Source organism: Durio zibethinus, chromosome 25 (genome assembly GCF_047325235.1).
Source record: "Durio zibethinus cultivar Kanyao isolate XHJ-2024 chromosome 25, ASM4732523v1, whole genome shotgun sequence".
NCBI classification, from domain to species: domain Eukaryota; kingdom Viridiplantae; phylum Streptophyta; class Magnoliopsida; order Malvales; family Malvaceae; genus Durio; species Durio zibethinus.
In genome coordinates, this window is record NC_143186.1 from 16,544,084 (window position 1) to 16,601,152 (window position 57,069).

General features: G+C 32.5%; 3 protein-coding genes and 1 long non-coding RNA gene across 6 annotated transcripts; 2 read left to right on the forward strand and 2 right to left on the reverse strand.

Moving 5' to 3' along the window:
• The first annotated feature begins 19,301 nt into the window (after positions 1-19,301).
• On the forward strand, positions 19,302-23,590 carry LOC149511696 (uncharacterized). The gene is made up of 2 exons (XR_016333617.1): positions 19,302-19,885; positions 20,571-23,590. It is a non-coding gene; the product is annotated as an uncharacterized LOC149511696 (long non-coding RNA).
• A 179-nt stretch (positions 23,591-23,769) lies between these two features.
• Positions 23,770-27,544, reverse strand: LOC111275798 (Peroxisomal membrane 22 kDa (Mpv17/PMP22) family protein). Its single transcript, XM_022861308.2, has 7 exons — positions 26,917-27,544; positions 25,616-25,756; positions 25,420-25,533; positions 25,156-25,329; positions 24,889-25,004; positions 24,220-24,307; positions 23,770-24,121 (listed from the first exon to the last, which is right to left on the reverse strand). The coding sequence occupies exons 1-7, from the start codon at positions 27,427-27,429 to the stop codon at positions 24,116-24,118; spliced, it is 1,152 nt and encodes a 383-aa protein (XP_022717043.2). The 5' UTR covers positions 27,430-27,544; the 3' UTR covers positions 23,770-24,115.
• A 2,228-nt stretch (positions 27,545-29,772) lies between these two features.
• Positions 29,773-41,001, forward strand: LOC111275797 (trafficking protein particle complex II-specific subunit 130 homolog). 3 transcript variants are annotated; one of them, XM_022861306.2, is made up of 21 exons: positions 29,773-30,001; positions 30,638-30,867; positions 31,668-31,849; positions 32,259-32,442; positions 32,764-32,854; positions 33,441-33,601; positions 33,960-34,049; positions 34,125-34,283; positions 34,371-34,432; positions 34,618-34,708; positions 35,431-35,573; positions 35,756-35,969; positions 36,331-36,876; positions 36,963-37,172; positions 37,393-37,807; positions 37,941-38,034; positions 38,244-38,328; positions 39,268-39,457; positions 39,688-39,983; positions 40,261-40,351; positions 40,467-41,001. In XM_022861306.2, exons 1-21 carry the CDS (start codon positions 29,938-29,940, stop codon positions 40,640-40,642), a joined length of 3,774 nt encoding a protein of 1,257 aa, XP_022717041.2. In that variant the 5' UTR covers positions 29,773-29,937; the 3' UTR covers positions 40,643-41,001. The 3 variants fall into 3 exon arrangements, with proteins under 3 accessions (XP_022717041.2, XP_022717042.2, XP_089610240.1); XM_022861307.2 differs by having other exon boundaries at positions 37,944-38,034; XM_089754114.1 differs by lacking the exons at positions 29,773-30,001; positions 30,638-30,867 and adding an exon at positions 31,952-32,014 and having other exon boundaries at positions 31,788-31,849.
• Positions 41,002-44,083: 3,082 nt separating this feature from the next.
• On the reverse strand, positions 44,084-45,888 carry LOC111276501 (uncharacterized). The gene is made up of 2 exons (XM_022862243.2): positions 44,923-45,888; positions 44,084-44,767 (listed from the first exon to the last, which is right to left on the reverse strand). The coding sequence occupies exons 1-2, from the start codon at positions 45,410-45,412 to the stop codon at positions 44,385-44,387; spliced, it is 873 nt and encodes a 290-aa protein (XP_022717978.1). The 5' UTR covers positions 45,413-45,888; the 3' UTR covers positions 44,084-44,384.
• Positions 45,889-57,069: the final 11,181 nt, after the last annotated feature.

The following is a 57,069-nucleotide window of genomic DNA, read 5'->3' on the forward strand; positions in this document are numbered from 1 at the left end:
AAGAGTATACTACATTATTATGGTTACATCTTTTCAATCCAGACAAAATCTATTGACAAGGTAAAAAAACTTGGATTTCTAAAGAAACTTACCTGTATGATGAAGGTCTTCACTCAGAATGTGAACTCATATATCTAAACAAAAGGTAAAAGTGATTGCATCCCGTAGGGAATCTTGTGTGATTACACTATCAAACACTTAGAAGATGAATAAGGTCTGAGAATGATAGCTTTGGCAATTTATCGCTTAATCATTTTCCCAAAGGTCTTGGGGTACATTGAGTTATCAGTAATTGACTTTCTTAAGTAAGTGGATAATAAAATCAATCATGTTCTTTTTATGCTGGCTGAGACCTTTGGATTATTGAATCACTGTCAAAAAAGAAAAGAACACTTCATAGGGTGTGTATAGTTACTCTATATTTGGGCAAAAAGTCATCTTTAACATTCTGTGGGTAAATTTTATCCTACTTATAGTAATAAAAGTAGGCTAATTGAAGAATGCTGCAATGTTGAGTGGCCAGAATCAAAGACTAAGGAAGAGTGGTATTGACTTTGCAAAATCTCACCAGCGTTTAGGTTATATGGAGAGTTCTATGGATGCCACAAAAAGCCATGTTGTACAAGTGTGGTGACAAGCCATAGGTTTCACTTTTAGGACCATGAGGAGGTATATGCTATGCTTCGACATTGGTTCATCAACAATTAAGGTCAGAGCAACTTGTCCCGATGACTCATGGGCTTTAAAAATTAGAATTCTCTTTCTAAGAGCCAAGATTTCTAGGAAAGGTGAAAGAGATTATCAAAAAATAGAAGCAAACCTGAAGAGTAGATTGTGAGGGATATACAAACAAAGCCACACATGAATATTTGATATGAAAAAGTCAAAGTGTTACAAGCAAAATTGGTCCCAAAAAAGATAAATCATGCCACCAAGAAGACACTCATTGTGAAAATATCCCTAAAGACATAAAGATTATAAAAGCGTAAATTTAAAGAAAAAAAAATGAGAGCTTGAAAAGAAGAGGCTTCAACATGAGATTAGTGAGTGGAAGGATAAGATTGATAAGAGTGAAGCAAAATCTTAAAAGCTTGAAAAAGAATAAGAAAAGATTTTTGAAAACTAGCATAGGTCTGTCACTTCAATGACTACAGAGCTTGAAAATGTCAGAAAGAACGTAAAGTAGCTTCAGTCTAATTTATTGCCTAAGGAAAAAGAACTTAGTCAGTCTATGAAAGGAAATAAGATACTACAACGTCTCATAAAAGACTTGAAATAGCAAATGCATTATCAATGCGAAGCCATTCAAGTTTTGAGAGAAGAATGAGATCAATTTAAACATAGAACACAATATTGGAAGGAAAAATATCAATTGAAAGAATTTCAAGCCACTCACCTAGTAGAACAAAAAAGAGAAGTTAGCTTCAAAGTAAACGATATGGCCCAACAAACTAAACAAGTAAAGAAAGAAGTTTACCCAGGACAGCACGACCAACACGTGATCAATTTTCTAGATAGTGCTTATGAGTAGTACAAGTATGTAGGGCGTTTCTTTTGAAAATTTTAATATTGTAATGAAATAAATATTTAGTAAAGATAATGTGAAGTTATGATATGGTGGTTTAAGTTCAAACTTAAAATCTTTTACAAATATTGGATATATAACAAGCACATCTTTTGCATTTATGCATTCGTGCATCATATGTGTGTTTCATTTAAAAAAATACACCATGACTAAAAGAAAGAGGCCTTGAAATAATAAATCTTAAAAAGTTTCCTTCAACTAAATCAAATGTAAAAATAGTTAAGTCATCAAAAAACATAAATTAGACCACTTGCCATCATTACAACTCTTGCTTACAAGTCAGAATCATGGAAAACAACAAGCATATGAACAGAAAAGATGGAAAAAGCTCAATTTGATATACAGAAGCAAATGATTAGGTCTCAACAAGAGTTGATAGAACAAATAACTAGATCTCAATAAGAGACTTGAAAAGAAATGACTGCAATGATGGACATGATAAAAAAAATGACTAAGAGAAAAAGGGATAGCTGAAGAAGTGACTACTAAGAAAGAGCCTCAAGCCTAAGAAAATACTAGTGATAGAAAAAATCCATTATATCCACTAGGGTTTACCTCACCTTATGCTCAAACCTCTTATCAAGTGCATCCACAAATGACACAGCTTGAAAGGCAACCACATGCTTAGTTTAATTTACCTCTCGTCGTAGTTCAACCATGTAGTCAAGGACATGTTGGTCTAAACATTAAGGCAAGTCATGTTGAGCCCATTATGGTCCCAGATTTAGATAATCCAAGAAAACAAGAGAAACCAAAAAAAGACACGTCTAAACAATCTGAGAATACAAAAGCACAATAAAAGTTAGATCTCTTAGAAGAAAGACTACAAGCTATTAAAAGTGTAAATATTTTTTGTACAATTGATGCCAGTGAACTTAGTTTGGTCTCAGATTTGGTAATCCTACCAAAGTTTAAAATACTAGAATTTAAAAAATATGATAGAACCAAATGCCCTCAGGCACATATCATTATGTTCTATCGAAAAATGATCGAGCATATAAATAATGACAAGTTGCTTATCTATTATTTTTAAAATAGTCTTACTGGATCAACTGCCAAATGGTATATTCAATTAGACAAAAGTCATATTTATTCATGGACAGAATTGGTTAAAGAATTTATTACTTAATACAAGCATGTCACAAACATGGCTCTAAATAGACTATCCTTGCAAAACATGAAAAAGAAAGCTAACAAAAATTTTAAAGAATATGCTCAAAGATGGTGAGATGTTGTTGCCCAAGTTCAGCCTCTTCTCACCTAGAAAGAAATAACTATTATGTTCATCAATATCTTTCAAGCACCGTACTATGACAAGCTCATAGGTCATGCCATGAAAAACTTTGCTAATATGGTAATTACAGGAAAGATAATAGAAAATGCCATTAAAAATGGAAAGATTGATGAATGTGATGTTTTTGGATAAAAAAAAAGAGGACTATCCAAGAAGAAAGAAGCAAAAGTACAAGCTGTTACCATTGAAAAGTTAAAACCAAGACCTTTTATCCTATACCATTCATATCCTATATACGAACCTTCTTACCCAACCATTTCTAACATTTTTCAAAACTCATACCATTATCAACCAGTGCAAACCCAGACACTTACTTTCCAAGCCAATGTTTATCCCCAAGCACCTTCACTACGACCTTTCCCTCTGTCAAATACCACGGATTTTAATCGAAAAAAATCTTGAAATAATTGAAAGCAACAACAATTTGATCCAATTCCTATGATGTACATAGAATTGTTCCCTCAGTTATTTTAGAAACACTTATTGGCCCAATAACCTATAGAGCCTTTAAGACCTCAATATCTAAAGTGGTATGATCTTGAAGCTTCCTGTGACTATTATTATGGAATTCAAGCCCATTCTATGAAAAATTATATAACTTTCAAACATAAGGTGCAAAGCTTAATTAATAACGAAATTTTAAATTTCACAACCAAGGCCAAACTAAGTGTGAAGGCCAATCCATTACCTAATCATGGTGGGAGATTAATAAATGCTTTAAGTAGCGAGACAACTTAGAATATTAAAATAGAAGTAAACAAGATCAGAACCCCTATGGATCAAATATTTGCTACCTTTGTGAAAGCTAATGTGATTCATCTAATACCTAAAAACTCAGATAATGGAAATTTCATATATAATTCAGATCATACTTGTAAATTTCATATAGGGAAGATTGGTCATTTACTTCAAGATTGTGAAGCATTTTGACAGGAGTTGTAGAGAATGATGGATTCTTTCTTGGTTGAATTTTATGAGAAATGTGAAAAAAGTTCAGTGAATGTTATGACGAAAGATTCATCTAAAAATAAGCCTTACCAAATGAATTTTGAGCCTGTTACCATTTTCTATGAAAAAAAATTGATTGTTAAGATTGATAAGCTAGTTCATATAAATTTTGAGCCTATCACGATCTTTTATGATGAGAAATTAAGTGCTAAAATTGATGAACCAGTTTACACAACTATGCTAAAAGTGACAATTGAGGTTTTTAGCCCATGCCCATATAAATTTGATAAGGCAGTCCATTGAAAATATGATTGTAATATCATATCACAATGTTTGGATAATGGTTCCCTTTAATATGGATCATGTGATGCAAGCTCAGCAAACATAATTGGTGTAAGAGGCATAACTCGAAGTGGACGATGCTATAACCTAAAAGTACTTAAAAGAGCATGAAAAAAAAAAGCAAATGAAGGGGAAATGAGCTTAGAAAAGAGGATAAATCACTCATTAATCAAGAGACTCACCTAGTCTTAGTCTTAGATTGAAAATGTAAAAAATTGTTTACAGAAAAAAAAGCTTATGAGTTCTTGAAACTTATTAAGCATAATGAATATAGTGTGGTGAAGCAATTAAATCACTTATTTGCTCAGATTTCTATGCTCTTGTTGTTGTTAAATTCTAAGCTTTATAGAAATATCTTATTCAAAGTACTCAATAAGGCTTATGTAGCTCATAAATATATCTGTAGAAAAACTTGATCACATAGTGAAAAATATCATAATAAAAAATTTTATATCGTTTAATAATGATAAAATTTCATCTAGTGGTAGAAGTGATGCTAAGGCTTTGCATATCTCTACAAGATACAAAGATCATACACTAATAAAGATGCTCATTAAAAATGGATCTTCTTTGAATGTTATACCTATGACTACACTATCTAGATTGCCAGTTTATATGTCTTACATGAAGACGAGTCAAATGATAATGAGGACTTTTGATGAAACTTATTGTGAAGTGATAAGTGATATTAAGCTACCAATCCAAATTAGACCATGTACTTTTGATATAGTCTTCCAACTCATGGATATCACTTCTTTTTATAGCTATCTTTTAGAAAAACCATGGATTCACATGATAGGAGCTGTTCATTCCACTCTGCATCAAAAGGTGAAATTCATAATTGATGAAAAGTAGTCATTGTCGCTAGTGAAGAAGATATATTGGTGACTAAACCTTTTATTGCATTATATGTTGAAGTAATTGAGAAAGCCTCATATTGTTCTTTTAAATCCTTTGAATTTGTTAATGTAACTTATATGGATGAAGGATCAAAAGTGCCTATTCCATGTCTATCCAAAGCTTTCAAATGGCCCTTAAAAAAGTAACAAGTATACTCTAACTTACAAGGGATACAATGACAATGGATGATACTTAAGAAAGATGATCGATTTGGTTTGGGGTATAAACCAACTCAAAAAGGAAGAATGGAATTCATAGAGGAAAAAAAAAAGGTTGGCTTATTTTATGGGGCTAAAGGTAGCAACTGAAAGCTTATCTTTTTTTCCCTTCTATGAGACTTTCATCTCAACTGGCTATATCTATCCAGATGTAACAAAAAACATAAAGAAGGGGTTTACACCATCATTGAAAGATATCTTTACTAAATTTTTAATACAAATGGTAGGTGAAGAAAAGGAGAACAAAGATCCAAGATGTTCATGAGTTTATCTTACTGTTTCTAGTCCATAATTGAAAATTTGGCATGTTGAGAAGTTGCTTATTATTTTTAAATTTTTTTAAAGTAATGTGTTGAACTTAATCTAAACACTTTTGTTAAAAGCATTAAATGTCTTAAGTGTGTTGTTTTTTCATTTTCAATTGAATAAATGATAAGCATAACAAATTTATCCATTTTTTTGGCTCTTTTTATTTTAATTCCTTGCATTACTATACATCCCTTTGCATTTTATCCATTTCACTTATTTTCAAGTATCCGAATAATGAATGTGAAAATCATCATGACAATATTTTAGGATTTGATTTTGAAACTTCTATTTATATTGGTGAACTCAATGATGAAGAGAATGTGGAAAACCATGCAATATCTCTAGAATTATTGAGATTAATAGAATAAGAAGAGAAACAAATCATGCCTCATCAAGAAGCCATTGAAGTTATCAATTTGGGGGATGAAGAAACTAAAAAAAGATTAAGATTGGTACTTCGATGTCATCACCAATAAAGCAAAAGTTGATAAAGTTACTATATGAATATGTAGATGTATTTGCTTGATCGTATCAAGATATGCTAGGATTGGATACTAAAATTGTAATGCATAAGTTACCTCTGAAACCTAAGTGCAAACCAATGAAACAGAGCTGAGAATGATGAAACTTGAAATATTGTTAAAAATAAAAGAAGAAGTGAAAAAGTAATTTGATACAAGATTTTTAGAAGTGGTTAAGTATCCTGAATGGGTGACGAATATAGTCTCAGTACCTAAGAAAGATGGCAAAGTGAAAATGTGCGTTAATTATCGAGATCTAAATAGAGCAAGTCTAAAAGATAATTTTTCATTGCCTCACATTGACACTTTAGTGGACAATACAACTAAACACTCAGTTTTCATTCATGGATGGATTTTCAGGCTACAATCAAATTAAAATGGCATAATAAGATATGGAAAAGACTACTTTTGTGACAATATGAGAAACATTTTACTATAAAGTCATGCCTTTCGATTTGAAAAATGTTGTGGTAACTTATTAAAGAGCTATGGTAACTCTATTCCATGATATGATACATAAAAAAATAGAAGTGTATGTAAATGACAAGATTGCCAAATCTCGTGAAGAAAAAAATCATGTGACTAATCTCAAAAAGTTATTTAAGAGATTAAGAAAATTTCAGCTCAAGCTCAATCCAGCTAAATGCATTGTTGGTACAATCTTAAAAAAATTACTAGGATTTATTACTAGTAAAAGAGGAATAGAGGTGGATCCAGATAAGATATGTGCCATCCAAAAGTTACCACCTCCGTGCACGTAAAAAGAAGTAAGAAATTTTTAAAGAGATTGAATTATATTACTCATTTCATTTTCCAACTTACAGCCAAATATGATCCCATATTCAAGATTTTTCATAAACATGGGTCAAGAGAATGGGATGAAAATTGTCAAATGGCATTTGAAAAAGTTAAAGAATGCTTATCAAACCCATTAGTATTAATACCACCTATCCTTGAAAAACCTCTTATTTTATATTTGGCGGTGTATGAAAAATCAATGGGATGTGTTTTGGGGCAACATGATAAAACAAAAAGAAAAAAACAAGCCATTTACCACATGAGCAAAAAGTTTTATAATTACGAGTCCAAGTATTTACCATTGGAAAAGATGTGTTGTGCATTAGCTTAGATGGCTTGTTGGCTCAGACAATATATGTTGTATCATACCATTTGACTCACTGTAAAACTAGATCTAGTCAAGTACATCTTTGAAAAGCCTTCATTGTCAAAAATAGTAAAATGGTAAGTGTTACTTTTTGAATATGACATCATATATGTGTCTTAAAAGGCAATTAAAAGAAGTGTTATTGCTAAATTTCTTATAAAATATGCTCACGAAGATTATGTGCCTATAATATTTGATTTTTTAGATTAAGACTTAATGCCTGTACTGCACATAGATAAAGAAGAGTATAATAAAGATATATAAAAAATGTATTTTGATGATGCATCAAATGCTTTAAGGTATGATATAGGAGTAGTTTTGATATCTTTAGAAGGAGATTACTACACAATCACTGCATAACTAAGTTTTAATTGTATAAATAATGTGGTAGAATATGAAGCATGTGTTATAGGTTTTCAAGTGGCTCTTGAAAGGAAGAGCCATACATTAAAAGTTTATGAACTGCCTTGGTCATATACCGATTACGATGAGAATGGGAAATCAGAGACTAAAAGTTGGTTTTATGCCAAAAGTACATATCAAAATTGATCAAAGAATTTGAGAATATTTGGTTTCATCATTTACCCCGATAAGAGAATTAGATGGCTGATGCTTTGGCTATATTGGCAATAATGTTCAAGTTAAATGAAAATGCTGCAATCCAACCCATCAAATTGAGCTTACGAGAGAAACCAACTCACTGTTCAAATATTGAAGAAAGAGTTGATGAAAAATCATGGTATTTTGACATATTACAATATGTTAAGTATTAACAATACTCAGAGTACATATTAGAGAATGATAAGAGAACTTTAAAAAGATTGGCAATAAGTTTCTTTCTATATATAAAAAATTTTATATAAAAAAGGTCAAAACCAAATACTATTGAGATGTGTGAACGCTATTAAAATTAAAAAGTTGCTTAAAAAAATCCATGGAGATGTTGTGGAACTCATACAAATAGTCATATGATGACCAAGCAAATAATAAGAACAGGATAATATTGGCTGATAATGAAAACAGACTGCATTGACTATTCTAAAAAATGTCATAAATGTCAAATTTATGCAAATAAGATTCAAGTTCCTCTAACGTTCTTACATGTTATGTCAACACCTTGACCTTTCTCTATGTGAATAGACACGATAGGACCATTATGCCAAAAGTTTTAAATGGACATCGATTCATCTTAGTGGTAATTGACTACTTCACAAAATGGATAAAGGCAACTTCATACACTAATGTGACAAGAATGATGGTTTACAAGTTTATCAAAAAAAAGACATATCAATATGACCTTTCAAAAAGGATCATTTTGGATAATGCTATTAATTTGAATAATAAAATTATGAGTAAGGTTGTGTTTAGTTCAAAATCAAACACCACAAATCAATGCCTTATTGTCCAAAGATGAATAGGGCAATTGAAATGGCCAATAAGAACATAAAGAGAATTGTTGAGAAAATGACAGATGTGTATAAAGATTGGCATGAAAAGCTACCATTTGTATTGCATGCTTATTGAACTTCGATTTGTACATCTACAAGAGCTACACCATTTTCATTGGTATATGGAATGGAGGTAATATTGCCCATTGAAATTGAAATTCCTTTCTTGCTTGTTCTCATGAAAGTTGAGTTAGAAGAAGTTGAGTGGGTTCACGCTCGATATGAATAATTAAATCTCATTAAAGAAAAAAGATTAGCTACACTTTGTCATGGCCAACTGTATCAAATAAGAATGATGTAAGCTCATGATAAAAAGTTCACCTATGATAATTTCGAGAGAAAAAATTAGTATTGAAGAAGATTCTTTCTAACCAACAAGATCTTCGAAGAAAATAGAGTCCTAATTGAGAAAGCCCATATGTGGTGAAGAAAGCTTTTTCTAAAGAGACATTAATTCTGGCAAGAATGGATAGAGATGATCTGTTAAATCCAGTCAATGTTGATGCAGTAAAAAAGTACTATGCTTAAAAAAAAGATAAAAAAAGTAAAATGAACTAAGAAGATATCTAAGTTAAAAACCTAAAAGGGCAATTTAGATATAAAAAAAAAGGGTAGTGAATATAGTAGACCAATTCTTAATATGTGCAAGAAGATTTCATTGGTTGTGGGCTAGTTTGGTCTATTACATTTTTGAAAAGTCAATAGCATCAATCAAGAGTTTTTTAAAAAAAAATCCATGATGAATTAGTTCATGATGATCTGAATATTTGTTATGTGATTACTTGTTTTCCTTATAATATCTTTTTGGATAATGCGTGAAACACTTTTTTGTTTTATCGAAATAAAATACCTTTTTGTTTATCCTTCTTTTGTCTCTCCCATTAAAAAAAAGATAAATGTGTAATGTGTTATAATTGTCGTAAAATTCAAAAAATGATGAAGGAATAATAATGACCATAAAAGACATACATTATTTTGAATGAGATTTAAAATGATAAGCAAAACAGTAAGAAACAAATGTCAATAAGAATGGTGGCCTATAAGTCATAAAAGTGGTTGTCATTGAATATGGGAAATATAAAGAAATTTTTTTTATCTGAACTTAATCAACTGTTGGAATGCATGGGATTCAAGAGAAGAAGAAAGGAAACAAACTTTGAGAAATTTTGAGGATTAAAAGAAAATGAAAAAAAAAAAGATGGTCTCTTTATTTGCATAATAAGTGCATTTGCATCATGATCATCATTCATTGCATGGCATTGAAAAAACATGAAACTGTTATTCACGCACATATGTGATACAACAAATATATGGGTTTAAAACAATATAGGACCAACAAAAGAAAAAGTAAAGAAAAAGAGAGATGTGAACCCTTTATTTAGAAAAATCTTTCAAATACCATTGTCTCTCAACCTTTTGAATTTAAAGTTTGTTACATGTGGTCAGAAGAGCTTTTTAACATTTAAAGTTTGTTGCCTTTGGTTAAAGGAGTATTTTGAATTTAAAGTTCATTACCTCTCGTCAGAAAAGCCCTTTAACATTTAAAGTTTTATAGCCTTTGGTCAGAGGAGCTTTTTAATTTTAAGAACTTCTAGTCAGAGGACTCTATCAAAATTAGGCATGATTTATAAGACCAAATGACATAATCTATAAGTCCTCTCAGATTTTTAATTTAAAGTTTGTTGCCTTTGGTTAAAATAACTATTTAAAGTTCAATGTCTTTGGTCAGAGGAGACTTTTAACATTTAAAGTTTGTTGCCCTTGGTTAAAGGAGCATTTTAACATTTAAATTTTGTTGCCTTTGGTTAAAGGCACATTTTAATATTTAAAATTTATTGCCTTTAGTTAAAAGAGAATTTTAAATTTAAAGTTTGTTGCCTCTGGTGAGAAGAGCTTTTTAAATTTAAAGTTCGTTATCTCTGGTTAGAAAAGCCTTTTAACATTTAAAGTTTCATTGCTTCTAGTTAAAAAAGCTTTTTTAAAATTTTCAAAAGTTGTCAAGCCTCTATTTAGAGGAGCCTTTCAAATTTTCTTTCAAAAAAAATTTATGTTCAACGTTTCATCTTTTGTATGTATTTGTCTGAACAAAATTAATGTCTTTTTGTCTTTAATTTACTCCTGATTCTAAAAAATAAACAAAGAAAGGTAGCTATAGACACCAATTTTGACTTATGTAATTTGGTTTATATTAATATTATTATTGTTATTAATTAATTAATTAATTAATCTAAAAAAAAAAGAAAAAAAGTAAAAAAAAAATCTGTTTGTTTCAATTATGACAGCTAAAATCAAGTTGCTAAAGTGATATTTTCTCCCTGACACTGCCTAACTTGACAGCATGAAATCTGATGACCAAAAGGCACTAAACAGATCTACAAAATTTTTCATAAAAAAGATCCTAGGAAATCTAGGATTTGAATCCCATAAGGTCTATAAACAAAGCCGATCTCTGCAAAAAAAAAAAAAAAAATTGAGAGGAAAAATAAGGGAAGGAAACACTATTAAAATAAAAAAAATAATCATAGTCCTCTTTGACAGAGGAACCAACAGCAAACAAAAAAGTTTTAATAAAAAACCACCAAGAATGAAATTTTCGATATAGGAGGTTTAAGATTTTTTTTAAAAAAATATGGGTTTGAAAGAGTATTTAGAAAACAAAAAAGATCGGTTTGAAAATTTTTGAGAATTTTTACAAATTTTTTTACGTCGTCGAATTCTAGAAAAGTTTAAACTTTTAGGCGACCTTTGAATTTTTCAACGACCAAAATCTGGAAAATTGGCCAAAATCTGGGTAAGATTTGAATTTTTTAGTGCCAATTGAAGTTTTTGACCATCGGTACATGACAGCAACTGGCCAAAAACTAGGCTCCATGGCGACCAGCAAAAGAGGCTGGGTTTTTTAGATAAAAAAGCTCCAGGGTCAAAAGAAAGAAAGGAAAGAAAAAAAAGTAAAAAAAAATTGAAATAGGCCTTTTATAGGCACACTCCAAAACGACGATGTTTTCAACGTCTGACCTACACTCAACCCGCGCAGGATCCGCTCACCAACCTAACCCATTTCATAGATTTTTTTTATTTTTTATTTTATTTATTTTGTGTTGATTTTTATGTTTTTTTTATGATATTATTGTTATTTTATATTATTATTAGTAATAATTCTTTTATAAATAAATAAATAAAATAAAAATAAAAAGTAAAATAAAATAATTCTTTTATGATATGTTTAATTGGTACCGTTCTTCAAACGGGCAATGTAAAGGTACTAATACTTTCTTCATTCGTAACCATATTCCTGGATCTAATCATGATTTCGTATACCTAAACTTCTTTTAGTAAATCTTAATTAATTTTAAGATTTTTATTAAAAAAAAATATTTTTGATGGCCAATCACACCCTATAAAAAGATTGGTGACGACTCCGAAAATTTTTACAAAGTCTAATGATCGAGTTCTTCTGGATGAAAGATCGTTATGACACATACTATTAGTCTCAACAACCTAAATTGTATAAACTAAATAAAATCAATAATCACTTACATTGAATATCGAAATCCCACAATCCAGGCTTTAGTATAAACCAATCCACATAGCAGACAAGTAGGATTTTTCTTTCTTCTTCCTTGCTTGTGAACTCTAAAAAATGGCATGTATGGTTAACAAACTAGTTAGTTGATGACATCAAAACTTCAACAAAATTGTTCTCAAACAATAGCAGCATCAGAACTTCACAACTTCAACATTAGAACTTAAAACTTCAACATCGAAACTTAAACAATAGCAACAAAGTCAGAAAATGCATACATTTACATGTCTATTAGTAAAAATAGAGAAGGATTAGTTGTCACCTATAATGGTTGATTTTGATATTACATTTTTATTATTAATAGCCTGCACATACTTAAAATAATTAGTATAATAGGATTTTCAATAACAAAACAAGTGTGAAAATTTTTCCTACAAATTTTGATCTCCTTAGACATCCTAACTTATGGTGACCTTTTCCATGGCAATATCCACATGTCATTTTTTTTTGTACCTTGATAATTTGGTCTCACTCTTTCTGTCAAGAGATTTTTTTTTCTCTTCTTTGCTGGTTTACCTAGCATCTTTTTGACTAAAAGATGTAAAACTAGTCCATGGATGCTTTTGAGCTAACATTGCTTACCTCTAACAAGGTTCAACATGTGCTTGTAAGCACATAAATATTTTTCCATGATAAACTATGAACTTATAAAATTAAGTGGATCTAATCCCTTATATATTGTTACACCCATTGCATGCTGATATGAAACTCCACTTATGTTCCATCTCCCACAAGAATATGAATGGTGTTGTAACAGGACAATGAAACACACACTCTCTAATGTTTTTACATTCTTCTAGTGTACTTCATGCCTACCATTGCCATTGCTTTCAACCTCTCATTTTCTAAATAGTTGCCTAAACTTCTCAACTTTTTCTATAATTATAAGGCCATAATTAGTCTTTAATTTGCTAACACCCTCCTTTGTTTGCACCAATCTATTCATTATATAGACCCTAATATCTTCTGGCATGTTAATGATGGGCTTGCAGCTAGCTTTCAAAATGACACCATTAAAAATTTCATACATATTGTTATCAATGACATCACATTTAATGATGTTATTAAAGAAAGTTTGGCACCAATCTTGCACTAGCCATTTCTCTAGTAACTCTTCTTTTGCCCTAAACCCTCCCTCAATGCCTGTTATGATTTCTAACTATTTTTTCAACTCAAGTTCGTTAGGAGACTTGGCACATATCCAGAACTACAATTTTAAGTATTTTCTTCTATGACTCTTCCCTTACCTAGCATAAATATACCTAACACACATTCTCTACTTTACATATGGCAATGTATCCCTACCATATTAAAAAAAACCAAAAATAATTAATGTATTAGAACACAACAATTATACCAGTTAAGTAAACAAGTATGAAAAAGTAAATAAAAAAGCAATTAGAAAAATCACTTTCTGTATATCACTTATCACAAATCATCCAAGCCTATTTTTAATAACTAAATCATCACAAAGTTATTGTATAAAGCATGTCCAAGTTTCAATAGTCTCCTTTTCCATCACTGTTTATGCAATTGAGAACATTTGACTGTTTTCATCCCTCCTTATAGCCATAAGCAGTTGACCCTTAACCAACCCTTTAAGAAAACAACCATTAAGACTAATAATGTACCTGCATCCCTTAATAAACCCTTTCTTCAAAGCCCCAAAACATAAATATAATTTGTCAAATAAAGGCATAGAATCAAGGGTTGAATTCTTAAATGTCAAAAAAATGATGCTCCCTAAGTTGGTTGAATTCACTTTCTTAACATAATCATTTAGAGACATAAATTTTTTTTTGTACTTTTCCTTCATTCTTTTAAGAACAACTCCCTTGGCTACTTTACAGACATCATATGACACAGTAACCCATAATTCTTTCTTAAACTATGCCCTCAAATGCCTAGGCTTCATTAAAGGCATTAAATTAGTTTGTTCACCAAACCTTATAGCAATAACAAAGGCTGTCACCATTTTATTCTTTGAAATGGGTAGGCATGAATGTTTAAACACATATGTTTTTACAATATGTACTATAAGTACTGCACCATAAGTAAAGCATAGTCCAATTACAGCCTTTGGCACTGCATACAACTCTAACTCTGATTTTATCATTCTTTTTGTACTAGAATTCAAACCCTTTTCTTGTAAAAAAATCACAAAGCACTTCTTTAAATAAATTCAAATTCTCGAATCTAAGCCAAAGCTCAAATTTTTTAAAATGCAATCTAGGATTATAATAAGTGTTACTAGAATATACTATCTATACACTTTCTTCATCAGACCCATCACTAGTGTTATTGTAACTAACAAGGTCTAATGAATCAAAATAATCACTCATGTTCCTATTAATTTCAATGTTTGGCATTAAAGATTCAACTCTACCTTTAACAACTTTACCACTCATTTGATTCACCATCTAATTCCTCATTTGATTCACCATCTAATTCCTCATTTGATTCACCATCACAAAACCCTTTTTCTTCTCAACATAAACTCGAACATTCTACCTAGCTTTCTCCAACTCATCATTACCTACAGAATCATCATTAACATTGCCATCATTCACATTGATTTCACCTGCATTAAATCCCTCAACAAACCTTAAACTCTCAATGATAACTTCATTCACATTCACTTTACCTGCATTAAATACCTTAACAGACCCTAAACCCTCAACCCTCAACAATAACTTCATTAGTCACATTGTTAAATCCCTCAACAAACCCTAAACCTTCAATGGTAACTTTATTAGCATCATTAATTTCATTAACTTTATCCCCTTCCTTATCTAACTTCTTTTTTTTTTAATCACTATGAAAATCAGCTAATATAGGTTTATGAGGCCTTACTTGTCTATTAGGTTTATTATTGCCAATGATAACAACCTTATCATTAACATCATTTGGAATTAATTCAAGCAAGCATTTGGAATGTCACTGTCAAATTAAGAATCCAAATGTTCTACATAAATATCTATAGGCCTACCCATCTTTAATTGAGCAACCAAATCTATTAAAATGTTATCATCTTCTGTTAACAACTTCAGGCCTGTTTTTAATGTTTTACCAGACTACACAAAGTAAATTTTCACTTTATGCCCCAAATCATAACATAAACTCTTAATAGTTCCTAATATTGTTCAATAACAAATACGATCTAGATCCTCATCAAATTCAATCACTGACCTATTTACATATCTAATCGAATTACGACTTCTTTTGAATTTTACCCCATTATGGTACTGTGCTTGGCATGGTTCCCAAATCATTCTAACCCTAAACCCCAATATCAAAATGAAATAAACAAATATATGTCTATAGTTAACCAAACAACTAATGTGCAACAAATGGTACACATATATAATTCAATACACATTTTATATGCCAGACAATCATACATGTTATTATACAAAAACCAATGTTGTTGGCAAGTTCCACACTTATGTAATTTAACTATGCACCAATACGTAATTTAACTATGCAATAATTATATTCAATGGCCCATACAACTAGACAAATATGCCATAAAACTAGACAATACATAATAGACAACAACAAGACCACACCACTACAGTCAACTATTGCTAAAAAAAAGTTTAAATATTCAACAAACACATTTATTAAGAATGTAACCCGAACCTATCAACCTAGTATATTTAATGTATGAATAAGGGTTTAGGGTTTTTCAAAAAAATCCCTATTTAGTTTTGTGAAAATTTCAAGAAACAATAAAATAAAATGAAAGTGTACTTAAAGTGTGAAGAAGCAAAAAATATGAGGAAAATAAGTGAGGAATGTTGAATCGTTTAACCTGTTCTTGTTTGAAAGCTCGAAAAAGTGTGAATAAGTGTAACAAAACAATAGAGAACTAGTTGAATTGTTTAATCAGTCGATTTCTCCATTTTTATTTAGGTTAAAAACGATTTCCAAGTGGGATTTTAATTAGGCTTAAAGATTTAGGGATTTTTTCATGAGTGAAGATTTGGGGATAATGATTTTTTTCTTTTGTTTTCGGAGTTTATTGTTATTATTTTTGTTAATGATATTATGATATTATTAAGTTTAAGATATATTTGAGATATTTGACGTAAACTTTTAATAGTTCACGTGACTAGAATTTGTAATATATGTTAATATTAATAATTTTAAAAATCAATAAAAATATCATGTTAGTAATCACGTCAGTCATTTAACAAATAAAATTTAATATTGTTAACGATTAAACTAAAATTTTTAAAAAATAATATTATAAAAATTAAATTTCTTTAAATTATAATTAAGAGAATAAATTTTTAAAATTCGAAAAGTACATGAATCTATTACACATTTTGACCATGTAATATACATGGAAATTTTTTTAATTGCTGCAATTCTTTTTTTTTTTTTTCTTCCGGCATCAATGCATCCGAAACAAATTCCACAGTCATTTTGCCTTTTGTCCTTAGACTATCGGAGTTTGGTGTGCAGCCAACGAATCTAAAACGTGTAATGTTGGTTGAAAAAAACATCCTAATGCTTCTTCATTAGGAGGGAACATTAGGAATAAAAAAAATTTTCATTAAAGCAAAGTTATATTTGCTTTTTGACCAAAATGATGGTGATAAAATGACTTAATTTGGCTGGGAGATAAAATTAATTTTAGTGAGTTTAAAAAAAATGATAAAAATGAGATTAATTATGATAGATTTGTGATTAAAATTAATAATAAAATATGTATTTAGATATAAAAATAATAGTAATAATGAAATAAATTGTAGTATAAAAAGAAAATAATTGTAAAAAGTATTAAATTAAAAATTATATATAATAATTAATAAATTATTTTAAGATCAAATAATAATTTTTGTTAATAAATAATTAAAAATTATTCTAAATAATATTTTTATCAGATTAAATTAATTAAATTATTTCATATTTTTAAATAAAAAAATCAAAATAAAAAATTATATTAATATGAATATTTTATATTTATAATATAAATTGAAGGGTAAGAAAAACATATAAAAAGAATAATCGGTAGGCCAATAGCAAATGAATGCTCAGTATCGATTGGCTCAAACATTTGCTGGTAAAGGCACTTTCGATGAAGGTGTTTATGAATCCAAATCCAGCCATTTTGGCTGTGAAATTTACAGAAAAAAATTTGGGGATGCCAAAACATGTTTCTCCATCAATGGAAATTGATTTAAAGGAAAAGTTCTTTTGTTCACATCTCCAAAATGATTTCAGGGGTAAACTACCGGTCATCGAGTTCAATAAAAAAAAAAAAATCTCAAGGCTATGAAAATCATCAATGAAGCTCATGGTTTATTTCACTACATGGAATTCCAGTATTACATCTATAATTTTCCTGTTGACTTGGCAATGACAGGATTTGGATTTGAAATCAAAGTATACGTCAACCATATTCACAGGCATTGATCTATCTGTCAACAAGTTTCATGAAGAGATTATGGTAGATATTGGAGATCAGCTTTGTTTCTCTGAAAGGACTTCATAGAATTCAGTATCAGTAAAATGAAGAATTTTCTTTTAAATAGCATTTTGTCATTTAAATGTAATTTTTTGTCATTTTTAAATTGATGAATAAAACGATACATATTCATTTAAATATGTACAAAAGATTAATTAAAAAAAATAGAGAACGAGACAAAAACTAACTCTAATTTGTAATTCCCTTATTTCACCTCTTTTCGTATGTTTCCAGAGCTTTTGAAAATCCGAACATGCCCTTTGATTAGACAGGTTTGCCGCAAGCCGTTGTGTTAGGGGCATGATCAAAAGCCTAGAATAGTTTTTTTTTTTAAGCTCTCAAAAAATAATTAAGGATATTTTTATTATTTGCCAAGTAGATTTGATAGGATCAATGTTATTTTGACTGAGCCTTGATCCTATTTTTTTTTTCACAATTTATTTAAAAATATGAAGATCTAAGTGTTACGATGGACTTAAGTTTATTTCACTTTTTTTTTTTTCTTCTTGCTTCCTTTTCAATTTTTATTGATTTGTGCGTTAAAATATAAACGTACAAACACACTTTATTTTTACCCATACATCCTATCATTTTCTCTAATTGTTCTTATCTTTTGTATTTTCAGTAAACCCATCACGTCGAAACTCGGCACAAACACGTAGGTTTCCTGGTTGCGGTTTTTCACTTTTCAGTTTTCACTACGAAAAAACTTGGACAAAACAGAAGCCAGTGAGATTCAGTATTTTCTTCAAAGGTTTTTTGTTGATCAATAGGGTAATATGCCCAAAAATGTCAAAACAAGCTAACATTTCATACTATTTTCCAGAAGAAATCTTGCTCCAAATCTTTCAGAAACTGCCCACCAAGTCTCTGGGGCGGTGCCTGTGTGTCTGCCAAAACTGGCACTCCGTCATAAAAGAACCATCTTTTATCTCAACCCATCTCAGCAACTCAACAATCTCTTCAAACAACAGCAGTAGCAAACTCTTCGTTGTCATGACTATCCTCCCTGAAGAACATGGAGAAGTGGAGAACATTTTGCAATTTGACGACCAAGAGTTCAGCGAGTACACTCAGCTACAGTACCTCCCATTTGATGGCCTACCTTCTTTAGTAGGTTCTTGCAATGGATTGCTTTGTTTAGTGGATTCTGAGTATCGTTACACTAGCAACTTCATTATTTAGAACCCCCAAAATGTATAAGACTCCCAAATCCATGTCTTTGTCGTACTTGGTTCATGCCAAGTTATGTTTCTATTGGATTTGGATTTGATTCCAGAAGAAATGATTACAAAGTTTTGAGAATTACTAAGCAGAATTTTGACAAGTGCATTGAGGTTGAGCTTTACCCACTTAAAAAGAATCCTTGGAAACTATTAGCTCCACCAAAATATGATTTTTATTCTAATGATGTGGTTTTTGTTAGTGGAGTTCTTCATTGGATTGCTTGTGAGAGAATGAATGATCTAGGGCGTGGGCGTAAGTTTCTGCTTTTGGGCTTTTCATATGAGCAATGAGGATTTTAAGAAGATTATGTTGCCAGAGAGTTTGAGTGATTTACGAGACAGGACAAAGTTGTATATCATGGAACATGGTGAATCGTCATCAATTGCAGTGCTATAAGATGCATATCCTTTTCCTGGGCAGCAGTATACTCGTATATGGGTATTGAAAAAGTATGGTGCGATAAAGACATGGATTAAGCTGTTCAGGCTGGAAAGTAAAGGAATGGAGTGGACACTAAGGATTATGGGGTTTAGGAAAAATGGGGATTTGATAGGTAGGACTCGTAACGAGGGTAAGCTGGCATCATTAGAACTTGGACTTCAATAAAACTAAGGATGTGGGAGTACGGGGAAAATACAATTATGGTTATGTTTTTAGTTATCTGGAGAGTCTGGTATTACTTAACCAAGGAAATGATGCTAGGAGTGAGAATGGTGCGAAGAATGCAAGTAATGCTAGAAATCCAACTGAGGAAGCAACTGATGATTTTAGTGAATATGCTGCTGATGATGAAGCAACTGATGATTCAAGCGATGATGGTTTTACAAGTGATGCATTCCCTGAATAAGGGAGGAGGACAAGACAGACAGGCAAGCGTATTTGCTATTACTATCACAATTGTCTGTTTTGTTCTTTTTATGTTAGCATACATGTTAACATTTGATAATAATCTTGTGTCAAATTCAAGTCTAGATTACTTAACTGCACCTGCTTCAAGCTGCTTACTTGCTCTGTAGTCCATTCATGCAATAACTAACAAATCAAAGACTATGGCTGGTGCTGGAAACACCTTTGATTAGGTATGATAGGAGGCTGGTGGAAATTTGTGACCCTTACAAAACATATATTCCTTCTTTAGCTTCCTTGGGTTTGGCTATTTGGTTAATTTAAGAACCAATGACTGCAAACTTTTGTCTGTATTGTATCTTAAGAATTTCACTGAGTATATGGGCTTACTTTTTCTAATACTTACGATAACTACTCAAGGAAAAACTGTGGTTGGTACTGAAAGCACCTTTGACACAGTAGGCTTGTTTGTCTCTTCTGGTCCCAAATATTTACATTTTGAACATCTGATTTTCAATTGTTTTGTGGTGTCACTATTTAATTTAATCCCCTCACTTCTGCACTTGTGGGATCTCTGCTTCACATTTCCTTTTTGTTACTTTATATTTGTGCAAAATGCATTTGGTGTTCTTAGTCTATCACTCTATTGCCTTATGATCAGAATTTTCTGTTTAAGTTTTGTGATGAGATTAAACTATATTATTGCAGGAGAATGTCCAAGGTGGCATGAGTTTGGCCACATATTAAAGAAGTAGGCAGCAGCCTTGATTGTATGTTTGAAAGTTTTTTTGTCATGAAAAGGGAAGGATTCTAGTTAAGGAAATGCTGTTGCTCTACCTTCTTATTCCCCTTTTTTAACATTGTGTTTGGAAATAAAAAATTATGAACAAGTCTTAGTGATTGATGATGAAATGTTGCCACATCTTCATCGACGATCTCACTGTTTTTTGTGTCATGCTTGAATTAGTTTAAACAGAACAGTGTTTATTAGATGCTCAACTTGAGGCTATCCCAAACTTATGCGATTGCTTACCGTTTCATTTTGATAATAATACCAGTTGTTTCCCCCGAATCCTGATAGATTTGAGCTGAAGAAACAATGGATAAACGACCAAAAGAAAAATTAAAAGCAATCATTTTTTTTCGCCCTTTGTTTGATCAGCTGCTTGATTATGCTTTTCCAGCAATACAGAGCCATTGACCAACAAAGAGTGAATCACACTCGAGATTGGGGTTGACTGATTCGAAGAATTTAGTGGTCAAGTTGAACATCTTTGTTACAGCAAAGTATGTATCTCCACCAACTACGCCGTAGACCTTGTCACAGGTTGGGGCGCTTTTCTTTCCGTTGAGAACTGCACATTTCTATACATTTGATTAATTCTAATACCAAACATAAATGAATATTCAAACTTTGTTCTAATTATTGAGATTTCAGTTTATAATTTGAGACACCCAATTTCTCGGCTTTCAGCCATGGATACAATGACCAAAACAGCAACGATCAAGACAAAGTTGGTGAGCATGGCAATTTTGTTGCTGGACTTTGCCATTTTCGTTGTTACTTTTCTTTTATTTTCTTGCTTTTAGCTTGTGAACCTGTTCTGCTCCTTGGTGGAGCAACTTCCTGGATTAAACTCCTATTTATAGGAAAAATTAATCTTAGTAACACACAAAAAGAGTCTAGAATCCGTTAATATCTGAGCTGGAAACAAGAGGCCGGCTTTTCTTTGTGAACTGTGATCTGTTCTCATTCCATGGCGGATTAGACAAAGACAAAGCAATGCTAATTACTAAGATTAAGAATATTAAAGCAACATAGAGGAGAGGTTTGCAATTGTATCACTTTCCATTAACTTAAAGCTGTAAGTAGGCCATCATCTGGAGATAGAGAAAGGGATTGCATGTGTTAGATTGAACATTAGATATATTAGATGCCATTGCTTAAAGATGGTTACACTAACCAATTGAACTAAACTTCGAGTTTAATCACAAGTTCTATGTACTTAGTTATGTCAACAAGCTAGTTCACTGTATATTGAAACCAAATAAGACAACAACTTATGTTAACAAGCTACTTCACTATAGATTAAAACCAAATAAGACAAGAGGGTGTAGGTTCCTGGATTTGTTGCACATCTCAAAAGCAAATGTCAAGGCAGCAGTAACAACACAAGCCGCTACAACTGCATATAGGAAAAATAAAAAGCAAGTTAAACCAGTTGTTTGACAAATTTATAGGTTTTTGTGAGTTCATTTGCCAGAAGAGAGAGAGAGAGAGAGATTACAATCCACTCCAAAATCCACCGCCTTTGGAGCTAGTTTTCCCTGGAGGATTTTGAGCTTCTTTGGTTGGATAATTTGCCATTTTTGGAGCTGCAGAAGGATTTGGTGGTGTAGGCAAGGGAGGAGGATCTGATGTCATGAGACCAAAATGGTGAGTTGTTACAGCCTGAACATGTTCATCGCTATTACTAATTGCTATAGCAAGATCAAAGTATATTGATATTAAATTTTATAATATGTTAATCATCAAATCAACTAGATTAATAACTAATAAATAAGAAGCCTACCTTTAGTATAGTTTTGATCATATTGAACCGTGTTGGAATGAGTTGCCATTGATAATGTTGAAAAGAAGAAAGAGAGATGAAGATAAAAATTTGGGACAAAAAAACAGTTGTCAAAGGTTAATATAAAGAGGCAAGAAAGTGGAGTAGTTATAGTTAACTAAGGTATTGGGTAGATAAAGCTACGACCTTTCGATGATTTTTACTAAAAAATTATTTTTAGAACTTTTAAATCTTAACCTTAGTGTCAAAATTTTATCATAGAATACTTGCATTTACCCAAAATTGAGTAGCTCACTTGCTCTACATACTTATCATGTATAACTACTCCAACAAAGACTCTGGTTGTTCTTGATATTATCATCTTTGACTAAATGGGAATTGTGCGAAAGGAAAAAGGGAAAGGGGTGGCAGTTTCGTGAGAGAAGTTTTAAATTTTAATTATCTCAAGTGCTCGAGTAAGTAGGATGTTCAAATCACATATTCGATAAGAACAGAAAGGTTTTTGGGTATATATGGATGAGGCTACACAACCAAATAAGCGAGGAAAGGCTATCGACCTTGTGATAAGTAGTATCAAAGCTAATTTTGAACTTTTGACTTCACATCTAGCGCTTCAATGGGGATAGGTAGAGTGGGTCAATTGTGACCAAGATGTTTCTCATGAGAACCTCAAAAGTGTAAGTACTACACACTTTAATAAATTGGTTTTGCCGATAGAAAAGTAGAGATTTGCTGCACACTTCAACAAATCGATTTTATCGGATAAAAAAAATGAGTCAGTTTTGCAAGAAAAGGATAATGAATACGTTACACATTTTTTTTTTTAAAGTTCCATGCATGTTTGCTTCGTAGCATGTCCACTTTATGTTATTTGAATTTCTATCATTCACCATGCGTGTTTCATGCTCAAAGGGATGTGTTGTTCGGATTATATTGCCTCACTATGAGAATTTTCTTTCTAAAATAAAGCTTGGAGAAACTGAAATATTAGCGTCAAATATGTTTTCCCGGAGTCATTTCCCTCCATCCAGTCCACCTGTTCTCATATTGTTAATGGAATCGGAACTCCATTGTCAAGGCTTGTTAACCAGGAGAAAGAGTTCAAAGCGCGACTAGCTATCGCAAATGCTTCCATTACAGATCCGAATATGACAATTCCTTAACTCACAGACTCTTTTTCAAAGGATTGGAACATTGCCGTGACAGAGTGAGTCCAACAACAAAAACTGAAAAAAATCACAGGGACCAGAATTTACATGTGGTGGCCAGCGTCAGTTGTTTCCCTAGCGACGTTTCAGAATTTCTGGTGAAGGAAATTTATTTGGATTTATCAATGGAAAACAATTATTTATAATGGGAGAAATGCTTTTTATACATGAAAATTTCTATGTCGTATAGAAATTTTCTAGCACTATACCTTGATACTTTCACAGTTGTGGTCGTGCTATCTCGAAAGGTATAAGTAGTTTCATGCATACAATCAAAAGAAGATGGTATTACATAGCATACGCTGATATGCCTGCAATTTCCCTTTTTGTGCAATACGCACGATGACTAGCCTGTCGAGCCTCATTTCACCAGTCCTCTTGGCAAGTGATTAAGCACCTCAGAATTGGGTTCTGCTCTCATGTGTCAATTCCAGAAATCATCCTCCTATTAAATCTCAGCTTATCTCATTATTTACTCCTGCAAAAGCACAAGGGAAAATATAAAGATAATAGAAAATCAAGGGACATTATATGCTAGGCAACTCTTGCTAGCCCAAACAGCAGTTGATCAGTTACCTCAGATGGACAAACCGGAGGCAAACTTGAATCTGCTTCTGCTGGCACTGCCTCAGATATCCTTGCTTCCGATTTTTCATTCGAATAACTAGCAAAAGGTTAAAAACACATTAACCACAAAACTAAGACCAAACTTTAAAATGAGAACAATGTGACATAAAAATAAAATCAGTTTGTAAATGTGTCAGACTAGCAGATTTAATGGATATGTTAAGAATTCTATAAACCTACCCACACCCACTTGCTGCAATAATTAGCTATGAGTTGTCATTCCCAGCTATAACTGCACGAATTGCAGTATTTAATAACTGAAGACTGCTTGTATAAATGCATTGAAGTAGCTACAATTTTTCCAAATAAAAAATTCCTAGAGAAAAAGGTGATGTATACAGACAGACTGACAGATGTGCAGTACTCTACAAAAAGGTATCAGGTCCCCGGTATAACACGCATGCTAACACATATTACTTGCATATCTAAAATCTAAAAGATTGAGCTTAATAAAATGTTTTAGCATGGCATCAACTTTGTGATCATATATCTCAGAATCATACTAGAAAATGCAGCCAATCAGCTAAGATTTTTTTCAATAAGCTAGTTTCTTGGTAGAAAGAGTGTTTCTCAATGCTATTGCCTAATATCTGATAATTCAATATTATAGATACTTACGTTGAGAGAATCGTCACCCAAATAAGTTCTACACAGTCCACCCAAAGTAGCCTTTGTTCTACTGGGATAACACCATAAGTGACAAGATGAGCAAATGGCCAAAGCTTCCATCCAGCCTACATAACAACCATGTACAAGAACACTGTTAGATCAAGTCTTTCTTTTAAACTAATTTCTCTGTTTTATTGTCACCACAGAAAAATGAACCAACACCACATTGTTCAAATACAGAGTGAATAAAATGGCAAGGATAGGAGGTCCTCTTACAGTCAGCATAGGCCAGAATGTTTCCTTCAATTCATTAAAAATACTGATTGGAGATTCAAGGCGCAAAAATCCCAAAACTGTAAAGTAAATGCTATTCCAAACTGCTGCCCATACAGTTTGGTCAAATGCTACTTTTGCAGGAACCACCCACCAGTCTTGAAAAGGAAAAAGCTCCTGAGGAAAAAGTGTAAGTTGCTTCAATAGATCATGTAAAAATCTCTACTATGAACCCGATTTTAGAGATACATAGTGCAGAGTGATTACCTCACAGAATTGGTAATAGTAATGAGACAGGGAACCATGTAGAGTAAAGCCAACAATGCCAGATCTGAACATTCGTGTACGATCAAACTCAAAGAGAGGCTTCCCTTCAAAGCACTGAAAGAATAAAGGCAATTAAGATAAAATTTATGACCAAAAACAAAACATTTAAGGTATTTCTTTAACAACATAAACTTACCTGCGCAATCCAATCCCCTAGAGAATAGACAACGCCACTAATAAGCATTTTTGCCAATACGGGGTTTGTCTTCAAAGCTTCCTCATAAGCACTCCAGTTGTGCTGAGGTGCATATCTCAGTATCTCATAAAGAGTCCATCCCTAAGACAAAGCCAACAAATTGGTTCTCATAGGTTGCAAATCAAATTGATTATGACTTACCAATGCTATGCAGTACATAATCATATCGAACAGATTAAACAAATCTGTTTGATTTGAATGTGGAAATTTACAAACAGTACTTCTTTGTCAAACAAAAGATCCTAGTCATCAAAACTTTAGCAAATGAGTTAAAGTTCCCACATTTCCATGGAAATTAGATTATTGACCCGTTGGAGACAGCTAAACAAATTGTTTCTAACCACTGATTCTCAGGCAGCTACAACATCCATAAGCAATATTTGCAGATATTCTCTAATTAACTTAGCCATACTGCTTCTAGCCATATCTTCATCCCCATTATCCCCAACTTCCATCACAATCAGGTTCTAAGTACCCTATTGTTGGAAATTTGCTTTGAACACGTCTAACAGTTGTCCAACAAATTCTTCTACCTCTGCACTCCATTCATTTGAAAAGGCTTGCTCTAGCTGCTCTCTGCATACACTATTCTAAACCTTATGGTTTTTGCTACAACACAATATTATTCCAGTTGTTCTTCAAGAAATCTCTCCCTTTTATTTATCACAGTTCATCTCATAACAAATCATGCCCGCAATAAACAAGTTATGGCAAGTACCAATTAGAATAACTAAAATAAACTTATAAAAACAAGATGCTGTAGCAAGCTATTCAGCTATATACTGCCCCAACAGCTCAGCGCACATCTAGATTAATCACGTGATTTCAAATTTGACAAAAAAGATCCTGAAAGTCAAACAAGTACCGGGATGAAACTATCTAATTGTATAAGAAAAAGAAGAACTTTGACTGCTTTAATGCCAAGATACATGCTAAAGAAATAAGGGGAACTTTCACATGTTCATGTCAGAAAATATCTCAAAAAAAAAAAAAAAGGAGGAAAAGAAAAACAAATCCAATGCAAAGCCAAAAGTAAATAGCTTTTGCATTCTTCAGCAACTAAAAGAGCAAAAGGAAGAAAGAGAAAGGAGTGAGCGCTTTACAAACATGAAAATAGTAGGATTTTGACAAATTTCATAAAATTCACAAACAATTGGAAAGGAAGAGTATATAAAACCAATCCGATAATAAAAAACACTACAAAAGAAAATTTTCATTTTTAAATATAAACATAACCTTACCTGCCAATAATCATGATCAATGGTAAGCAACTTGGTAATGGCAAAAGTACCAGCAGCAAGAGCAATAGTAGCATTAATAGTTCTATCTATAAGCTTCTCCATTTCCTCCTGATTTCCTTCTCCATCACCAAATCCACTCCCTGAAGCTGAACCTGAAGAAGAAAATCCTTCAAAAGATAACCTTCCTTCATTGCCAAACCCACCTACTTGACTCACTAACTCTCCTCCTTCTGTTTCTCTCTCCACCTGACTCACCACAACTCCTTCTTGCATATCAGTAACATCCTCACTTTGTACCGGTATCACGTCAACCTCCTCAGCTAATGAGTTCACCACCACCGACTTGGCCTTTTTGTTGGTATTCTTTTTCTGTTTGGTTCCCGAGAAACTAAGGCTCTCCGGGAGTTTTGAGGTGGTTAATGAGGAAACTGAGACCTGTCTCGAAATGGGTTTGCGTGGTTTTGATAGAGAAAGGAGTCTTTGAGGACATATCGTCGTGTGAAGAGACGCCATGGCTGAGTTTGTAGGAGAAAATGAATTGAGTTGAGTCTACCGAGATATGACTCGGCGCCTAATAAGACTTTAAGAACCACTTGTTATGGTTTTTTCTAGTTTCCCCAGCGTTGCAAGTATCGGAAAGTGCCGTTTCTTAAATGAGTGTGTCTTTGGGTGGGGTAATTCAATGTGGTAAGGCTTATGGTTTTGTGCATTTGACTTTTCTTGGTTTTTCTTATGAACGGTGATGATCATAATGATTGAGTAGAGACGCCAAAAAGGATAGGTTCAACTTTGACTCACGAGTAGTTCATATTCTTTTGTTAAAATCCTTTGAAGCTTGGTTTTTTTGGCTTGAATCTAATTATTTTATATTTTTCTAGTATTAAATGATTAAATAAATTTAAATTATTTTGATTGAAAATTATTTTAATTTTAATTTTCAGATTTAAGTTATTTTCAATTCAATCATTATTAAATGTCTTCGAAATTGAGTCTTCAAATTTTTGATTAATTCAAACCTAAAATCTAAATTGATTCGAATTAATGTTTTTGGACGATTTTTTATGTTTGGTTTAAAGTTAATTTTTGGGTTAAGCTTTTCTAGTTTGGACGGTGATTGATGGTCTTTTTGTGACAGTGTAAGTTACTATGATAGAGTGTTATGTTGAGGATAACTTTTGTGTGGGTGGAGGCTGGTCCATTGGGTAGGTTTAAGATGAGACAATATGATCCACATAAAAAAGGCTGGCTGAGATTTAAGAAAATAATACTATAATCGTAGTTGACCCAGAGAAAAAGAAAAAATAATTAAGAAATTTTTTTAAAATTTTAAAATTAAGAAAAATATATCAAGGTTTTCACATGTTAAGCTTATTGTAAATTTTATTTAGAAGGTCTTAACAATTACTAGAATCAAGAATTGTGGGTCCCAAAAGAAGGTTGCCATTGGTCAAAGCAAATTTAGGTGGGCCCAGTTAATCTATAGCTGCCAATGTAAGCCCCTAGGCAAATCCAAACAAATACGGGTCAATGGGGCCATGAAAAGCCCTACATGAGGATAACTACATCTTAAAAATATCCGTCCTTGTTAGTGATTCTAGTTCTAGATAATTAGCAGCATCCCAAAATTTTGCTGCAAATTTTATAAACCATTCAAAATTTCCAAGACCCTCATTAATTTTTATTCTTGTTTGTATATGGAATGACAAATTGGAGACACGCAGATTTTGAAGTTTTCCTCTGAATTTTGTGGCCAATAACTTGACACAAATATATGGTTTTGCCCCTTGTCATGTTGGAATTGTTCTTTGCTTCAGAACAAGAATTATAGGATTTTATTGGGACCTAGATTTTTAGGCATTGAACTATATATATTCATAAAATATAAGATAATTTTTAGATATGTCCAAGATCGATGCTTATCATTTTCACCCTTTTAAGGACATTTTTTATATATTTTTTATAGTTTATTTCTTAATAATGTAGTTTTTTTTTTTTATTAATCTTTTTGAATTACAATTTATGAACTCAAAATCTTTAACTCTAGAATAGCTTCCAGCACCATTAAACTATCAGCTAGTATTAGGTTTCATTTAGATAAACAATAAAATTGATTGTAATAAGATTAAAAATAATAATAAAATAAATTATAGTTACGATTAGAAAAATTATTATAATTACGATTAAAATAAAAATTTTAATAAAATTTTTTTTATCAATTTAATCTCATTAAAATTATTATTTAAAATTAATTAAAAATATAATAAATTTAATCGTCTCACATAAAAAATAGTATGATGAAAGCCAAACAGCTACTTAATTATATACCTTTGGCTCATATTTCCACCACCAAGTCGGTTCATTGGTCGATACTTTCCGGTATGGGTCATAAAATCAGCAATAATGTTAGGTGGAGGATATATAAATAAATATATAAGTGTGTTTATTTTTAGTATAAATTATAATTTAATTATATGTAAGTATAATTTTTATTAAATTTAAATATTTATTAATATTTTTATTAATATAATAAATAATGAATATTAATTAAATAAATAATAAAATATTTGTTTATATATTTTGAAAATGATTAAAATAAATTAAATAAATAATAAAATATACTTTTGTTGGTTGATGAAATGGCAGCTAAAGTTAAGGGTGTGTTTGGGTTTTTCTTATACTATATTTGGGCCTAGGATAGGTCCCAGGCTGATTGGGCCACGAGATTAATAACCATGCAGCCAAACAGAATAAAAAATACGTAAAATTAAAAATTAAAAAAAAAAAAAGGGCCAACGGCTAGATCAAACCCGCCCCAACCGAAGAGCTTAAGTGGAAACTCTAGATCCTTGGGAAATTGAATCCATTTCCAGAGAGAGAGAGACAGAGTGAGAGAGAGGGTTGGAGTGTAAGCCAAAAGTGCCAAACCGAACACTCCAAATCTCACTTAATAGCCTTTTTTCTTCACATTTCTACATTTGATCTATGGATTTTATTAGTTTCTTATAGATCGAAAGAAACATAATGGCGAACTATTTAGCCCAGTTTCAAACAATCAAGAACGCTTGTGATCATCTCGTCATTGCTGGTAAATCCCTTTTTTTTAGTTGAATTTAACTCTTTAATCTTGGGTTTTTTTGGGGATTTTATGTTGTTTGGGTGTGTGGGATGGGGGATTGTGTTTACTTTGTGATTAGATTTTTGATGTGGAAATTTTGAAGTTTGATGTTAATTGTTGTTGATTTGAGGTTTTTAGTTGATTCTGTGAAGTGGGTAGTTGAGTTTTTGAAGTGAGGGATTGGTTTCAAATCTGGACAGTTTAGTTGAAAGGGGTAGTTGTTAGTGATCATCTGGTAAATGTTGTTGCTTTGAGCTTTTTTGTTGATTTTATGAAGTGGGTATTTCATTTTTTTGACTGAGGAAGTGGTTAGATGCGTGGAGAGTTACTTGAAAACCTCAGTGATCTGTAAATATTGTTGTTTTAAGTTTTTTACCTTATCCTCTTGACTGATAGATTGTTTTGAAGTGTGGAATTCTGAAAATTTTGGCGATATGATCTATCCATAGCTAATTCATCAATCCAAAGTTTTGCTGCCCTTCAAGATGTTTGTATGTTAAAGTAACTGGTGAACCATGTGTCAGAATGAGCTGACACGGAATTTGTTATGATATGCTCCTTGCTACAGATTTCTAACTAACTATTTAACCTTGAACTGCTTTTCAGTCGAAGATGTGAGTGACTTGTGGCCTACTGTCAAGAATAGTTTTGAAGAGCGGCTGCCATTCAAAAGAGCTTGCTTAAATAACAAGACCCGCAATCCTGTGTTTGTAGAGAATTTGCCAGTTGAATTCATATTAACCACTGATGCAAGACTGCGCAGCCGATTTCCTCAGGAGCAATATTTATTTTGGTTTCAAGAGCCATATGCAACTTTGGTTCTGGTTACATGTGAGGTACATACAATCTTGTTTATAATCTACATTTAAATTTTGTGTATCAAATGAAAATTTCTTTTGGACAGATTTCAAAGAAAATTAAATCATCCACATTATTTTTGTAATTGACAAATAAAGTTAAAAGACCAACAGATTTTTAGATTCATAAACTTATTACCACACTTCGGGAAAAAGACTCTTCTTTAACCTTTTTTATAACTCAGATCTTCGCCCTTCACCTGAGCATGTATAGTAACACCTAGTTGTGTGGGCAAACCTTTTCGTCCCATAGTTAAAAAGAGCGCAAGATGATTCTTTCCACCAAATGTTCATTTTATCATGTTGCAATTTTATTTATTAAAAAACTTCTGTTTGATAGTTCTAATTGTTAGGGAAAAGCTATCCTTTGGTGTGCATACCTGTGTTCATATTTCAATTGCAGGATAGCACCAGTTGTGTCATGCATGTTTGAATCTTATTATTCTATCTTGAATCTGAATGACTAAGTTAAAAAATCCTTACCTTGATCTGTTTGGATGAGTGAGGCTTAGCTTATTGCTTTTCAGCTCTTTGGAAGGGCATGTGAAGTAGTGGCTCATTAAAAAGTATTAGAAATAGAACTCAAAAGGTAAAAAAATTGAAATTTGATTTTAGTTTAGGAGTTCTGAACTTCTAAATTTATAGTTAGACTTTTCATGATAGCTTCTTGTTCTTTTTTCTCTTTTTCTTTGATTCTTGTGTGGGTTAATCTCTTTGTTCATGTTCATTTTCCATTTTTATTATGTGCTTATTGTTTTATTCAAATTCAATTTTCTCAGGATCTTGATGAGTTCAAGGCTATTCTTAAGCCACGCCTGAAATTAATTGTCCAAAATGATGAGCGTGAATGGTTTATTGTATTTGTGTCTAGAGCTCATCCAAACAATGATCAGGCCACAAAAATGGCAGAGAAAGTATATGCCAAACTTGAAGTTGATTTCAGCTCCAAGAAGAGGGAAAGGTAAGCTTGCGGCTCTCTGCATCTTGTGTATATTCTATTTGATGGCATGAGTGTTGTTTATGCTGCTGCCAATGACTTTAGCATTGAAGTAATGCTATGTAGGTAGGGTTCAGGTCTTGGGTTTCATTCTTTAAGTATGGCTAGAGAATATGTTACAAATTTGCGGTGAGTTTTCCCCCCTTCTTTGGAGTGTTGTTTTTTATATTCTGGCATTCCTAAAGATTTATTTCCTTGGTACATTAAACTTTTTTTTACTTAGCTAACAACTTGATACTGGGATGTTGCACCCATGTTGCAAATCTTTGGAAAAGAAAAATGTGGTGGAACTTCAAAAGTAGCACCCTCAGGAAACTGGTGTTTGACTTTAACTTTGTCATTTTCTGATATTCCAAAACCCTGCTTCACTTAGGTGCTGCAAGTTTGACGTACATGGCCCTGAAGCAAATATTTGGGAAGACTTAGAGTCCAGGATTATGGAGTCTATCAGAAATACATTGGATAGACGTATACAATTCTATGAGGATGAGATGCGCAAGCTTAGTGAACAGCGATTCATGCCAATTTGGAACTTCTGTAATTTTTTCATTTTGAAGGTTTGGTCCTCTTTCAAAATTAAAGAATATGGTTATGGCTGATATTGATCAAGGCATAAACTTTATGATTTTCCGTTATTTGCTATCTCAGCTTCTATTTTATCTAAAAGCATATATATAATTTCTTTCTGGTTTTTTATCTCTGAAGGTTGTGAAAGAAACAGTGAACTTACCTAATAGGCTCTAACTTGAAAAATCTAGCTTGTCCTTTAAGAGATATAATCCTAATTAACTATTACATTATTTTAGTTATCCAAGAAAAAGATACAGCTTATTTTTAAATTCTCTGACTGTTTAATGCTTCATTTTTTTTTCTCTTAGGAAAGCTTGGCTTTTATGTTTGAGATGGCTCATCTTCATGAGGATGCCTTACGTGAATATGACGAACTAGAATTGTGCTACCTGGAAACAGGTGTGAATTTTCTATGCCTGTGTCTTTCAAGTCTACTTTGTATCATTTTTACTTTTCTATGTACATTTTCTTATTTCTATTTATGTTTCCAAAGTGCAGTATGATTTGGAAAATAGCCTATTTCACTGTTTCTCTTTAGTTTAACACTGGAAAACAATAAAGTTGAACTGATCAAGTATTTGCCTTTTTCTAAGAAGGTGGGAAATTTGGTAATCATTCAATTCATACAAGCTTATAAATAAAAATTCCCTGTTGAAATGTTCATATGATTGGTCCTTGTAATCTAATTCCATTCTTTACATAATGTTTAACTTTTGCCTATAATTTTTGTACTTTGAAATTTGACAGCCCAAAAGTATTAATGGTGACACATTGTTAATGAGAAATGTCTGCATATCTCCGTTCTTTATTTTGCAGTTTACCAGGTAGATACTAGATAGGATATTTGGGGTCATTTATTCTAATGCCAAATTTATGATTGGTACTATTAAGGTTTTGTCTTGAAATGCTCCTTTTTCTTGTGAAATTTGCTAGTTGCTTTTGGCCAGAGCACTTTTTGATCTTATTTAATAATATGTAAGTGCAGTTAATATGGGTGGGAAACGTAGGGAGTTTGGAGGACTAGACCATGGTGATGATCAGGCAGCATTGATCAACCCTGGAAACAAACCATTGACACAGATTGTTCAAGATAACTCATTCAGGGAATTTGAATTCAGACAGTATCTCTTTGCTTGTCAATCAAAGGTGGGCACTACTAACTCTTTATGACTTTAAATACCCATACATCACACAAATCTGACTTTGATAGTAATTTCCATTAAATGAGTTATTTGTCTGCTATTATTAATTTTTAGAACTTTATCAAAACAACCTATTTAATGGTATTGGAATTCTATGGTTAATTGATCAACAGCTGTTGGCTCTATCTTGCTCCATTTAATTTAACTGGTTAAAGCAATTTCCAAATGATTTATTTTTAGCCTTTCTCAAAATGTTCTATGCATCCTTCTTTGTTCTCACTAGTTTATTAGTTTCAAACCCATAGTTGGCATGTCTGTGTTTGGGCCTATATTGTGTCTCACTGATTAGTGTTAAATTGCAGCTCTTATTCAAGCTGAGTCGTCCTTTTGAGGTTGCTTCAAGGGGTTATTCATTTACAATTAGTTTCTCAAAAGCCCTGACCTTACATGAGGTATTGGATAATGTTTGTTTCTGTCAGCAGCAATTCTGGTCACTGTTTAATCCTTTCAATTTGGAATTCTTGTAGAGTATATTACCCTTTTGTATGCGTGAAGTTTGGGTAATCACTGCATGTTTGGCTTTAGTCAATGCAACCAGTTCTCAATATAATGATGGACATGCCCCTGAGATAGAAAAGGAGTTTTATCGCCTTCAAGGTGATCTTTACTCGCTATGTAGGATTAAGGTAAATTTTTATTCCTTATTTTAAATAATGAAAGGGTGGCATTTGTCACATTGTTTAACAACTGAAACATATTGATGATTGTGGCAGTTCTTGAGGCTAGCATATCTAATAGGATATGGAACAGAGATAGAAAGGAGTCCTGTTAACAGGTATGCATTCAGTTTTTGGAGATCAAATCCACTTTTGACTTTCCATGAATTTGGTTACTTGTTTCACAATTTAAAAGAAAGGCTGTTCATGTGTTTGAGGCCAATTTTCTCACTATGCCAAAAGGTTGCTTTGTGGAGTTTTCATCATATATGTTATGGATGTATCATTCCTTTCTTTTGACCAGTGCTTCTCTGAGCATGCTGCCTTGGCCCAAGCCAGCAGTTTGGCCTTCTGTTCCAGATGATGCTTCCTCTGAGGTGCTTGTGAAAGAAAAAGTAAGTTATTATTCCACATTTGTAATTGTAACTCATAAACCAACAAAAGGGCACATCTATTTTTTGGATTAAACTACACTATGTTAGTACAGACTTTTGTGTTATCTCCTATGAACAAGTAGTGTAGGGCTTCTATTTTTGTCCCATCTTGTTTTTTCAACGATTATAATTCAAAATGTATAAGTTGCTGATAAGGAAATGGATTTATTGATTAAAAGATCAATAGTAGAACATTTTAACATAATAGATATTTAAAAAGAAAAGATGGTGTGACTCAATAATGGCCTTTCATTATTCTTTAGTCTATTTCAAGCAGAATCTTTTCTAAGAGAAGAAACTAGATCAAGTTAGCAGCATTAATGTCTTTTCATGTCTGCACTGCTTTAGATCGGCAATAAAAATGTTGTTTCTTGGTGGTCTTACATTTTCTTGGTAAAACTTTGATAAAAGTGGCCTTTTTTTTAAGTACATAATAATATGTTAATTCTTCAAAATATAGGTTCTTTAATGGCAATGATGGTTCAGATGCCAAGTTCATAGCTTCTAAAGTGAAGGTGCTATATGGTCCTACCACTGGAATGGCAGTAAATTTTTTTTTAGATTTTGAGAAAGCAGCATTGTCGATGCATGTTCTCATAGTCATATTATACATTACATGATTATATAGTCCGTTGACTTCTCTTCAATTTTAATCAGCTATGTACTTTAATTACTTGGTTCAGATGATTCTGCAAGAAACTCCTAGAGTCAAGCACTTTGGCATTCAGAGGAAACCCTTGCCGCTGGAACCTACTGTCCTTATACGTGAGGCAAACCGGCGAAGGGCTTCCCTTTCTGCTGGAAATACATCAGAGATGTTTGATGGGTAAGGAAATCTCAATATTCTAGGCTAATCTTGCTTTAGCAAGTTTTTGAAGATGAGTTGCTATTGGGTTGAAAGTTTTTTCCTACAACAATTGTTTGACTTTTTGTTTGCTTTTCATATTACCATTTTGTTTTTGTAATTAAAAGAGATTTTATGCCAAGTAAACGTATGCATGCTGACAGATCAGCTTCAGATGTATCATTAAGGACAACCCCGTTAAATAAAGTACAAGCAATTTCAATGTCACGTACTTACTCATCTCCTGGAAATTTTGAGGGCTCAATTGATCGACCTGTGAGACTTGCTGAAATTTTTGTTGCTGCTGAACATGCACTGAAGCAAACAATTTCAAATCCTGATCTGCAGAAAACTTTGTCTTCTATACAGGAGTTTGAGGTATCAAACTGAGGCTACACATACATGCACTATTCACCACTTTTGAAAACTTCTTTTATTTTTTTTTTTGTTATTTGGAGCAGGGGGAGGACAATCTTTAGTTTAGTCCTTGCTAGTTGAGTTAGATTTAATGGACAATCTCTATGTCCACTTGGAAGATTTTTATTCCTTAAAAAATTAACAAAAATTATACCAAAATTATAGTCTCCTTGGGGTTGTCACTTGGAAGTCCTGAAGGTCTAGTTTAGACCTTAGACCTTTAATCATTCTATAATCCAGGATTTATTTGACTGATGTGGGGCACTGATATTAAGTATATCTTCTCTTTTTGTCTCATTAATTCCTATTCTGGCCATGGCAGCAAAAATATATGGAGCTCAGTAAAGGTGCTGCTGACAATTACCATCGTTCTTGGTGGAAAAGACATGGAGTTGTTCTTGATGGTGAAATTGCAGCTGTCTGCTTTAAGCGTGGGAACTTTGACCTAGCTGCAAAGTCATATGAGAAGGTTTGCGCTCTTTATGCGGGTGAAGGATGGCAAGATTTATTGGCCGAGGTCCTGCCCAATTTAGCTGAATGTCAAAAGCTACTCAATGACCAAGCTGGCTACCTATCATCTTGTGTGCGACTGCTTTCACTAGATAAAGGTTTATTCTCAATGAAGGAACGCCAAGCGTTTCAGTCAGAAGTTGTTAGTCTTGCGCATAGTGAAATGAAGCACCCTGTTCCTCTTGATGTATCATCGTTAATTACATTTTCTGGTAATCCTGGGCCTCCTTTAGAGTTGTGTGATGGTGATCCTGGTACCTTATCTGTAACTGTTTGGAGTGGCTTTCATGATGATATAACTCTTGATTCTCTTAGTCTCACTTTGATGGCTACTTATAATGCTGATGAAGGTGGTAAGGTATGGTTTCTAAAACAAATGATGCTAGTGTGTTTCTAAGCTATGTCATAGCATGATTTGACTCAGTTATTTGATTCATATTGCAGTTAAGGAGCTCTAGTGCCACTGCACTAAAGCCTGGTAGGAATACAATCACCTTTCCTTTACCACCACAGAAACCTGGTTCCTATGTCTTGGGGGTTCTTACTGGACACATTGGGCACTTGACTTTTAGATCTCATAGTTTTTCCAAGGGAGGTCCTGCAGATAGTGATGATTTCATGAGCTATGAGAAACCAACTCGGCCTATCTTGAAGGTACTCTCACTGTCTGTCTCTTGGATTTGAAGTACTGTCTCATGTTAATATGGACTAAGAAAAGTTGAGTAGAATAATGTTCATAATCAATTCAATGAAGCAAACTGTTTTTAAATGTTAAAGTATACCTTGTTGAAATTCAAAACTATAAGATCATGAGGCCTGTTTATTCTCTTATTCTATTTCTTCAATCTTCTAATCAAACCTTCTGTTTACATAGGTTTTCAAACCAAGACCTCTAGTTGATCTGTCTGCAGCTATATCATCTGCCTTACTGATTAATGAAGCTCAGTGGATTGGAATTATAGCACAACCTATAAACTACTCCTTAAAAGGTGCTGTCTTGCATATTGATACTGGTCCCGGGCTGAAGATTGAAGAGTTGCATTCCATTGAGATGGAGAGCTACATAAATGCTGCTCAGAGTTCCACTGATATGGCAAACTCTGGTGATGCTAGGAAGGAAAGTTCTGTGGCTGCAAAAGATTGTTCTCTGGCTGCTAATAAAGACTTTGAGCAGCTAAGTCTCCTCAATGGTAAAATAGAGTTTCCAGATTGGGCCAGTGATGTGACCTCGATTCTATGGATTCCAATTCGTGCTATTGATGATAAGCTCACAAGAGGGTCATCTTCAGGTCAGGAAAAAAGGCTAGAAAATTCTGATGGTTTTAATTTTGAGTACATGTTTGTTTGTATGCAAAAATGTATGTCTGCACATGTTTGATGCATCTGATGGCTAGAACACTTACCATATGTTGCTTGCTGTAGCAGGGGCCCCCCAAAGACAAAGTATTGTGGATGGAATGCGGACAATAGCTCTGAAGCTTGAATTTGGAATATCAAACAACCAGATCCATGACAGGTATTGCCTTTCCTCGTAATTTTTATTTTTAATTTTTTTTTTTAGTTTTGAATGTGAATTCTCTCTCACACACACAAAACAAACCCACATGCAACTGTGTAGCCTTCGACACAGCCTCACATATTTTGTTTCTCTGGTTTCTTACAGATATTTTCTGGTTTTTGTATTTGTATTCTGAACTTTATTACATGATCTACTCTAATATGCAGAACCATAGCTTTGCATTTCACTGACCCTTTCCATGTGAGCACACGTGTCGCAGATCAATGCAATGATGGCACTTTGCTTTTGCAGGTAGTATGTCCTTAGTTTTCAGCCACATTCATGTATGTATGCTTTTGTGGTACATTTTAATGAAGTGATCATCATGTATAAATAAAAGGATTTCAGCTCCTTGTCCCTTGGTTTTCTTATATATTGGAGATAGAAATGAGTAGCAAGAAATCCATTCAACTGCGAATTAAACTAGGTGCATGGTTATTCCAGTTTGTGCCAGGCATACCTCATACTTAGGTTTTCAACTTTAAATTGAGATTTATAAAGTCCTTGGATTAGCTTCTAGTATGACTCAACTTGGTTTAATGGTTGACATTGTATACAGCCTGCCGAATACGGAAATGACTGTTGTAAGTGTAGTAACAAGATTCCTGGACTCTGTCAATAATGAAGCAGAAGTGAATGCTCCATTGTGACTTATGCTATTATCTTTGTGTTTCTTTTTTTCTTCATTAATGTCTCTCATGTAGTGATACAGATATGATGAACCATACCGCTACCAGATTATCTTAATCTCAAGGAATTTAGCATATGCTGAAAGAACATTTAAAGATGCCATCATAAAAGAAACATTGTAGGTTTTATGTTACAGTGGCTGATTTTGAAGAGGGGAAGTAAAGACGAGTTGAAACTGCCAAACCACTAATCTCCTTGATAATTTTACCGAAGGCAGTATTATTTTTGTGTGGTCTACTTTTGATGCTAATCTTTCAGTCATTTGGTGACAAGTTGAACTTATTGTATAGCATCTGAAAATGTGATAAGCTAATACCCTTTTAGTAGCAGAACCAATGTGTATACCACTTCATATGACATAACCTGCCAGTGCATGTTGGATTAGGAATTTACTGTATCCAGTGAAATATTGTATTGCATGTGAGAGAGAAAGGTTGTTTCAATCTGACTATTCATGGTGTATGCTGAAAACGACATTTCTTTGGTTCATGTTACTTCCAGGTAATACTGCACTCCCAAGTGAAGGCCACATTGACTGTTTACGATGCTTGGCTTGATCTTCTAGATGGATTTGTTCAAGCTGGACAAGGTGATGGAAGACCAATTTCTAGCTCTTTTCCACTTGCCATATCTCCAACTTCAAGAGCGGGACTGCTGTTCAGTGTAAGCATGGGGAAGAGAATTGCTGAAGGTATGGACTTCCTTTTTTTTGGATAGTACGAGGGTATAACGCTGTAGGTTTCCGCTTCTGTAATTCATGACTTGTTTATTCACATTAAAATGTCAAACACTAGGGATGTGCATCATTCTCATAATCTTATCATTAACACCCTACAGTTGATAACCACTCAGAAAAGCAATGTACCCTCTCACATTATTGCCTTGTATTTATGACAAGTTATCTACTCTCTTGCTTTACAGATGAAAATAAGGCACAACCAGATAGCATATTAAACATCAGATATGGAATTGCTGGTGATAGGACCATTGGGGCACACCCACCTGTGGCTGTGAAATCCAATGAAACTGAGGGTACTAGTAAGGATTTAATCTTCAGGAGTACTCTAGTTTTGCAGCAGCCTGTCCTTGACCCATGTCTGGCTGTTGGGTTTCTACCTCTTCCTTCTGATGGTCTTCGAGTTGGGCAACTTGTTACCATGAAATGGAGAGTTGAAAGGTTGAAAGACATTGAGGAGAAGAGAGTTCCTCAAGACAATGTAAGTTGAAATAATCCTATTCTTCACCAAAAAATGAGTACAAGTATTTAAGTATAAGGATGCACCCATGTCTGTAGATGATGTGAGTTAAATTTTGGCATTATTACTTATAACAAAAGGCCTATATTTGTATTTTCATCATTTTTCTTTCCAGTTCCCATTACGTAGGGATGTTTTATATTTCTCATCTGTAAAGAAGCTATTAGTGACCACTGTACAACTCTTCTACTTTTTTGCCTATTCAGCTACCATAAATTATGTCTATTGCTTTTGACAGGATGAGATGTTGTATGAAGTCAATGCAAATTCTGAGAATTGGATGATTGCTGGGAGGAAAAGAGGGCATGTTTCTCTCTCCACAAAGCAAGGTTTACAAACTGCTTGCCTATTTCCTTCTTAATGATAATTCCTGATGGCTTTGTAGCTAAAGAAAAAGAATTCATATTTTCCTTAGTACGTAATTACCATTTTTTTCCAATACAGGTTCAAGGATAGTTATTTCCGTGTTATGCATGCCAATTATTGCTGGTTACGTCCACCCCCCTCACCTCAGACTACCGGATATTGATGAGGCAAATATAAGCTGCTGTCCTGCTGGACCTCACCTGGTTTGCATCTTGCCTCCTGCTCCAAGTTCATCATTCTGCATTCCAGCGTGATGGTCTTGGCTTCTCCTCGTATTAATCTTCTCTGGTCATATTTTTCCACTCTTGCCAAGTAGATTCCATTCAATGAAAATTTAACAGTCAGATGAATTCAGGCATCCAATTTTGGTTTCTCGCGACATTTGTATATTTGCAACATTGTTTCCCCTTGCATTGTTGAAAAAAATCAAGAAAACTTAATTTGATTTAGATTAGAATAGACTGTTCCTTCACTGCTTTCACCGGTTGTGTAATGTCTTGGCTCATGTACAGAAGAATTGTGTATTACAACACACAGTATGCGGACCAATGTGATTCAATTAGATTGGACCATTTTTTGGATAACTTAAAAAGAAGTGATGATTCAAACTTCAGTTGAAGACTCTAATATCAGTCTTTACATCTGAGATCCGTTTTTTCATGATTTAAAGAAGTACAGCCTATCTTATCAATGGTCATGACCAGTTACCTCAGATTCAATATATAACTGAATGTTCAAATAAGCATTAGAGTCTCTTATTTTTCTTGTAATACATACATAAAATTGCAGGACAAACAGTTGACAAGAAAGTCAGAATAGTAAATGGCCTAAATCGGGGCATGAAAGTAATCAATTTAATCCAATTAGCAAAGCAAACATCCATGCAACTAAGGACAAAACTTGTCTTACTGGCATAAAAGTAGAATGGAGAGCCAAGCATAACTCAATAATTGATGCATGATTTCTTACTAAAAAATAAGATTCAAACCCTAAAAAAGGATGCCAACAAAGTCAAAATCAGTCCAAATCAAACATGCTAGATGCCCCAAAAGTTAAAACAAGGGTCGCTACTTGATGTTGGACTCTTCTAGGACCATTTTGCAATAGATTTTTTTTTTTTTTTACATTCTTCAGTTAGTTTTTTTTTTTTTTTTAGGTACAGGAATTTGATTCTTCTTTAACATGTTTCCTCACCTAGAAGAGATTCATTTTTATCATTGCCAAATGGCAAGACTACTATTTCTTGAACCTTTAAAGCTGAAGAGATCAGATGGACTCAATTGTCTTGCATTGAGTTTTGGTTTGGGCAAGAGAACTGATGGTGAAAAATTCGGATTACATTCTTCCACCAAGTTAGAGACTGTGCTGCAATATGTGAAAGTTTTTCAGCTTTGGAGATTTAATTGATCGACATGTTATCAAGATGGTCTATTCCTTGTTGCTAGTTGGAAATTTATCTGATGTTATATTTTCCTTCCAGTATTAAGCTACCCTCACTATTGAGAGCAAAAAATATTGGTTAAAGAAAGATTTAATAACAGAATTTTTATTCTCAGGCTGATTCTTCATGTATTAATTTGTACTTTTCTCTGGCCTCCCTGTTTGCCTAAGTAGTTTAGTTAAAGATTAGTGTAATTTTCGATTTAAAACATTCAAATATTTGGTTTAGTGATATGTATATACATTTTTTAATTTAAAAAAAATCAATTCGAATCCCTTTTTTCTAATAAAAAGATTGTAAAATTCGGGGTATGAGTAAAACTTGTGGGTTTTTCATCATATATAATTTACACTTTACACCCCAATCACAATATCCACATTAAGTCTAGATTGATTAATGGTCCAGCATTGCTTAATTCTGGCAAATTTTAACTTGTTCATAGAAGCATCAAAATATTAAGTCTCAAAGCCCATGTTGTGTCCAATAAAAAGATTATTAAATAAAATCTAAAACCTTTTAAAGGTTAATTGATAGATTTGTTTAGTATTTTAACCAGAATGTATATATTTTTTAAAAGTATTCTTAAAACACTTCTTAAACATTTACCTTCCCAAAAACATAGAACTCAAGAAAAACATTGAGGTTTCCAGTAAGAAGGAATGCATTTATAACATGTTAATTAATGAAGGTTAAACAAATATTGGTGCAAATGGGACTTGGCTAATGACATTATGAAGAAACTTAGACACATGGGGAAGTTAAATGTTTGAGAACAGGACAAATGAACATTAATGCAAGAAGTATGGTGAGTATCGTTTTGATGATTGAACCTCTAACTGTTCAGTCGTTTTCTGCACTAATTACGCGGTGGGAGTGAATCCAAATGCGCCCTTAAACAATAGTCTGATGAAGCTGAAACCAACACATGCTGCCATTAATATGTTTCTGGTTTTGGCGATGCAATAAAAAAAAAAAAAATTCATCTTAGATTATTCTTGAAGAAAGTTTTATGCAGCATTTGAGCTTGGATCACTGCTTTTTAGCTCATCATCTTTCCTCTTACTTTGATGTAAAGAATTGCAACATCTAATTACTAGAAAAGAATGTTGACTAAGAATGAGTGACTGCATATATGTTTTTTACCATTGTCTATGAGTTTTCTTCAATGATTTATTCTCTTTTTATTCGTCACGAATCAGCTCCAAATTTACAATATTACACTGTTAAAATATGGACAGAAAACATGATGAATTTGAAACAAATAATAAATATAAAATTCAAATTTCAGAATCTGTAATTTTCTTTTATTTTTAGATTATGACTTCTTTTTATAAAAAAAAAAAAATCAAAATTTGTAGTTAAGAATGAAAATGAAACAATTCGAAAAGATGATGAACTAATGATGCAATTTTCACTAAATTTGTACAAAGATATTCAACTAACTAATGTCCAATTTCAACCGGTGGTAGAAGAACACATTAGTAACTAACCATCTTGTGTTGTTAAAACACGTTATTATGTTTACGTGTAAGATTTAAATATGAGAATATTAATTATCCTTCACAATCTTTTAATTTGTATTAAGAAATGATTGAGCAAAATCAGACAATATTCATGTGGGTGCATTTAAGGGAAATGGGGAATACCCAATTTATGAAGGTTGTTAAATTACAAGTTTGAAGTGGGGAAAAATCAACAGTGGCAAGTGCTCAATTTGATAGAAACCAAGTGCCAAGAATTTTCAAATTTGGAGAAGAGACATTTTGATCCAAAACCTAACTGAATTCCACTAAGTAGAACATCTTTCATCATCAATGATTTAAAAGACAGAAATCTGACAACCCCCAACCCTACACCAATCCCATCAGCTCACACCCTCCACAAACTCCCATCCCACCATTGGCCATCTTTATCCTCTCAAATTCACCTCCATCGCTTCATTTTTTGGTGTAGCTCACATGGGAGCAAGCAATGGAATTGCAAAAGAAATAACCACATCGTTACTGCTTCAGAATCCCAATCACCCCTTTCCTCTTTTTTAATTTAAAAAACTGTTTTTTTAATAAAAAAAATCAAACAAACGAGTATAAAATATATTCGGTATTTGATGTATAATTTAAATTATAATATAATAACTTTTATATTTTATACATATTTAATAAAAATAAACATAATATGAATATATATATATATTATTAAATTTAAAAGAGATAGAATAGCCAAGATTGCGGTGTAAATCATGAGAAGAAACATCTAGCAAAACTTATTTATTATTCACAAAAATTTTTGCTTCAAACTACATAAGTATAGCTATCAATTCTCAAATTGATAACCATATTATAGATATTACATAATTTAAGTATATTTTCAACAAAAACATCTGGTTTGGCTTCGTCTCCCCAGATTTAAAAACAAAAAAAAAAGGTAATTTACTCTCAATTTTATGTATAATTTTCATTTTTAATCTCTTTTTTTCCAAGCATCATCTTCATGATTTTAAGTATAACTTCACTTTCCTTTTTTCCCATAACTAAAATCAAAATTTATATTCCACCTCAGCATCTCCAATCCAACCGGACCTCATCGGGACCCACAAAATGCTGACTAGGCTTCCGAAACGATACCATGTGGCTGCGGGCCATGAAGGCAGTTACCCGCTTAGAAACCCTAATGTCCTCCATCTTTAATTCTTGTAACCGCCGCACGTATTCCGGCACGTGGAGGAGGTCCCACACGACCCCGACACCACCGGGCTTCAAGACCCTCACCATCTCCCCCAGCACCCTCATCCTCTCCGCCGCAGCCTCCACCGTGCGTTGACCGTATTCTTTTCCTACTGTGTGCACAAACACAGCTGATACCACCACATCAAAATAGTTATCCCCAAATGGGAGACTCCTTACATCACCTTCCCTGCACGTCACATACTCTCCCACACCTGTTTCAATAACAAATTAGAAATTTCAGTTGCAAAATCTTGAAGAAATTGATTAGAAAATTATGGATCAATGATCACTAACAAAAAAACAATTTCATCATTTGGAAATTAAATTGAAAAGAGATGTACTGAAGAAAAAAATAAGAGTCGCAGACCTTCCACGTTGGCGGTTCGCAGCGTAGACAAAGTAGTTCGTTTAGAGCGATCCAGCCCGACAACACGACCCGAACTCCCAGTTTTCTTCAGCTGAGTCGCCACCGCATTGAGCAGAATCCCTCTCCCACACCCGATATCCAGCGCCAGCTTCACCGTCGACCAATCATTAACCGACCCCACCATCCGCTGCGCCATGTCGTAATGCAACGGTCCAGCGGAGTAAAAAAAGTTGGCCGCTGCAAAAAACAAGCAAACAGCAGATATCGCTGTGACGGCGCCGCTGAACCCGGCGGCGAAACGGGCTGCGCCAGGACTGGAAAGAAAAGTTTGGAAGAAGTGAAAGATGGCGTCGAAGTAGAAGAGGAAGAGAATTGAAAGTAATGAGAAGAAAACAGCGTGACATAGCAGAAAAACGAGGGTTTGCCATTGGTCCATACCGTAAATGGCATAGATCTGAGTCCAATCTCTGCTACTATTGCTTTTTCCCATAGTCCTATTTCTACTCTTTTTTCTTCTTGATCTAAGCAAAACTGAGAAAAAAGCAGCTTGAAATATAAAAAAATGGAGCACTTGAAACAATCAAGTTCGCTTTCTTTTTGTTTTCCTTGGTGGGTTTTTTGTTGAATTACTTGATCAATCAAATCAGATCATGTGTTCGAAGAAAAATCTTTGGGTTGATCCAAGAAATGACCACTGAAAAACAGAGAAAAGAAATGGCAGAAATGCTCTGGGAAAACAAGGAAGATCAGAGAAGAAGAAAGGGTCATATCATATCATCCATATAGATTAGAAAAGAGAGGAGAAGGAAGACAAACGGATCATGATTTATAGTGGTAAAAAATCTGCAAAAATGTCAGTAGTGGCATTCCTGGATAAAATGAGCATGATCTCATTTGCAACCAACGATTTTCTTTTTCTTTTTTTTTTTAATAATTTTCACGCGCTTTCGAGGTCTGGGTTAATTTGAATTTTATAGGGAAATGAAAAAAAAAAAAAAAAGGAAAAATTTTGTAAAAAAATTGAATGAATTTTGAGTTTAAAAATCTAGTGTAAAATGTACGGAATTTTTAAAGAGAAAAAATAGAAAATGAGAGAGTAGTTGGTGAGTGGGATACTGGTACGATACATATACAACTTTTTTTAAGTAAAAGGGATAAAATGGAAAATGTCAAAATAAGACGGTCGTCGGAAGACATTTTAAGCCGGAAATTTGACTTTTTTTTTTTTTTTTTCTTTTTCAATGTTAAGTGGAAGAGTTTGAAATCTAATGGCGCCGCCGTGATTTTTTTTTATTTAAAAATTTTTTATTCTCTTTAAATAAAAACCATGTAATAATAATTTAAACTTAGTTTAGAAAAATGATAAAAGGATTTTTACCGCGTCAAAGTTAGTCGTTTTATTATTGGATTTTTAATTTTTAAAAATTCAATGATAAAATAACACTTCCAATGCGATAAATTTTTTTTATTGAAATGAAAGTTTAGTCAATTGTTTGAATATTTAATATTGTAATTAAAGAGAAAAATATTTTTATATAAAATTTTAATTTAATTTAACATTACTATCATTTATATGAAAAGTAAAGGATTTAAATTTGAAAACCATTTAAAAATTTAATTGATTAAGATAATTTTCTATTTTATTTTTTTTAATTTACATGCTTTACACATATGACAAGTAAAAACTGACTTCTAAAGAAAATATTAGGTCATCATACGTTGATAGTAATAAGGAAATAAAAGATGGAGTAAATAAGAAGCTTTGATGTATAGATTTGATAACAAGGCTTGATGTTGAATGAAATGAAATGAAATGCAATAATTTTGGTCATTATCTTCCCTTGATATCATAAATATTTTTCATTTTTCATGGAAAAAATATGACCGACAATAAACAATGCAAAATTTGAGATTCTTCTTTGACATTTTCAAGTATAGAACACATCCAAATGGCGTTTTGGTCTTTTAGATTATTCTTTTTTATTTTATACTCCAAGTTGGAGTTGGTCTTTTTTTTTTTTTTTAATTGGGATAACTTTACTCATGTGAATGATTCAAATTTATCATTAATTTTTCAATTGGTTTAATTTTACCATTATATTTTTAATTTTGAAGCAAATTTGATTAAGATATGACAATTGGAAAATATTTTGTAGAATATTTTGATAGAAATAGTTTTATAATTAAAATTCTTGAAAATAACATGACAGGAAAAGAACACCAAGACCAACGGAAAATATATGATGTGATATTATATTTAATAAAAGAATATTATGATGCAAAAATAATAATAAAATAATAAAATAAGTTTTGGATCATGTGGCATTATATATTTAGTAAAAAAAACCTTAATAGAAGAAGAAAAAAAAAAATATATATATATATATATATATATATCCACACGAGTTAATCTAAATGGTAAAAACATGAGTTTTACCTATATATCGGCAAAGGTTTGATCCTTATGAGAGATGTTTTAAAATTGAAAATTTGAATTTGCACCTTATTGAAAATTTAATTGTTTGGTCAAAAATTTATCCTTAATTAGGGTGATCCAAAGGCAGATTCAATTTTTTAAGGTAAATCTAATATATATGCCTTCATGATCCTAAAAATATATGCATCATGTAAAAAAGTTGAAGTTGTACAATTGTAATCTATGTGTTGGACTTTTAATTTTAATAATAGAATTCAATCAATTACAATCTCAATTATGCAAAAAATATAATATATAGTATATCCACTTGAGTTAACCCAAATTAATATGACATGAGTTCTACCTCTATATCAACAAAGGTTTGATCATTGAAAAAATACTTTAAAATTAAAATTTTAAATGCATCCAACTAATAACAATTTGACATAAAGAATGCACCTTAAAATTATCTAAAAAATTATATTAAATTCAAGCAAAACATGAAAATACTCCTAGTTATATTATCAATATATGGCTCCGTTTGTTTCGTGAAAAATGACTTTAGAAAAATAATTTTCATATTTTAAGATATTTGTTTGGCAAAAAACTAACTATTAAAAGAAAATAATTTCCTAATCAATGAAAAATAAGCTCATTTTTTTGTAAATTGTCTTATGAATTTGATAAAGAGAAGACATTTTTTGAAAAAAAAAAAAAAAAAAGCTAACTATAAGTAAAACTATTTATTAATATTTTTTAGTAGAATTTTACTTGTAAATAATATTATATAAATAACATATTATTAATATAATATATTCATAAATAATATTAATAAGTAGTATTATAATATATTAAATAATAATATTATATTAATAAACAATGTAATAATAAGTATTATTAATTTAATTAATAAATATTATAATTTATTAGTAAATAATATTATTAATAAATAATATACTTTTAATACAATATATTACTAAATATTATTAATAAATAGTATTATAACATATTAATAAATAACATAAAGAATAATAAATAGTTTTATTTTAAGTATTTTTTATAGTAACATAATATTTTAATATTAAATATTATTATTAAAATATAATTATTTTTTAATATTAATAATTTTAATAATAAATAAATTTTAATATTTTAATAGTTATATTAATATTATGTGAAAAAAACAACAAAAAATATTTTTTATTAACTTATCCAAACAATAAAAAATCTCTTTTAATTAAAAAAATATAAATATTTTTTAGAAATAATTTTCAACAATCATTTTCTGTGAAACAAACAGAATCTATATATATATATATATATATATTTTCATAACAATATTACCAATATACATTTCAATCTTTGATCTTAGAAACCCAATTTCACCATAAAAGAACTTCCAACATATCTTAATTATAATTACAAAATTCTAAAAAGTGGAATAGACGATGATATTAATAATAAAATTGTCTATTATCTGACATTTGAATTATTTGATATATCATTAAAGTTATCATTTAAATATTATAAATTTTAAAAAAAATTCATGCAAGTAATGTATTCTTTGATCAAAATAAATATTAAGATTGAAAATCTAAGAGTAAATTAAAATTTTCAAAAGAAAAAAAAATCACCCAGTTGCATGCCAATTAGAGTCCGCAAATCATGGAATGGGATGATCTTTATTTTTAGACTTTTGACTAAAGGAATCCACTTCACCACTCACCATTCAATAGTTGAACTGTTCCCATAATGCAAGGCAATGAAGTGAAAGTTTTTATTCACTAGGTTTTTTAAATTATGTTTCCTAATTTGCCCTAAGAAGGTTTCATAACATGCCCATAGAAAAGCTTGTTTAGATGCTCACGTTTGCCACACGCTTGTCCACCAAAAGACAAGCATGTCCCTGTTGTAAAGTTGAAGCAGAATGCATTTTATTTTTTATATTTTCATAGGAGGATCGTAGATTTAGATTTATTAAAGTAGAATATTTCCATAGCCTTTAATTAAAGAGTTTAGATCCGAAAATTGCATAAGAGTATTGTATAAAAATTGATCAATCAAGTGCATTCATTGGGTCAAGTAACTAAAGTTTAAGAAATTAGGAAACGTGGATTTTTTTTATAAGCTATAATTTAATAATAAAAAAATTATTAATATTAAAATTTAAAATTTAAATTTATTACATATTAATTCTTAAAATCAATTGAACCGGACTTGCATGATGACAACCAAACTTACAACCTAAATTTTTTGCGAACTCTTTATAATCATTGAGCAATGCCTCATCAATTAAATTATCTTGAATATATAATTAAGATTTTGACGTGTTCAAGATTAAGCCTTTCTAAACTTGAGTCACATAATTTTCTTTCAGAAACAATTATAAAGATTTACAGTCCAAAATTTTAAATATATAAATATAAATTATAACCCCTCATCCAAATATCAGTGCTCGTAATTTTTGTTTCAATTCTTGTGATATTGTCTCATAGTATTAAAAATAAAAGATAATAGAAGAAAGGGTGTTTTGGTCACACGATTGAAGGCCAAAAATGTAAATTTTTAATTTTATATTGTCTCAAACAATATGAAATTCCAAGCATCCAATTCTGAGCAGAACTAAATAGGATGGGTCCATTTCCACAAAAAGCAAAGGAGCAGAACGCGGGAATGACAGACGAAAGTGACAAGTTAATGGTGAGTCGAGGCAAGGCACCATGTTTGGGTTTTTCCTTTGACGATTTTGCCAATTTGCTAGCAGGGTCTACGTCAGTACGTACGTGAAACAGCAAAGCACCCACCGACTTGCTTTCAAAACCCAACCAAAAGTACAAATAGGATTCCATACTTTAAAATAAAAACATCTATGCCTCTTGTTTTTATGGTCACTTGATTTTTTGTTCTTCATTTTATTTAACATACATTTTGACTAATTAATCACCCAATCAGCTATTAAATAAGTTTTTATTACGAGTGAGTAAAGATTAACATTTAATTTTATAGTTATATATTAATATATATTTTTTATAATATAATGTGTGCTTTTTCATATAATTATAATATATTTAAAATTTTACTTTTAAAACATTTTTCATAAGAATTGAATGCTAATGGAGAAAGAGTCAAGTATTGATATTTCATGTTGTGTTTTTGCATGATACAAAATATTGATACATTTTATTTATGTTGGGAAAAAGATGGTTTTGTTTGATAATTTTTTCTTCTATTGAATTGACTTTGAAATATGGAGTCATTTTCTTTAAATGCTATTCACATATAGCCACTTGATATAGATATGGATAAAACCATAACTAAAAAAGAAAATGACCCATTACCATACTCTTGGATGAGTGAATGAAACATGAGATTATAGAGGATATAAAGTATCCTACTCAAGTAATATGAAATTATAGATGATATAAATAGTATCCTACTCAAGTAATGGTTTTGGCAATGAAGATCTTAATAGATTCTAGGACTAGGATCAATTATTCAACTTATTCATGCATATATATATATATATATATATAACATATTCAATAAGAAGTTTTCCTTTTTATTTCAGCAAAGAATTAAAAAAAACAAAAAGAAAAAGAAGTGTTCCCTTTATAGTGAATTAGAGTTTTGATAAAAAGCAAGTTAAATTTTTTTATAATTAAAATTTGTATTTAAATCCAAAAAGAAGTAGATATTAGCCCGATACATGAAGGTCATGTTTGGTACATAAGATTATAATAAGTTAGGATAAAATGATATTATAAATAAGATTAGATTAAATAATATCATCATATCTTATGTTTAATGTACGTAAAAATTTAGAATGATTGAATTATCTTATACCAAAAAGATAATAACTTTCGTTATAATTATATTTTTTCAATTAAATACAAATAAAATATAATATAAAATAATTATCATATTATCTTGATAATCGTTTTATGTATTAAACATGACCAAAGTACATTAAATGCATAATCTATACAAATTTCACTATGGTAGCCAATTATACCCCACTGCTCACAATGATTTCAATTAACATCACTATTGCATACATTAAAAACAATGCCAAATCGAGTTCTTACAGCAAAGCAACAACAACTAGTCGAAATAATTCCACCTGAGATTTTTCTCTTTGTTGAGTGCTTCCTAGAATTCCTTCCCCTTTAAAATAAACAATGCTACCACAATTTTGCTTATTTGTAAAGCTTTGTTTGCATATAATTATTGGAAGGGAGAAATGATAATAATAATAATATATTTATATATGTCGACAAAATCTTATATATAACATTTTAAAAAAATGATCAGATTAGATCATGTAAACACAGTTGTGTACTGGCACTTATCAAAGTGGTTTTATATTTGTCATAATTACTTTATGGTCCCAGCTTCCAAACTTAATTCATTTCAATCGCATAAACAAAAATTATAGCAACTCATGATTATTGGTGTCTTGTTTGATTTATATCCGTTAATGTTCTATCTTTTTGAAACCTTGGTTTTGATGTCAAGTGTAGACACCCAATCAGGTCCGGGCCCGGATCAATTGGGCCTGACCCAGATCAATTGGGCCTGACCCAGATCATTTGGGCCTGGCCCAAATGGGTAAGGCCCAATTCAATCATGTATTATTATTATTTTTTTTTTTTCCTTTTTTTTTTCTTTTCTTTTGTATTTTTATATTTATTATTATTAATATATGTATATCTGTATTTATTTATTTAGATTAGATTTATATGTATATTATTTATATAGTTATATATTTATTATTATTATTATTATTATTATTATTTTTGTAAGATATTTTTGGGTTTATCTTATTTTATTATTATTTTTTTAAATTATCTGTTCTGATTTTTTTCTGATTATCAGATATATTTTTTTTTATAATATCTTTTTATTTATCTGTTCTAATTATCTATTATTTTTTTTATATTTATTTGATTTTTTTGGAAGGTTGAGATTGAAGCTGAAGAATCCTACTGGGAGTGGGGATTCAATCTAAAGAGTCCAATTGGATTCAAAGACTGAATCCTCGTCCAAGGAGGAGTTGGGATTGATCAGAAACTCCTGATCAATCCCTATATAAAGCACCTCCTGGAACAGTTCAAGAAGACAGAAAAAAACAGTGAGCAAAGCTACTGAATTTGAGAGAAAAAAAGTGTTTAAAAGAGTTTTCGAAGGCTAAAGAAGGTCGAGAAGTGTTAGGATAGCTGTAGGGATCTGAAAAAATTTTTTAGAAATTTTTTTGCGAAAATTTTTTCTGGAAATTTCTGGGAAATTTCCAGATTCCGGCGAAAATTCCGGCGATATTTGAATTTTCCGGCACAAATTCCGGCGAAACTTGAAGATTCCGGTGACCAACCCAGTTTCCAGCGAGATTCCCAGAAACCGGCGAAGATTCCGGCCATATTCCGGCAAAAATTCCAGATTCCGGCGACATTTCCAGAATCCGGCACCGGTGTTCTTCGGTTTTCTAGAGAGAAGGGAGAGAAAAGGGAAGGAAGAGAGAGAGAGGGGAGGAGCGTTCTGCCGAAAAACAGAGGAGAGTACCTTAAATACCCTCCAAAAACGACGTCGTTTTGGCCTTAAGTAACCAGAGGATCCGCGCGTTTTGCCGTGACCCGACCCGACCCGAGCGTCGACCCGCTTCTGACCCGCGCGTGCCAGCCTCCCTCCGAGCCAAGCCGAGCCGAGCCGAGCTTCCAAGCCGCTCCTCCGAGCCGTTTTTTTCTTCCTTGAGCCGAGCCGAGCCGAGCCGATAGCCGAGCCGCTCCAGGTTTTTTTTTTTTTTTTTTTTTTTTTTTTTTTTGAATTTTTTTTATTTGACTTTGATTTTGATCTTGATTTTTTTTTTCTTGATTTTTCTTTAATTAATCCGACGACGGAGCCTCTACAAGTAAAAACAGTAGTTTTTCTTGCATACTCCTGAGGTGAGGGAATTTTCTCAATTTTCTGCTAAAAGTATTAGAGTCAATTGAGAATAATTTCTGATAATTAATTACTTGGCTGATTTTGATTTTTTTTTTCTTTAATTAATCCGACGACGGAGCCTCTGCAAGTGAAACAGTAGTTTTTCTTGCATACTCCTGAGGTGAGGGAATTTTCTCAATTTTCTGCTAAAAGTATTAGAGTCAATTGAGAATAATTTTCGATAATTAATTAATTGGTTGATCTTGATTTTTCTTTAAATAATCCGACGACGGAGCCTCTGCAAGTGAAACAGTAGTTTTTCTTGCATACTCTTGAGGTGAGAGAATTTTCTCAATTTTCTGCTAAAAGTATTAGAGTCAATTGAGAATAATTTTCAACAACTAACTACTTGGTAAAATTTTAAGGCTTTTGGATAACACAAATTCAAGCTGGTACCATCTTTTGATGGGCGTTGTGAGGGTGCTATAACCTTCCTCACACGTAACCGAACTCCCGAACTCTGTTCTGGTTAAGCAGACCCGAACCTATTCTTTTAGGGACCCTTAAGCTTAGGTGTTCCCTAAAAGGGCAGATTCCTTAGGTGGCCAATCGCACCTAGATAAAAAAAGATTGGTGGCGACTCCCTGAAAATCAATGTCTAGCGATAGATCCCCGGATCTAGACGTTACGACAGCTTGGCGACTCCACTGGGGACTTGAGAGTCAGGCCAGCAAATAATTTGTGTTATCCAAAAGCCTAATAAAATTGAACCATTTTTGTATATATATGTTATTGTTCATTCATGTTTATTTATTTTGTTAATTATGTCATTCATGTGCATGTGCATAACATGAGCTCTATACCCGAGCTCCGTCCCTCTAGGAGGGAGTAAAGTACCTATTGCTTTCGTGAGGTCTAATGCCTCCGTAGTGGCTAGCGAAATACTCCCACTCAAATTGAACCTTTTCCGCTTGTAGCCTGTAATGGGTGAGGATTAGGGTGCCTTACTAGTCTGTGATGGACAAGGATGTAAGGAACAATTTGAGGACCTTTAGACTTTGACCCTAAAACCGCATATAGTGAACTTTAAGAGTGCCTAACCCATAGATAGAGCCATCACCCTTCCCTGTTAGAATTGACCAAAAGCATAGGATTCATCCTTTTTACTTTGTGTGATGTTTAAATTTATTTAGTTATTTATTCTTTTTCTGGGTATACTAACCTTTTTTTTTTTTCTTTTGCATTGGTTCATGTGCACATCATAAAGTTGCATAAAGAACATTTGCCTGAAAAACGGTCTTCAACAAATTTTTTTTCATGGACACCAATGAACGCCTAGTTTGTTCTTCATCAGTATTAGCACCCTGTGGGACACCTAATGAGGTAAGGGCCTTGTCAGAAAAGACCCAACTGAAGATGGGAGATTGCTTGCCAATTGGGTATGAGTCTACTCTGTCTCAAGAAACATCTATCCTCCTCAAACAGAATAATTTAGAAGATTTGGTTGACATCTGGAAGAAGATGAGTCCGTCAAGACAAGAGCAGTTTTGTCAGAAACATGGGCATATAGCACACCTTCTAGCAGTGGCTGTTGATGACCAACTAATTAGAGCTGCAACACAATTCTGGGATCCTACATACAGGTGTTTCATCTTTAATGAAGTTGATATGACTCCCACCATAGAAGAATATTCGGTCTTGTTGGGTTTGTATCTCAAGACTCCTGACAAGATATATGTCAAAAAGCATAAGTCAGGATTTCGTAAAAGTCTGGCTCAACTCATGGGGATAAACAAGGAAGTTGTGGATTCTCATACAAAGAAGAAACAGGAACAGGTCTGCCTACCTTGGAAGTTCTTTCATGAGTTTCTGATGCAACATGCCAATGAAGAACGGGGGTTGGACATATTTGCCTTGGCTATATACGGACTGGTAATCTTTCCAAAGGTTTTGGGACATATTGAGATAGAGGTAGTTGATTTCTTCGAGAGTGTGATCAATGGCTGTAATCCCTCAACGGTGATATTAGCAGAGACTATCAGATCCTTGAGTTATTGTCGTCGGAATGGAGGGCGCTTCATAGGATGCATACAGTTATTGTATGTGTGGATGAAAAGCCATTTCGAACATGGAAATGGTGCTTTCTCGAAGATTTATATCCGTAATCGCTTTCCGATCAAAGAGTTCTGTGAAAGTGGGTGGTCAAAGCAGAAGTCTAAACAAGAATGGATAACTTTCTTGCAAAAGTTGGAAGGTGCCAGAGTGAGATGGTTAGTCCCATGGATGAATCGAGAGCCTATGTTATACCAATGTGGAGATAGTACAGTGGTTCCACTTCTGGGTTTATGGGGAGTGACGAATTATGCACCGCTCTTAGTGAGGAGACAATTAGGGGGAGAACAGTTTATTCCTATGACTTATGGGCTTCATCAGTTAGATTTCTCTTATAGTGAGCCTAAAGCATTTCAGAGGATGAATGGGATGATCAAAGCATGGAAAAATCCCCAAAGAGTGAGTCCTGGACCATTCACTGAAAAAGTCACTCCAGGTTACTTGGTTTGGAGAACAAAGAGAAGACAGGAAATGGTATTCACTTATGAAGTCTCTCAACCACCGACAGAAGAAAAGCTTGAAGAGATACCATCAGAGTTAGAGCTGGCAACAAAAGAGTTTGAATTTGAAAAGATCAAGTTAAAGAAAGAGATTCAAGAACTTCAAGAAGAAAAAGCCCAGTGGAAAGGTAGAGCTGAAAATTATGAAGTTAAAGTTCATAAGATTGCTAGAGAACGTGATGCAGCTACTGAAGATCTAGCAAGGTTACACCAGGAGCATAAGAGGCTATGTGTGAGAGAAAGGGCCAAAGGGATAACCATTGTCGAGCTGACTGAGGAAAACACAAGACTGAAGCAAGAGTATGCCGAATTAGAAGAAGAAAGTACTGAAGCACAGGCAGAAATTAACATGCTAAACAGTTATTTGAGCGGGCTGAGTCAAAGGTTGGATGAACAAGGAGACCACATTGCTGCATTGGTTAGAGAACATAGAGAATTATCATACCAAGTCTGGTGTGGTAAAAGAGAGAACTTAGGGAGGCAGAAATACATTGAGCACTTAACAACCCAGATCCATAAAGGGGTATGTAAGGCAAAAGAGATGGTGGAAGAGGCAGAAGCATTAAGACAAGTGGTGGCCCCAGTAGGAGAACATGGACAGCGTCTGTTGAACTTCATAGAAGAAGCCAAAGCCCAATATGAACAGATCAAACAATTTTATGGCTATAATTCTAGAGGGATAAACTCAATGTAGATCAAAGTTTTTTGGAATAAATGAAATTTTTTTAGTTGAATACCGTTTTAAGGCAAATGTTCTCTGCATACATGCATTTTTCATTCATTGCATTCTCATTCATTACACTTTAACCATGTGATAATCATGCAAAGTTACTAATTCTGAGGTATGGTACTCAAGGTTCCAAGGATAGCTCCATCTAGCGAAAACCCTGCCCATCGTTTCAACACAAGATCCAGAGCAAGGCAAATGGAGCAGGAAAATTCTCATAGATTCGAAAAGCTAGAAAAAGCTCAGGAGAAGATTGAAAGTGAGCTAAGCAAGATTCTGGAGGCTCTAAATAACATGAACAAAGGAAAAGGAGTTGAAGGAAGTACAAGCCAGCAAGAAGTGGCTGACCCTTTGTACCCTCCAGGTTTTGGCCCGCCTCAAGCTCCGTCTGCCCAAGAGGTCCCACCACAACATTTCGCATATCCAACATATCCTGGAATGCCATCAACTTTCAACCCAGGGCAGTATAACAGTTA

What these genes read in the sequence shown, in the direction of transcription:
- LOC111275798 (XM_022861308.2), bottom strand. Translation starts at nt 27,429, where the DNA reads ATGGCGTCTCTTCACACGACGATATGTCCTCAAAGACTCCTTTCTCTA. An exon ending in TAGGGGATTGGATTGCGCAG is followed by an intron (nt 25,534 to 25,615) that starts GTAAGTTTATGT and finishes TTATTCTTTCAG; the next exon opens with TGCTTTGAAGGGAAGCCTCT. An exon ending in ACTATTACCAATTCTGTGAG is followed by an intron (nt 25,330 to 25,419) that starts GTAATCACTCTG and finishes CTTTTTCCTCAG; the next exon opens with GAGCTTTTTCCTTTTCAAGA.
- LOC111276501 (XM_022862243.2), bottom strand. Translation starts at nt 45,412, where the DNA reads ATGGGAAAAAGCAATAGTAGCAGAGATTGGACTCAGATCTATGCCATT. An exon ending in GCGAACCGCCAACGTGGAAG is followed by an intron (nt 44,768 to 44,922) that starts GTCTGCGACTCT and finishes TTATTGAAACAG; the next exon opens with GTGTGGGAGAGTATGTGACG.
- LOC111275797 (XM_022861306.2), top strand. Translation starts at nt 29,938, where the DNA reads ATGGCGAACTATTTAGCCCAGTTTCAAACAATCAAGAACGCTTGTGAT. An exon ending in AGCTCCAAGAAGAGGGAAAG is followed by an intron (nt 31,850 to 32,258) that starts GTAAGCTTGCGG and finishes TGCTTCACTTAG; the next exon opens with GTGCTGCAAGTTTGACGTAC. An exon ending in AGAGAGTTCCTCAAGACAAT is followed by an intron (nt 39,984 to 40,260) that starts GTAAGTTGAAAT and finishes TGCTTTTGACAG; the next exon opens with GATGAGATGTTGTATGAAGT.